The sequence below is a fragment of the Drosophila teissieri genome, chromosome 2L (assembly GCF_016746235.2).
Source record: "Drosophila teissieri strain GT53w chromosome 2L, Prin_Dtei_1.1, whole genome shotgun sequence".
NCBI lineage: Eukaryota > Metazoa > Arthropoda > Insecta > Diptera > Drosophilidae > Drosophila > Drosophila teissieri.
Window position 1 is genome coordinate 26,172,564 of NC_053029.1, and position 72,089 is coordinate 26,244,652.

At 39.1% G+C, this 72,089-nt stretch overlaps 1 protein-coding gene and 1 long non-coding RNA gene across 5 annotated transcripts; one reads left to right on the top strand and one right to left on the bottom strand.

The window, feature by feature from the left end:
• Window positions 1-3,579: 3,579 nt before the first annotated feature.
• On the bottom strand, window positions 3,580-48,906 carry LOC122611783 (uncharacterized protein YJR142W). Of its 2 annotated transcripts, none has more exons than XM_043785094.1 (4): window positions 48,542-48,893; window positions 5,360-5,493; window positions 4,647-5,307; window positions 3,580-4,567 (listed from the first exon to the last, which is right to left on the bottom strand). In XM_043785094.1, the coding sequence occupies exons 1-4, from the start codon at window positions 48,612-48,614 to the stop codon at window positions 4,386-4,388; spliced, it is 1,050 nt and encodes a 349-aa protein (XP_043641029.1). In that variant the 5' UTR covers window positions 48,615-48,893; the 3' UTR covers window positions 3,580-4,385. The 2 variants fall into 2 exon arrangements, with proteins under 2 accessions (XP_043641029.1, XP_043641030.1); XM_043785095.1 differs by lacking the exon at window positions 3,580-4,567 and having other exon boundaries at window positions 4,665-4,817; window positions 4,886-5,307; window positions 48,542-48,906.
• A 618-nt stretch (window positions 48,907-49,524) lies between these two features.
• Window positions 49,525-52,909, top strand: LOC122611784. 3 transcript variants are annotated; one of them, XR_006325556.1, is made up of 5 exons: window positions 49,525-49,614; window positions 50,191-50,536; window positions 50,594-51,046; window positions 51,118-51,778; window positions 51,826-52,909. It is a non-coding gene; the product is annotated as an uncharacterized LOC122611784 (long non-coding RNA). The 3 variants fall into 3 exon arrangements; XR_006325557.1 differs by lacking the exon at window positions 49,525-49,614 and having other exon boundaries at window positions 49,960-50,536; window positions 51,836-52,909; XR_006325555.1 differs by lacking the exon at window positions 49,525-49,614 and having other exon boundaries at window positions 49,962-50,536.
• The last annotated feature ends 19,180 nt before the right edge of the window (window positions 52,910-72,089 follow it).

Sequence of the window (72,089 nt, forward strand, 5' to 3'; positions counted from 1 at the left end):
GTCAGCGTAGAGAAGTATGCGGGACCCTGAAGTCAGCGTAGAGAATTATGCGGGACCCTGAAGTCAGCGTAAAGAACTATGCGGGACCCTGAAGTCAGCGTAGAGAAGTATGCGGGACCCTGAAGTCAGCGAAGAGAATTATGCGGGACCCTGAAGTCAGCGTAGAGAACTATGCGGGACCCTGAAGTCAGCGTAGAGAAGTATGCGGGACCCTGAAGTCAGCGAAGAGAATTATGCGGGACCCTGAAGTCAGCGTAGAGAATTAAGCAGGACCCTGAAGTCAACGTATAGACGTAAGCAGGACCCTAAAGTCAACGTATAGACGTAAGCAGGACCCTAAAGTCAACGTATAGACGTAAGCAGGACCAAAGACATTAGAATAACAAGATGCGTAACGCCATACGATTTTTTTGCACACGATTTTTTCGTGGTGGCTTTTCAAGTGGCTTTTCGCTCTCTCGAAATTTTATTCAAAAGCCAGAGAGCGGAGAGCTCTAGAGCCACCAGCTCTCTTGTACGCATACAGCGACAGCTGACCACTGTATTGGTGCACACGTATGCACATGCATTGTAAAAATGACAAAATATGCCCTTCATCTTAGAAGTTCTTAGACTTTAAATCTAAATTATTTTTTATAAATTGACACCACTTAAAAACTCTAGTCTTGCATTGCCTTAACATAACAATTATTCAAATTTAACACAGAAATAATAATAGCACAATCTATGTACAAAAAAATTCATAATAATTTTAAAAGATGACTTTATATTAGAATAATTGTCATTAGAGTATTCAGCGTGCGACGTGTGAAAAATATAAGAAGACAATGATTCTTCGGTGCTTATGTCCGCACTTCGTGCTTCAAGAAATCAATTTTGCAATAAACAGATTCCATATTTTTATTTATTTTATAAATATTAATTTTTTAATATGAATTATTTGTATGAAATATTTGCTTTTGAAATGTAATTTCTTTTTTTGGAAATTCTTTGTTTTAAATTACAGTAGTAATAATAATTTACTTTGTATACGTTTTAATTATTTACTGTAGTTATTTAGTCAAATTACTAGTATGAAAATTAAGCATTTTCAGTATTTAAAATGCAACTAAGATTCATTTAAATTATTTTCTTATATTTCATTTTGTTGTTTTTAAAACAGCCCGCAATTATGGGTAGGCAGAAAAGGGCGCCAATTTTTTTTTGTTTTTTCTTTTAATACCTTTTTTTGGTTTTCTCTTAAAACGTTTGCTTAAAGCTGACTATACGTATAGCTCCTCGATTTTTTTAAATTTCGCTATATAATTGTATTTATAATCAATTAAAGTCGTTTTGTTGCATTGGTAAAGTACGGAAATATATTACATATATTACATATTAATAATTATCAATATAAATATAAATATAAATATGTAACCGGTAGCTAATTCGAGCGGCGATTTTATCAAACGAATATTAAAAAAACTTCTTTCAAACCATAATAGTTTTGAATCGAAATTGACCAAAACATTAATCAAATTCGTTTCTTAGATCAAAATTGATTTCGGCCCGAAAATCGTCTTCTAGCAGAAGCACGCACACATACACACTATCTCCTTTAATGTTTTAACTCACACAAGTAAGACAATTCTATTTTTAGATTTTTACGCTCTCAATTTTAGGCGAGCGAAAAGAGAGCAATTTTGGTCGTCACCAAAAAAGTGGCTGCATAGTGCAAAACTAATGTATGGCCGTTACGCATCTTGTTATTATAATGTCTTTGGCAGGACCCTGAAGTCAGCTAGGGCGGGGTATATACTTAGGGGTTGAGCTTATTCTCCAATAGTTACCACTTGTTGATCCTGGTCCTGATCTTGCTGTTTTGCTGCTCGCTGGTGACTTGTATTTATGTATTTATGTATTTATGTATTTATGTATTTATGTATTTATGTATTTATGTATTTATGTATTTATGTATTTATGTATTTATGTATTTATGTATTTATGTATTTATGTATTTATGTATTTATGTATTTATGTATTTATTATTTATTATTTATTATTTATTATTTATTATTTATTATTTATTATTTATTATTTATTATTTATTATTTATTATTGTGCGCGGCCGCGTCACAAACTTAGGAGAGAATATATTGTGAAATTAAAAATGTGACAGAAAGGGAAAAATTGTGAAATTAAAAATGTGTCAGAAAGGGAAAAAAAAAAATAAATAAATAATAAATAAATCGGCACCCCGAAGAAGAAGGTGGGGGTTACTCCCTTGGCTGATCATCTCCATATCTTTATATCTGTAAAGAGATTCTGGCGGGACTGAGCTCCATCCCAGCCTAAGAACTACATCACAAATTCTAGCTAGATATTTGAGACGAATGTACATACAACGGCACATAAGAAATCGCTGGAAGCACTCGATCAAACGTTAGAAAATTTGCGAGCAATAGCAATCCGTGTGGCGGTGCAATGATTTGGTTATCAGGAGATTTTCGCCAAACGTTACCAGTCATTCAACGAACAACAGCTGCAGACGAAATTAATGCTTGCTTTAAGTCTTCAAATTGGTAACGATATGTGAAAGTTATTAAGTTGACCACCAATATGCGTGTTGCCCTGCTGAATAATCAAACAGCAGAAATTTTCTCAAAACAATTTATGCCATTGCCAGGCAAAATACTAGTTGATTGTGCGACGGGATTGAAATAATTTCCACAAAATTTCTGTAATTTAATGATTCGATATCATCGATAACGTTTTTCTTGACATTCGGAAAAATAACAAGAAGCATTCATGGTTGAGTCGACCAGCAATACTTGCGGCTAGGAAAAAGAATGTAGACGAAATAAATTTGTCGATTTAAAATGAAATACCAGGCGGTATGCATTTCTACAAATCAGTTGATACAATCACTGATGAAAACGACGTTGTCAATTATCGAACTGAGTTTTTAAATTCATTAAAATTACCAGGATTGCCACCACATCATTTACAGTTACAAGTTGGTTCGGTGATAACTTTGTTCAGAAACATCAATAAGCCGCGTCTTTGTAACGGTACGCGATTAACAGTGAAGAGATTACAGCCAAATGTTATTGAGGCAACCATCTTGAAAGGCAAATATCGAGGCGAGGATATATACATTCCAAGACTTCTTATGATTACCAACGATATGCATTCTGCTCTGAAACGAATTCAGTTTCCGATAGTCGCAAATTAAATTGCTAGACGTTTGTGGAATTAATTTGGTATTTGATTGCTTTTTACACGGCCAACTTCACGTCGTATGTTTTCGTCTTCATTAGTTGTATTCCCACCCAATAACTTTACAAAAAATGGGTTTTTCTTAGGAAAAGAACTACCAATAGATAATATATTTCAAACCGGCTTACATTTGTAAATCACACTTACCAATCCTTAGAAATATGACTGCCATCAAAATAAATAAGAATGTATAGAGTATTTTTTATTGCAAAAACCATTTATTTTTTCGGTCTTTAATGTTTACTTTATTATATATTGTAATAAGTTACAAAAAATTTACATATGTAACAGAATCCTACCTAATAATGTATCTCTTAACTTTGAGCACTTTGGTTTCTACATATAATAACAGATGCAAGTTGTGATATTATATATAAATAGACTATAGTTAATTCACATTGCTATAATATAAAAGTTTAAATAAATTTAATAGTTTGAAAAAAAAAATTATTGTGATATTTTCTTTATATTTGACAAGTATATTGGAGATTATATAATCATATTTACAAAATAGTAAAGTTGTAATAGTAAGTAATAGTAAGTTGTATACCAATAAAAAAAAAACAAAACAAGACCACACCTACACATACCCTAAAACAATAAATATTATTCTTAATCTACCTAAACATACCTTAAAATTTTTATAATTTTTCAGCAGAATCGTAGAAGGTGTCATTATTTTGTTATTTATATGTTAGATGGTTTTGGTTTGGATAAATTTAGCCTACGTATGACCAAATAACAGTTGATAAACTTGATATACAGCCTGAGCCTCTTTGTTAAGGAGGACAGCAATACGAACGAGTACACCTTTTAAAAATGGAATTGCTTTAAAAACTCTTGACAGTTGATAAAGGACTATTTAAATGTTGAAATATTTAATAATTTGTAATAATTATACTTGTTAAAGCTGACTGATAATCCGAAATGAAAAAACCTTGTAAGAAAGTTGTAGTTTTTATGAACTTTGCTGAAAAGAAAGTAATTATATGGAGTCGCTAGCACAATATAACCAGACTTGTAGGAAAGTCCACGTCAATTACATACACTTTTTTTTGTTTAGCGTTTCATTAATATTTCTTTGTAGCCCTACCTAATTTTTTATTTATAAGAAATTGCATTTCGGATTAATTTGCCTTCTTGTGCCCATTCTCCACCGATATTTTCTGTAATATTGCACAGTTGCAGTTTTTCGAACCACCTGGCAAGAATTGAGGGTGCTTTTTGGATTGCTCAAAGCGAGCCTTGTACGTATATAGGGACTGTAATGGCACGTGCAAGAGCTCAACGATTTGCGTAAAGTCAACCACTGTGAAAGGAAGAAAAAAGATTCTTTATAATTAAATATTTAAGTATTAAATGACTTTTTAGTCAATTAATATGTTTACCATCATCTGCTGTTATATGCCCGTGTCGGATAAGAAAGTCGATCACCACAGGCGCTGAAGTTGTCTTGAAATCTGAAGTAAAAACGCGCTCCACACAGTCCTTGGCTGTTAGCAGCTCGAAGGCCTGGACTTCCCCGTCAGCGTTTTGAGGTACAAAGTCAAGTGGTAGCTCTAAGTCAAAAACATATTCGGTGTTGGGAAAAAGACCTTGTCGGCTTTCAAAGTAAAATGAGACACACCCTGCGGACACCAAATTCTTGACTAGATCGCAAGGAATAGATGCCTCCTCAGCAGCCTCCTTAATGGCTGTTTCCTTTATACCAAAGCCGACTGAAAGTCCACCGCCTACCATATTGTCCCACTTTCCAGGCCAGGTCTCTTTTGTGTTAGACCGCTGCTGCAGCCAAATGCATAATCCAAGCGTTGGGTGCCTTACGTAACCGTTTATATCTACGCCATACTTGCGTACTCCAAAGAGCGGAGTGGCTGCTCGTTCCATTTTAAGTAGGGCTTTGCAGTCTGCTTTTACCTCAAAATACTCATCCCTCCATCCCTGTAATGCAGGAAAAAGGTCCTCAGAGCGCAGGTTACGCAAAACCTTTTCCAGCTGCTCAGTGCGCTCGTTGTAGTCACGAAAAGCTGGATTCAGCTCTACCAAACCCTGTGGTTGTTAAAGTGTTTTTACTAGCATTCTATATATAGATTACACTCACCTGTTTAGTTTGCTCACAAGCACGAATGCAAAATACCTCTGGATACTTTTCGAGATGTTTCAAAACATCTGACTTAATAAGACCAACTTGTTGGCCCTCAACCACAAATGGACGAATGTCACACTTTTGAAAACCTTTAATAAAAAGAAATTTGTTAATTAAATCCCATAGGGAAAAATATGTACTCTTAAATAAAATAAAATTTAAATATTATATTTTTATATTCTAATATTTAAAAATATTAAAATTATTTATTTTCGTCCCTTGTAGAGTAATTATAGATCGAAGATGAATGTCCACCTTTAAAGCCTTCTTAGACTCCCACCAATACATCTGCTGCTACGTACATATCGGATGTTATGGAAAAATACAATATCAGAAACTAATAGATGGACCTGATTATTACCGGGAAGTTTTCTTGAATAACTCTACTGGGATTTCGTTATTACCAGGAGCCTAGTTTAGTTTTGTTGATTGCTGCAAGCCGAAGTTTGTATAAAAACGATAATATATGTTGTTTGTAATATATGTTGTACCACATTCTGTTTCGAACTATAGTTTATTATACCTGTTACTCGTAGAGTAAAAGGGTATACTAGATTCGTTGAATAGTATGTAACAGGCAGAAGGAAGCGATTCCGTCCATATTAAGTATATATATTCTTGATCAGGATCAATAGTCGATCTGGCCATGTCCGTCTGTCCGTCCGTATGAACGTCGAGATCTCAGGAACTACAAAAGCTAGAAAGTTCAGATTAAGCATACAGACAAACGAAACATTTTTGTATTAGTCTTGTAAATTTCTATCGATTTGCCAAAAAACTTTTTGCCACGCCCACTCTAACGCCCACAAACCGCCAACAACTGTCGATGTTAAAGACTCTGCTTCCACTAGCTGAGTAACGGGTGTCAGATAGTCGGGGAACTCGACTATAGCGTTCACTCTTGTTTTTAACTGAGGTTGTAGAGAACTGTATGGAAGGTTATACAAGATGAAATGTAGACGATAAAGTCAAAGAACAAGATAAACATGTAGATGGAAGCGTTTCCGACGCTATAAGCTACATATATTCTTGATCAGGATAACTAGCCGATTTAATCTGTCCGAGTCCGTCTATATTAACGTCGAGATATAACGAGCTATAAAAACTAGAGACATAGACGCATCTCAAGTTTGTTACCAATGGTTGCCACGCCCATAAGCCGTCAAAAAATTTCATATTTGCGTTACGGATCTTAGTAGTTGCCAGACTTTCTGGGCTCTCCATGACCAGAATTCATAAAGGCCGATTTCCTGAGGATTGATAACATCGAGGAGACCGCCACTACGAAAGACCGGTAGTATAATAGCGCAACTATAGCAGCACTGAGCGCAATCGACAATGACAGCGATTCGGACGACTCTCATGGTGTCGTTAAATTTTTAGAGACTGATCCTGGATAGCGCAATTTGACTAAGCTCTCAGATAGTTTAACACCAAAAGAAACCAACGAATTCGCCGATAAGGTCATCGAAATCATTGGGCCAAAAAGAACGAGCTGATTTACACACCAAGTCATGGCGGTTATTCTACTACTTTACATCATCGGCCAAAATCTCTAGGAACGAGTAAAGTCCGCTTCTTAACTTGCTGCTTAATCCTACTTGATTCTTTTTGGTAAATACGAAACGGAAGGGAATTGCGACAAGTCGCCGAAAAATTCTAAAGCGGGGAGTAGTTAACGTTATTAAAGAGTATGAGAGAAATCTGGTTTTGGGGTCGCGCCTGGATTCCTTTGGTTCGCAAAATAAATTTCGCTTTTCGTCACAGCACAATTTTAGATATTGACAACAAAATGCATCTACTACATCTGATTTAACAGGGGCCAAGTGCTTGACCCAAGAAGGCAAGAGAATAACATAAGAGGGAGAGAAATAGATGAAGCTGGATTACGCGTAATTTAAACATTTCTTATATTCCAAAAGACTGCGTGAACATTATTAGGCTCCCAAGGCTAACTTTTATAATGATTTTTTTTCTAATTCTGACTCTATTTTTAATGTAATAAAACGCTTTTTTCTATACTTTATATATACTTTTATACACACTTCATTTAGTATTCATTTACTCTACGAGTAACGGGTAACTAAAAGGTATACGAAAATATAAAATATAAAGCAAAAATTTTAAACCTTTTTTAAAAACAAGTTTCTATTAATGAAATTTGTATAGTCAAAATAAATTTAATTAAGTTGGTCTTTGTCGCAGGTCAGCAATTTTTTCTTCTGGTGCTCTTCCGTCCCATGTTCACTATAAACTCCTCTGCGACTCCACAAATTAATAAGGAGCTTAAGTTTAGGGGTGTCTAATATTTTGTATTCTTTGGTATTCCACATCTATTCCATACCAATTTTAAAAGAACGCCCCTAAATACCCCTGATGGCTTCGTGAGTTTATGTGATTTGGGAATTGTACGACAATGAATAAACGAAGAAATGACAGCTTGCTTAGCTTCTTAAACTATAACCCGCAATCAAAATTGTAAATTTTACACATCTGTTTCAAAAGCAGACAAATCGACTTCCGACTTTGTTAAGTTTGATAATCCTAAAACTTCATACTTTTTCAGCAACCAAGTAAATTAAAAACCTCTGAAAACATATTTGTTCATCGAATCAAATAAAAGTGACTAAATCGATTTCATTAAACATCCATAAATTCCCTACAAAATGAAATTGTATCCGGTTACTATAATGTTGCCTATAAAGTTAAATCAATTTTACATTTTAAACATAAAGAGTGTTTTTTGGCTACACTTGTTTAAACAGCTCATGTACGTTTCGTGTTTTGTTTCACTGCCAAACATCATCAGTTTGGTCTAAAAATTAATAATGGATTAATTCTTCTTACAAACGACCAACGGTTGCAAATTATTGCATTTTATTATTTGGCAGAATTGTCAATTTTGGAGTGAAGATTAGCCAGAAACTTTGCAAGAGCTATCAATGCATCAGTTTCGCAAATACCGCCGGATGGACCCTTTGAAGCGGATCCACGGTCAACATTTGCATTAAATAATAATTTAATATTAATTATATCGCTGTAGCAAGTACACACCGTACAAACTGTATACTGTATTATACTGTATCTACGTAAACATAAAAGGCCTGACCATAAAGCTCACGGGCTCGTAAAATGTGTGTGAAGTGCAAGTGTCAGCCAATTCCCATGATTCCCAGCACACAGGCGAAGCATGCATATACAACTTCTGTCGCGCTCACGCTCTTTGTATAAAGTGGCATTGATATGTACACATAAGTCCCGCCGATGCCAATCTCTGCGGGCAGCGCAGCCGCCACCGATTTGATTTTAAAACAAGAAAGAACGCTATAGTCGAGTTCCCCGACTATCTGATACCCGTTACTCAGCTATTGGAAGTGCGCAGGAGTGTCTTCAACACTGATAGTTTTTGGCGGTTTGGGGCGTTAGAGTGGGCGTGGCAAAAAGTTTTTTGGCAAATCAATAGAAATTTTCAAGGCTAATACAAAAATGAAAAAGTATCAGAACATTTTTCAAAAGTGTGGGCGTGGTTAGTGGGCGTAAGAGTGGGCGTGGCAACATAAATCGACAAACTTGCGCTGCATCTATGTCTCTGGAGTCTGTATGCTTAATCTCAACATTCTAGCTTTTGTGGTTCCTGAGATCTTAGCGTTCATACGGACGGACAGTCGGACATTGCCAGATCGACTCGGCTATTGATACTGATCAAGAATATATATACTTTATATGGTCGGAAACACTTCCTTCTGCCTGTTACATACTTTTCAACGAATGTAGTATACCCTTTTACTCTACGAGTAACGGGTATAAATACATTTAACACTTATTCTTCAAAGGGAGCAGAACCTTCTCTGCTCCCCCTTAATAAAGAAACATTAAACTTACTGTTCATTATTATCTAACATGAGCCTACTACATGACCGTGACATCTGATAAATATTCAGGATATGTCATAAATATTCATTCAATACAAAACCAGTGCAGCGACCACTAGAGTCGCTCTCTTAAAAATAAAGAACCAAATTACACAAAAATCGTTAGATTACTATGGGGATTATCCAATCCATGACACAGAAGCCTGCAGTCCACAAAAAAAAAACACCGCACCAACAACAACAACATCGGAACAACAACAAAGTCTGAGTGAGTAGAGTAAATAAGCGTGTGATGGGCAAGAAATGCGGTGGCGTAAAAACGAAAGTAGAAAAAAGAAAAGCTCACTCACCCAACAGAAACCGCCTATATGGTATAAAACATGTAAATTACAAGCTGTGTTAGATTAATTGAGAATCACCCTGAGTGCTTAAAAGCCCACACCTTCCGATGCTCACTCAGAACCTCAAATAAAATTAATAAACAGTGAAATTAAAGCAAAAAATCTTCCGCCAGCAAGAAGCCTACCCCAGCTCAAGAAAAAAATGCCCTAAAGACTGCGAGGGGATCTGGAGTTCGTTCTGCATAGGAAAGTGAATTGGGAAGGAAACATCAGAGAAGACCCAACAGACAGCAGCGAGGGAGTGTCAGCGTACCATAACCGGCGTCGCCCAGCTGACAGAGGATCAGCAGCAGGAGCAACAATAAACAACAGACAGCAGCGAGGGGGTGTCAGCGTGCCAATTCCAGCGACGACCAGCTGACACAAGAAAATCGAAACAAAAACGCAAATTAATTTAATAAAAAAAAAAAAACTATATATATACTATTATTAAGAAACATTGTATAATTGAGCAAAACATTTTCTGCCCGATTAGCAGTATGGTCTGTAAAGCTATACAAAGCAGTATGGTCTGTAAAGCTATACAAACAATAGGCAGGAATATTTAAAGCTACATGATATCAAATCACATAGATTAATATAATATTGAGGAGCAGGGAAAACTATCCATGAATGGTATAAAATTTACAAAATATAATATCGATATAAAAACAAGAGAGAACGCTATAGTCGAATTCCCTGACTATCTGATACCCGTTACTCAGCTAGTGGAAGTGCGAAGGAGAGTCTTCAACACTGACAGTTTTTGGCGGTTTGTGGGCGTTAAAATGGGCGTGGCAAAAAGTTTTTTGGCAAATCGATAGAACTTTACAAGACTAATACACAATTGAAAAAATATCAAAACATTTTTTAAAAGTGTGGGCGTGGCAGCTTTGGGCGGTTTGTGGGCGTTAGAGTGGGCGTGGCAACATGAAACATGCGCTGCTTCTATGCCTCTGGAGTCTGCATGCCAAATCTCAACATTCTAGCTTTTATAGTTCCTGAGATCTCGACGTTCACACGGACGGACAGACGGACATGCCCAGATCGACTCGGCTATTACTCTACGAGTAACTGGTATAAAAATGGCATTTGCCGATATAAAGGCAGTGGACTTCACTCAGTAGAGTCAAGAAACGTAGATCTATATCTGACGAAAATATTGTTACTAATAACTGTCATTACATTGTGTGGATACCCAACCAGTTCTTAAAATTTATTTCTTCCACCACAAATGTCTACCAAAAAGAATAATAACAAGTAGGTCAAACGACTTAGACAAAGTCTAAAATTAAACACAAAAACAAGAGAGAACGCTATAGTCGAGTTCCCCGACTATCTGATACCCGTTACTCAGCTATTGGAAGTGCAAAGGAGAGTTTTTGGCGGTTTGTGGGCGTTAGAGTGGGCGTGGCAAAAAGTTTTTTGGGAAATCGATAAAAATTTACAAGACTAATACAAAAATGAAAAAATATCAAAACATTTTTCAAAAGTGCGGGCGTGGCAGTTTTTGGCGGTTTGTGGGCGTTAGAGTGGGCGTGGCAACATGAATCGACAAACTCGCGCTGCGTCTATGTCCCTGGAGTGTGTATGCTTAATCTCAACTTTCTAGCTTTTGTAGTTCCTGAGATCTCGACGTTCATACGGACGGACAGACAGACGGACAGACAGACAGACGGACGGACAGACGGACATGGCCAGATCGACTCGGCTACTGATCCTGATTAAGAATATATATACTTTATATGGTCGGAAACGCTTCCTTCTGCCTGTTACATACTTTTCAACGAATCTAGTATACCCTTTTACTCTACGAGTAACGGGTATAAAAATACCAAATTTGTTCTGTTAATTTTTGTTTTGTTTTTTTTTTTAATGCTTTGCTTTTATTTATTGAATCTTCTCATTTACGAGACTAACAATAAGTGTATCAAATCTTATACTATAACCTAACTAGGAGTCATGTAGACTGAGACAGTGGCCCTGACAAGTTATGGCTGGGTTGGAAGGTCTGTACGTTGCAGGCGGGTTTGGCTGAAGACCCGAGTCAAGACCCTTGCTAGAGGATTTGGGTGGACAGAGAGTTTTTCATTGTAGGACGCTTTTTGCTTGTCTATTTCATCTTTTACTGCGAGAATGCCGAGGTCCCTGTGGATGTTTTGGTTACGAATATACCATGGTGCCCCAGTGATAGTTCGCAGTATCGTTGATTGGGCTCGCTGTATGATGTCTATGTTGGTTCTGCTCGCGTTCCCCCACAGCTGGGAGCCATACGTCCAGATTGGCTTAAGAGTGGAGTTGTAGAGCAGGACCTTGTAGTCCAGTCACAAGGGCGATCGTGAGTTTATAATCCAGTTTGTCTGTTAAGGGTAAACGTTATGTGTTTACACTTTTGTTTGTTTATTTTAATGCGCCAGTCAGTTAGCCACTTCTCGACTACCACGAGGTGGTTGGCGAGTTGGGTTGTTGCACGGACTGGGCATCTAGAGCGGCTAAGGATCGCAGTGTCGTCGGCGAAGGTGGATGTTGTTAGTCGTTCACTCGTGGGAATATCTGCTGTGTAAAGGACGAATAAAGTTGGCCCAAGTGCGCTACCTTGTGGGACCCCAGCTTCGATAGTGTAGCTATCGGAAATTGTTGTGTTACATCTTACTGCGAAGTCTCTATTGTAGAGGTAGGATTCAAGGAGTTTATGAGTGTACCCGGGCAAGTGTGTTTTAATTTTATGCATGAGACCTTTGAGCCAGACGCGGTCGAATGCTTGAGATACGTCGAGAAATATCGCGCTGCAATATTCCCTATGTTCGAAGGCTGTGCGAATTTCTGATGTTATTCTGTTTACTTGCTCTATAGTTCCGTGTTTTTCTCTGAAGCCAAATTGATGGGCTGGGATAATGTTGAGGGCTCCCATATATGGTATTATGCGCGTTAGAAGGCATTTTTCGAATAATTTGGACAGGCATGATAATAAACTTATTGGTCTGTAAGATGACAGAATCGTGCGATCTTTTCCGGGCTTCGGTATCATTATAATAATTGATTTTTTCCATTTCCTTGGATAGTAGCCGAGACTTATGATTCCATTGAAGAGTTTACAGATGACCTTAATAGCACAGTACGCAAGTTCCATTATCATTTTTGTTGTTATTAGGTCACCGCCTGGAGCCTTTTTTGGTTTTAGCTCCCTGATGACTTTTGTGATCTCTGCGGGGTTCGGCTGGAAGACGCCTCTAAGGCAAATGATTCGGCTCTATCTTTGTCGCTGCGGGCCCAGCACCCTGAAGAATTCCTTATAGGGGTGATGGTTTGAATTGGGTGAGCCCTCCACAAGGGATGCTTCGTACTAGTTGCCGAGAGTTTTCCATTATATTTAAGTTGTTCATTTTCAGCTTCTTGCTTCAGGGCCCGGTTTAGATTGCGGGTGGCTTCAGTAAGACGTTGCTTTGAGCATGGCGATCTGCTGGTTTGCCACGCTCGTTGCAGACGCCTCTTTTCCAGAACCAGCTGTTCAATTTGCCGGTTGGTTTTGAACTTTTTAAATTCCCCATCCTTCCGTTTAGGGGTTGAGATCCTGGCTGCTGTGACGAGTACCTCTTCCAGTGCGGCGGTGGAGCAGTCGATGTCCGCTTCGATATTTAGTTGGGGAGTTAGCTCAATGTGGGAACACACATACTTTCTGTATTTCATCCAGTTAGTGTTGTGCGACGTCAGCCTGTGGGGGTGGTCCGCAATTTCTGGGCTTTGAAGAATGCCTATCAACAAAGGCGAGTGGTCAGATGAGAGATCCGGTAGTGCTATGGCGCTTATTAGATTGCGTGGGATGTTTTTTGTCACCGTGAAATCAATTAGATCTGGGATCTTTTTTGGGTCTGCAGGCCAATATGTGGGGCTACCAGGAGAAACGTGTGTTTGGCATTGTAGTCTCCTGCGGCTATGAAGCGATCCCCCAGAGTGTTGTAGAAGTCCATGAATTGACCTTCAGAGATATATTTAATCGAGGTGGGCAGTAGACAGCGGCAATGCAAAGGTTGCTGTTTCCTGAGATCACTTTTATGGACGTGGCTTGCAGGTAATTTGTTGCAAACCTTTGATGAAAGTGGTGTTTGATGCGTTCTCTGATTAAGATGCCCGTTCCGCCGTGGGCCTTGCCATCCGGATGGTCTGTGCGGTAAAAGGTATAACCTCTTATATGGAAGTTATATCTCCCTGTGAGGTGCGTTTCAACCAGCAGCATGGCGTCGATGTGATTTACGTTTAGGAATTGAGTTATTTCAAGTTTATGCCGTGAAATACCGTTGGCATTCCACATGGATATACGTAGGTTAGTCATTTATTATTTGGACTGTTGTGCTACAAGCAACTGAATTACCATGTTCTGGTTCTGAACAAGGGTTTGCATGGTTGTTTTCATGAATGGCATAAGTTCCATCATACTTTGTTGCATGGTGAACATCATAGATTCCAATTTGCTTTGCGGCTGCACTGGAACCTGCTGAGCATTTTCTGAGTGAGGCTGGGGCGGATTTTCCATGCCTGTTCTTAGTGCTTCGGCGTAGGAGATTCCCTTGGTTGTATCTAGCTGCCCAAAAGATGATCTGGCTGCCTTGGCGAAATGTTGTTGGTGCGTAGCTGTCGCTCGTCGCATGCGACTCTTCAACTCCTTGTAGACCGCACAGCCTCTCTAGTTTGCCGTATGGTTTCCTCCACAGTTGCCACATTTTTTCATTTGGGGGTCTTCTTTGTTTGCGGGGCAGTTTACGGAGTTGTGGAAGTCTCCGCAGACTACGCAGACCGTCCGAAGTGTGCAGTATGTCAAGGTGTGTCCATACTCTTGGCAGTTTGTGCATTGAACAGGGCCGTTGCGTTTGTGGGGTTCTTCCACGGTGATTCTTTGATGCAGTAAGAGCTGCAGCTTGTAGATCGGGTGCACTTCGTTTTTCTTTAAGGCTTTGTTATCTGGTTCGAGCTCGACCTTGAAAAGTGGTTGCGGTTTTTTGTTTCTGTTAACAATATTGCTAACATTTTTGGCACAGAAGCCCCTGGCCTTAAGGGCTTCTTGAATTTCAGAGGGGGTGACGTCAGGTTCTATACCTTTTAGCACAACTTGCAGTCCCTTGCTGCTTTTTAGTTGATAGGTGTAAAAGTTCTTTTTTGTGTCTTCCAGGTACTTAGCCACAGCTCGGAATTGTTCTTCGGACTTCGTTAGAACCTTTGTTTCGTGTATATTCCCTTTAATAAGCGGAACAACATGGAAATTCTCGTCCACGACCAGCGCAACAATTTTGTTGACCAGGGCGCTTGAACTTTTTCCCTTATGTAAATAGGTGGGGGCTTAGGTTTCCTTTGGGTCTCCTGCCCCAACTCTGGTTGTTGTTGTCCGCCTCTGCTAAGATGGAGAATCGGTTTTCATTGGAGCTCCTCGTTTGATCGGTGTTTTTGTTGGTTCGATTGATCTTTGGTTTATTGCCAACCGTGTTGGGTGGATTAAGCTTGCGCTTAATCTGGATGTAGCGGTCCATACCGGTCTGTATAGCCGGGACCGCTTGTTGCTTATCGAGGCTAACTGTTTTTGTTGCCATTTTATTTTGTTGTGCGGCCGTTGGGACCGAATTCGCAGTATTGGTAGTTGGTTTAATTATTGGTGGTGAGTTTGCTGCAGAAATTTTAGCACTGCTTGTTGTTGGAGCTTCATTCAGCGAAGCCGGCGGTGATGGGGTTTGGCATTGGTAACTCCATGATGCGGGAGTTGGGGTGAGCAGAGAGGGTGAGCAAGAGCTGGCTCTCTTGCTGTCGACGGTCAGTTGAGTCTAGTTGCTCTTTGTCGACTTCTGATTTTGATCTATATCTCTAGTTGAGAAATAGGAGTAGCAAGCATTTCTTGGGTTGACGGAGCTTCTACGCTCATTCTTTTGATCGCTGCTCATTTTTTCGAGCTTGTTATGCGTGGCACTTATTTGTTTAAATTAAATTAAATAAAATTTTGAATTTAATTTTGAAATTACGCGCCCAACGTTCGCACCTCAGCACTGGTCTTACAGTTGATGTGGCAACGCCACTCGCTCATGAGCCCTCCGAGATAAGTTGGCAGCGCTGTCAGCTGTTTTATCAGCTACAAAAATTGCAAACTTATATATTTTGCTAACCACCTGCAACACGCGGTCATTCAGCACGCCTAGGCTACGCGCAGAACTATGGCACAAGTCCACCGTTTGTTTTTGCAGATTTGCCGCTAACACTGTTCAGCACAACCACGTTAACACGAGATTTTCGCGCAGCGCTATCGAAAGACGTCCGCTTGTTAAAAATTAAATAATAAAAAAAGCAAGAGCAAAGAAAATGTAATATTATTAATAAAGGCACCTAATAAAGAATTCAAACGTAAAATAGAAGAAATAAATATTTAAAAAAATTATAATTATAAAAATATAAGAGTGAAAATAAAACTAATCTATGATTTGAAAATAAACTATCATATAATATCCACGATAATCAAGGAAAAGTTAAAAAACAGGGAAACTCTGTTTCTTTTAATAACAACGTTATAATGATTTTTGAGGAGCTTATATCGAAGTTCGATACCCCAACTAGCCCTTTATTCCATTGTTCAAAAAAAAACCTATAGTCTTGTCCATTTTACCTTACGTGACTATTAAAGAAATCACTGAGGATTATATATTCTCGATGGATTGGTTGGACCCATCGTGTATTCGGGAGGTGAATAACCGTTTTGAATAACCGATTGTCATCTTCCTGTCTTCTTTAATTGCCCTTTGGAACTTCGAAATTCTAAACTGTTTTTGTGTTTACAATAATTTTAATTTATTTATTGTTTTTTGAAAATTGTAGTAAAGATACTTCCTGGTTCCACGTTTCCATGTCGCAAGAGTCGCTCGACGCGTCTCCGGACTTTTTTTTGTTTGTTTTAGTTTTTTCATTGCGACTTTTTTGGCTTGGTATTGGTATGGAGGATGGTTTATGGTAAGTTATAGGTACGCTTATGGAGTCTAGTTTACTATTATTATAAGAACTAAGATCAGCGTATGATGAAAGTGTCCTGAAGATATTAGATTATTGTTTTTCTTCGGTTTCGTTGAGATTATAAGGTTCTACGTTTAGGTTTACAGTTCTGTTATTGCTGGTTTGTGGGCCGTCTTTATTAACTGATGAGTATGGGGGTGGTTTTGGTGTTCCGAGAACTAAGGGCAGTTTTATTGTCGAATTTTTATTTGTGATTTTGTAGCAATTAATTCCTATTGGGTTTTAATGACTGGGAATCTTCTGTTTATAGAGTTCTGAAAGTCTGAGGTCTGTTCCTCGCTTTCGCTTTTGGGGGGTCTAGTACACTTTTTCGGTAACTTTTTATGGGGAGTACAACCAATATGCCACCTTTACGGTTATAATTAATAAGAACGCACGAATAGGTTATATTAATATACACATATGATCTGTTTATTTGTGTTCTGGTTTGTACGGACTGCTTAAGCGAAAGCTTGGCTTTAGAATATAAACCTATAGGATTACAAAAGTAGTTAAGCTGAATAGATAACGACCGACAGCTTTAGTGAGAGAAGAAAGAAGGGCAAAAAGAGAAACTCGAAGAGCGCTGCAGGTGCAGTGGTACACCTATGTGCGCATGACTAGGCGCTCCGAACATACTCCCACCGTGGGAAAAGGTACGGTCCCAAATATATCGAAATCGCTGGGCAGAACGGCTAGTTTGGCGACAGCTCTCTTGATTAGACCCGTAGCTTTACAGACCATAGCTACCCTGATGACGCCGTCCCCGCCGGTTATGATTTCCTGGATGTACCAAAGCTGCCATCTCAACGGTGCAATGTTGCTCTCCTTCAGCAAAACTATGCTTCCAACCTTGCCACTTTCTTGTAGTGTGGACACATACTCGCAAGTCCACCTTTTCCAGAAGTGTTTTTCATCTGGGTCACCCGTTGCCATCTGATACTCAGGAAACTTTGTGTAGTAGGAAATGTAGTATGAAATGCTCCGGCGTTAGTACCTCAAAACTTTCAGCATTCTCTGAAAATGGACAGAGTGGACGGTAGTTAACGATGGCAGAAATCTCATACGCAAGAGTTCTTAATTCATCGAAGATAGATGCACCGATGACTCTGAAGAAGTGAAATTTAGCCGACTTAGCAGCAGCCTCCCACAATCCACCAAAGTGCAGGGCACGCGGAAGGGTGAACTTTCAATCGATCCCATCAGATAGGCAGGCGGTTTGTACGGTTCGCCCAAAAATAGCTCTCGCAGTTCGGCAAGCTCGCTCTTTGCACCGCTCATGCACCGCACTCCATATGGTACGCGTACTACCTCGAAGGTTGTGATGAATCTTAGCGCTACGATGAAAGAATCCGTCTTGAAATCCTGGACAACTTCCAAATGTACTTTTGTTAATAAATTTTTGGATTTTCACAGAGCGATATGTACGAAAAATCAAACGTCCACCTGTGCAATTTTGTGTTTACATATGTTTGTGTGTTTTTGACAAAATTTCCGCTTACGACATTGAAAAAGATCGTTTTTTTTTAAACAATATTAAACAATAACAAGACCGAGTTGCAAACTCCGATTAAAACTGCGATCATGTCGGGGTCACCAAATGATTGTTGGGAAGACACTAGACACTTAACTAGAACGCACGAATAGGTTAAATATATGTACATATCCTTTTTTGTGCTCCGGTTTATTCGGAGATGCAGACTGCTTAAAAGAAAACATGGCTTCAAAATAAAAACCTATATGCCTAAGCTTACACAAGTAATTAAGCAACAGCTTTAGCTACATAAGTCTTTTAGCATGTAAGTTGTTTTTTGTTTTCATGAGGAGTGTTCCGTTTTTAAGCTTTTTGCAGTCTTCGACTTCTCCTACGCATGCAAAGTCAAAATGAATTTTTGATTACAAATGGAGAAACGTTTGCAAGGTCGAGAACTGGGTCGGACATGTTTATAATACACTTAAGACATGTTTATAATAATGTATTTGGGTACGGGAGAATTTAGTAGTACGGTACTAAGTAATGGTGGCCTCGATCGGTCGGATTTTTCATCTTGGTGGCTTTAGTTCACTAGCGCAGGTTATATCGGAAGATATTAAGAATTGTTCTTGGATTGGGTAAATTGTATAATGAACTTTAGGTTTGCTTAGCGAAACTAAGACCCGCATGATCTTAACAATAGGACGATTGTACTCGTATAATAATTTCATACTTTATATTGGAGTAACTGTCTTAAGTGTATTTAGCTTGCAAAGTGTGCAAAATATGCAAACATAACGATTCTAAGGTGCTTCATTGCGTCTAGAATTGCCTCTAGAGAGTTAATATAGTAATTTATTAGGTATCATAGTTATATACCTGTTACTCGTAGAGTAAAAGGCTATACCAGATTCAAAGTAAGCGGTTCAGATGAAATCTTGATCAGCAGATTAGATCTGGCCATGTCCGTCCGATTATCCACACAAAACTGCCAAGCGATCACTTTTCAAAAATGTTTTGATATTTATACCCGTTACTCCTATAGTGAAAGGGTATAAAGTTCACATTCGACAGTCTACGCCATCGGTCGTGTTCTTCCGCGAGACGTTTACGTAGCGCAGCATCCAAATCCGAAACCAAAACAAACGAAAGATACAGAGTGCTTATCTTTATTCTGTTCAGCGCGACGGTCTACATTGGCAGCTCTTAAGAAGCCTTAAAGTTGGAGGAAGCAACCTCCGGACGGTGTTTTTTTAATAGCGACTAGAACAAATGAGGAGTCGCTGACAAACATCTCTCATTTCATAATCAAAACAACAATCGACTTTACAATCCAAGGTAAGGAAAAAATATCTCAAGCAAAGAAACTAAAAAACCCTTTCAGCTTGCTTTCAAACATTCCCAACGTCAATATACCAATTAAAATAATAGAACACCGAATTCTTAATTGTGTTAAAAGGGTTACTTATTCAAACGATCTTAGAGGAATCGACGAAAAATATATATTAGAAAACCTCAGATCTGAAGAAGTAGAAGTTGAAAAAATCCAGAAATTTAACCTCGGCATGAAATCTGAAACCGGCCTGATTAAAATCACGTTCAAACTCACAAACTTCCCGGAATTCTTGTTTATAGGATACGAAAGAGTCCAAGTACGTCCATATATTCCCCTCCCAGTGCGCTGCAACTCCTGCTTTCGAATTGGCCATACCGCAAAATTTTGCAGGAATACATAAAAGTGCGCAAACTACAGCCTAGCAATTCATTTTAGCCTCACAGAAGGAAAAAGATGTACAAATAAGCCCAACTGCACAAAAAACATCAATCTAATGCATAAAATAGCGACCGTAACAGAAACTGCCCAGTTTTCCTGTCGCACAAGGAAGTCCAGGCTATAACGACATTGCAGAAGGTGGATAACAGGACAGCCTAGTCTACCTACAACAAACAGCATCATGATGGCTCACTAGACTGTTAAATCGACCCCTTCATACCATCCCCAAGCATCCACAAGCACTGAAAACACCCAACGCAAAGTTATAAACTACGGATCGGATTCCGATGAAGGTAATCTGGGAAGGCTACGGGAGGAAACAAGCTTAGCCGCGGCTGAAACCATGTCAACCTGCTCTGATTCACAGGACAACGGCAATTTCGAAAACAATCCTAACCGGCAATAAAAAAAAATGAACATCCTACCGTTAAACACATCCAACAAAACCAAAAGCCTACCTAAAGGAAAACCCGAACAAAACCAGATTACAACCAAATCAAAATTAAAATCCCTCTTATCAACAACAAACCTTAATTTTTAATACAAAATTCTCTCTACAAAAACTCCTTAGATAAATATAATGACTTTAAAACTACTACAATGGAAAATGGATACCGGAACAACTACATCGAATTACTAATCCTAATAAAATTATACAATCGATAAATCATCTCACTTCAAGAAACTCACATAACTTACACACAAAAAGTCAGTGTTTGAAAAGCTGCAGTCGAATTAGCAGAAGTCGCAATATTTTTGCTTTTCACTGCTTCTGCTGCGAGCGATATCAGAAAGCGAATAATTGCTTCTGCTTCTGAAAAATCAGAAGTCGCAGTCAAAGCATAAGTAAAAATCCCGCAGCGACGAATATCAAAAATCAGCAGCAGTCGCCGTTTTTCGTTTTTTCGCTTTCTGCTTTGCTGTTGCTTTTCATCGTAGACTTTTGGTCAGCAGCAATATCAACGAAAATCGGAAGCAGCAAACAGTCGAAGGCGCCGACTTCTGCTGCTGCGACTGTTGGTCAGCAGCAATAGCAACGAAAATCAAAAGCAGCAAACAGTCGAAGGCACCGACTTATGCTGCTGCGACTGCCGACGACTTCCGAAAGTCGTCGGTAGCTGCAGCAGCGACGAACGTCTACGATGAAAAGCAACAGCAAAGCAGAAAGCGAAAAAACGAAAAACGGCGACTGCTGCTGATTTTTGATATTCGTCGCTGCGGGATTTTTACTTATGCTTTGACTGCGACTTCTGATTTTTCAGAAGCAGAAGCAAAATCATGTGAAATGAAACTTACGGCAGTTTTTTAAACGCTGCATAAAGTCCCGATCCCAGTTAACTTTCTAGTGCACCACACAACCTCGCTCAACCCTGCTCAATTTTTACTACATAAATCAATAGACCACTCATCTATCCCACTCCTTGGTAGGATAGGACTTGAAACCAAATCTGTAAAAAAAAAACTCAACATTATCTTAACATATGTATATTTCCCCAAACAAAAAATGGTCACGAATTAATTTTAGACTCAATAATCCCCAGTGAGAGCCCCACAACCCTATTTACAGGAGACTTCAACAGCTGGAATAGCTGATGGGGCTCCCCAACAAAAAACAGAAGAGGAAGAACACTTGGGAGTTTCATAAAAGACCACTTTTCCACGCACAGAACCTTCACATACATCGACCTGAATGCTCGCCAGAACTGAAAATCTTTTCCCACTTTAAAATCAGTAATTCTTTCCAAGAGAGTGACCACTTTCCCATTACCGTAGATATATTCCCAAAAAACAAGATAGAACGCTATAGTCGACTATCAGTTAGTGAAAGTGCGAAGAGAAATTACAACACTGACCGTTTTTGGCGGTTTGTGGGCGTGGCAAAAAGATTTTTGGCAAATAGAGTTAAATTTACAAGTCGAACAAAAATGTGAAAAAATTTCAAGTTTTCAAGTGTGGGCGTGGCAGTTTTGGGTGGTTTTTGGGCGTTAGAGTGGGCGTGGCAACATGAATCGACAAACATGCGCTGCGTCTATGTCTCCGGAGTCTGCATGCTTTCTAGCTTTTATAGTTCCTGAGATCTCGACGTTCATACGGACGGACATGGCCAGATCGACTCGACTATTGATCCTGATCAAGAATATATATATTTTATATGGTCGGAAACGCTTCCTTTTGCCTGTTACATATTTATCAACGAATCTAGTATACCCTTTTACTCTAGGAGTAACGGGTATAAATACACCCAACGATTTGTAACGTGTATAGCGGATTGGGATAAATTTGAACAACTGACCATAAATCCCCTTGTCCCAATATCATTAAACACAAATCAAGAAGCAAACAATATAAGCAAAACCATCCGCGCATAAAAAAGCATGCCACAAACAAAACTCCAAAAACCCTCCACAATGTCCCTTGGTGGAAAAGCTTTAGAACCTTAGGAAAGATAAAAAGAAGGCCTCGCGGACCTTCAATGGGACCATGTCTACAAGCAACTTAATAGAATATACAAAATTGAATGCCGATATAGAAGAGAAATAAAATCCTGTAAATCACAGAGCTTTTTATACCCGTTACTCGTAGAGTAAAAGGGTATACTAGATTCGTTGAAAAGTATGTAACAGGCAGAAGGAAGCGTTTCCGACCATATAAAGTATATATATTCTTGATCAGGATCAGTAGCCGAGTCGATTTGGCCATGTCCGTCTGTTCGTCCGTATGAACGTCGAGATCTCAGGAACTATAAAAGAAAGTTGAGATTAAGCATACAGACTCCAGGGACATAGACGCAGCGCAAGTTTGTCGATTCATGCTGCCACGCCCACTCAAACGCCCACAAACCGCCCAAAACTGCCACGTCCACACTTTTGAAAAATGTTTCGATATTTTTTCATTTTTGTATTAGTCTTGTAAATTTCTATCGATTTACCAAAAAAATTTTTCCACGCCCACAAAACCGCCAAAAACTGTATGTGCTGAAGACTCTCCTTCGCACTTCGAATATCTGAGTAACGGGTATCAAATAGTCGGGGAACTTGACTATAGCGTTCTCTCTTGTTAAACAAGAAATTTGAAGTAATATAAGAAAGCTCTGTGGACTTCACAATGCCACACAAATACATGGAATCACAAAAATTATCAACGACAACCTCCTTACTTTCCCGGAGGAAATTTTTCTTAATAACATTCTTAACATTCACATACGAGGTGTGTTCAAAAAGTATCGCGAATTTTGAAATTTCGTGAGTTACGTATAGTCGAATTTCGTTTTTTTTGTGGCGTTATGTTGGTACTCATGTCTGTCACTTATGCCACCTAATTGTTGACAGCTTCTTTGCTTGTGCGTGTTTTTTTTGATCGTCTTCGATTTTTACCTATTCAAAAAAATGGATTAAAGAACCTGTATCATAAACAAAATTAAGTGCGCGGATGCATTCCGAATGTTGACTGTGGCTTACGGAGAAGCTACCTTGGACCGAAGCAACTTTTATTGGTGGTACAAAATGTTCTCAGAAGGCCGAGAAGATGTGAACGACGAAGAACGTGTCGAACGCCCGAGCACTACAACAACAGACGAAAAAATTAATGAAGTGGAGGAGGTATTGGCCAATCAGCGAACTCAGCAACTTCTCTAACGGTGATTCGACGATTGGGCAATACAATTTTGTTTGGTGTCACAAATAAAAAACTACTTAATAGTCGGATGGGGATTGTGAACCAATAATAATAGAATATGTGTCAATTTTCATGACGAACAGGAAAATCAGAGTACGTGTAAGTGAGAAACTCTCAAAAGTCTACACACTTCACAACGGCATTCCGCAAGGATCTTCTCTCTCAGTTATTCTCTTTCTTCACAACGGCATTCCGCAAGGATCTTCTCTCTCAGTTATTCTCTTTCTAATCGCATTCAACAATATTTCGGATAGAATAGAGAAACATAGAGAATTCAAGCACACAGCTTATGCAGACGACAACAACATAATCGTCGACTTAAAGAAAAACAAGAGAGAACGCTATAGTCGAGTTCCCCGACTATCTGATACCCGTTACTCAGCTAGTGGAAGTGGATAGTATTTAACACTGACAGTTTTTGGCGGTTTGTGGGCGTTAGAGTGGGCGTGGCAAAAAGTTATTTGGCAACAGACTCTGGAGTCTGTATGCTTAGTCTCAACTTTCTAGTAGTTCCTGAGATCTCAGCGTTCATACGAACGGACAGACAGAGGCACGGACGGACGGACAGACGGACATGGCCATATCGACATACTTTTCAACGAATCTAGTATACCCATTTACTCTACGAGTAACGGGTATAACCATAGAAACCTGAACAGAGTTTCTTAAAACCAAAATGTTTAACCCCATAAATAGCAAATCTCCGTAATCCCCCAATTGTTTATCACGGTATATATATTGTAAATAAATCTAAATATTTTTGTAATTTAAGTAAATAATATTGTTGAATTTAGTCTGAAAGCCCCAGCAGCTATAGCCGATATCTATTGTATCATATGTTTAAAACTTTTGTCTACAACGTACAAATAAAAGGCTATATTAGATTCGTTGAAGTATGTAACAAGCAGAAGGAAGCGTTTTCGACCATATAAAATATATATTGTTGATCAGGTTCAATAGCGAAGTCGATCTGGGCATGTCCGTCGGAAAGTTAAAACTAATCATGAAAATTTCGCGGACATAGACGCAGCGCATGATTGTTGTCCCATGTTATCCCGTCCAAAAACCACCCAAAACTGCCACGCCCACTCTAACACCCAGAAAATTAAAAATTTATTGTTCTCCCTTCCACAAGCTGAATAATTAGCCACGCCCATTCTAATGCACAGAAACCGCTTCAAACTGCCAAGCCCACAAAAACATTCAATTTTTGTTCATTTAATTTTTTTCCCTATCTCTATCAAAAGAAAAATGTTAAAAATTCTCGTTCGCACTTCCACGAACTGAGTAACGGGTATCTTATCGGCGAGGGACTCGACTATAGCGTTCTATCATGTTTAATACTTGTTGTCCAAGTTACGGGGTTTGGACTGTCACCCGCTCTCCGCTCCCTCTCACGCTCTTCAGCACAGAGTCTCCGCTGCGCTTGGGAGAGCCTAGCTAATTAGAATGAGCTGAGTGTAAAAACTATTTTCGCCGAATAAACCTCCCCGGTCGCGTCCGCGCAATTATGAAAAGTCTAGTGTTCGCTTTTCTTTCGAATGTTCATATTTCAGCCGATTTGGAAAATTCCAGGACAGCAACCCCCATCACACCCAACATTTTGATCCTTTCGAGCCGGATCACCTGGATTTTCAAGTTTGTCCACCAGCGAACAAATTATAAGATAAGTACGAAATTTCCATTCCTTTTAATTGCCGGTCTGCAGCAAGAGGTTCGAAAATCCAATTTCGTTTAATTTTCTGTAAGATTTATTGTCAAATCTAACGGATTTCTCCGACAAAAGGCAATTAAAGAAAAGTACTAATTCATTCCTACGGGCGCCGCCATATTACCTACCGTTCTCTTTCGACCACATTCGTGAAAGTCAAAGTCCAAATCTCCGAATATATTTAAATAATCATCACAAAAAGTAATTAAAGTTCAAAATTCCAAATGGGAAAAAGTAAAAATAATTTGTGCCAAGTTCAGTGAAAATTTCGAAGTCCAAAGCTCTGCCAAAAGTGGCAAAAATTCTGTTCTCGTTTCACAGTGTCCAACGCAAGCCAAATTTTTTTCGCAACACATTTTTGCTTTAACTCCGCAGTCCACTTAATACAATTTGCTATCGAAGAATACAATAACAAAACAGACGACACATACCCTCTGGCCATTCCAAATAAAATATTAATTAAACATTTACCCGCCAGTTCCATATATTACATCAACATATATTACATCAGCATATACTACATCCACGTACATTACATATATTACCACATCCACATATATCACATATGTATACATTACATATATTACATTCACATATATTACCGACATACATTGCGCATATTATCTGCATTCCTTTTAAGCATATACCAAAGTGTAAATTGTTTCCCGTCGGCAAATACAAATTAAAATTTTTTCCAAGTGCCGACGCGGAAAAGGCGTTTTGTTTTCCATAAATTTCCAAATCAATTTCCGAGTAATAAATTAAAAACGTTTTTTTCTTTTTTAACAAATAAATTTTTCAATATTTATTTAATTACTTGTTACATTTTCACAAAAACTACAAGACAATAATTTTTTCATCCATAAATAAATAATACGACCGCCAAATATAAATCGTTCACCCGACAAATATTTTTTCCTGTATTGCTTGGATATTAATTTGTGTTTGTTTTTAGTAGTACTTACAACGCGGAGAATAGATTCCAATTCCACCATTCCAATTTTCTCCGTTTCCAGTTGTAAAGAAAAAAATAAAATTTTCTGCGTTCTAAAACATTTTTTTTCACTGTGTTCCACATTCCAAGTGGTCCAACCGTAAATCAGGTGGACCTACTTACCATAAATCACCGGTCATTTATACAATTCGCTGTTCACTCCGAGTCAGCTGTCCAATTAGTCCAAACTACGGCGTTCCCACTTAGTAAATGTTACACCACTTTCACACGCGTTACATCCTTTACGGTCTTTTTCCGCTGCTTTCTAATAATAGCACAATCTATGTACAAAAAAATGCATAATAATTTTAAAAGATGACTTTATATTAGAATAATTGTCATTAGAGTATTCAGCGTGCGACGTGTGAAAAATATAAGAAGACAATGATTCTTCGGTGCTTATGTCCGCACTTCGTGCTTCAAGAAATCAATTTTGCAATAAACAGATTCCATATTTTTTTGTTTTATTTTATAAATATTAATTTTTTATAATGAATTTTTTGTATGAAAAATTTACTTTTGAAATGTAATTTCTTTTTTTGGAAATTCTTTGTTTTAAATTACAGTAGTAATAAAAATTTACTTTGTATACGTTTTAATTATTTACTGTAGTTATTTAGTCAAATTACCAGTATGAAAATTATCCATTTTCAGTATTTAAAATGCAACTAAGATTCATTTAAATTATTTTCTTATATTTCATTTTGTTGTTTTTAAAACAGCGCGCAATTATAGGTAGGCAGAAAAGCGCGCCAATTTTTTTTGTTTTTTCTTTTAATACGTTTTTTTTTTCTTAAAACGTTTGCTTAAAGCTGACTATACGTATAGCTCCTCGATTTTTTTAAATTTCGCTTTATAATTGTATTTATAATCAATTAAAGTCGTTTTGTTGCATTGGTAAAGTACGGAAATATATTACATATATTACATATTAATAATTATCAATATAAATATAAATATGTAACCGGTAGCTCATTCGAGCGGGGATTTTATCAAACGAATATTAAAAAAACTTCTTTCAAACCATAATAGTTTTGAATCGAAATTGACCAAAAATTAATCAAATTCGTTTCTTAGATCAAAATTGATTTCGGCCCGAAAATCGTCTTCTAGCAGAAGCACGCACACATACACACTATCTCCTTTAATGTTTTAACTCACACAAGTAAGACAATCCTATTTTTAGATTTTTACGCTCTCAATTTTAGGCGAGCGAAAAGAGAGCAATTTTGGTCGTCACCAAAAAAGTGGCTGCATAGTGCAAAACTAATGTATGGCCGTTACGCATCTTGTTATTATAATGTCTTTGTCCGAACTCTATGGGACAAGGTTGAAAAGGAATTCGACATCTGCTCAGAGTGCCTTGTGTCAGCAGGCGAAGCGGCAGCAGGCAACATGCCTATTCTCAGGGCTAAATACAGTTATTGCTATTCAGTCTATGAAAGGTGTGTTGCCCAGCTCGTTGATCAAATCGAGCAGGGCACGTCTCAGTCCAGCCCAGCCGCGAACGCGGCTCTGGCTGTCGGTTGCCTTCATGCGATACAGAAGTTTTCGCAGGCGACTATCTGGGCTGGCCGACTTTCCGGGATCTTTTCACAGCCATTTATATCAATAATCCACGGCTGACTCCGGTTAAAAAGTTATTCCATTTAAATGCCAAAACAAATGGCGACGCGCATGCCATCGTTTCGATTTCGCCTTTCACCAACGAGGGTTTCTGCTCTGCGTGGGAAAACCTAACAGAGCGTTTCGAAAATAAACGATTGTTGGTAAACAGTCAATTGACTGCCTGCTGGTATATCTGTGTTCATCCAAGCTCCCAAAGATAACTCTCTCCTTATGGAAGCCGTCGCTCCATAAGAAAGCTGACATCACAACATGGGTAGAGCTGAACACCTTCCTCACAGAACGTCATCGAACCAGTCAGTCGCACTCCAAAGCGATGAACTCAAGTGGGCCCTCTAGAAAACTAAATTCCTATGAGACGAAAGTGGCTCCAAAATCGAAAAGTTGCGACTTGGCAACAAGGAAAACCATCCTGTCCGTGTATGTCCGCGTTTTCTCCAAATGTCGGTTGACAACCGGTCAGCCTATATCAAACGAAAGCAGTTATGCTTAAACTGCTTTGCAAAGGGACATCAGCAATTATCCGGCATCACACGTTGTTGCACCGAAACAACCCCTTTTCCAGCAATTCAAGTCCTTCAAATCCTGCAAGGCCAATTTCTGCTAATCAGGCCAATTTCGTTCCTAATGAGCAAGCCGGTGTTCAAAATTATTTCGCCACGGGCTCAAGAGCTATCCTTCTTGGCACTGCCGTGATCAATATTTCCCATTTGGGCACTAACTTTAAGGCACGCGCCCTGATCGACTTAATTTAATTAGATTGCCTATCCAGGTGGTTCAAGTCTCAGGCTTAAACCAAACAGTAGCAGCTCAGTCCAAGAAGCTCTGCAGTTTCACCATCCGATCTCCGACTAGGCCCGCGTTGCAGTTGGAGACGACGGTCTATGGCCTCCCTCAACTAGCCGGAAATCTGCCTTCCTACCCGATTCCGCAAAATTTCCTTCGGGATCTTCCCGATTTTCCACTGGCGGATCCAAAATTCTATGAGAGCGCACAAATAAATATCCTTATCGGAGCCGACATTCTGCCTTCGGTGCTTCTGAGTGGAGCAAAAACCAACATGTGTGGCTCTCTCTTGGGGCAAGAGACCATTTTCGGCTGGGTATTAACTGGGCAAGTGTCAGCCTCAGCACAAAGCAGAATTTCCTCCTTTTCGACGCAGATCTCCCACGCGTACGATAATTCACTGGAGAAACTACTCACAAAATTTTGGAAGGTGGAGAATATACCAATAAAGTTGGTAAAAGAATCCGATTCCATGTGCGAGAAGGATTTCCTTCAAACGACCACGAGAGACAAGTGCGGCAAATATGTCGTTACTCTGCCTTTTCGCGACCCAGAACATATCGGTTCCGGGCTAGGGCATTCCAGGGCTTTCGCGCTGGCTCAGTTTTTAAGAAATGAGCAGCGTCTAAAAAGAGATGAGGCCTTAAAAGCGAGATACGATTCCGTGATCCAGGAATATCTCGACTTAAAGCACATGCGACAAGTTCTTCCTACCCATGATTGCAACGCCTATTATCTGCCACATCACGCCGTCTTAAAACCGGAGCGCGTAACTACTAAACTCCGTGTAGTATTCAATGCCTCCAGCCCTTCATCGAATGGTACAAGTTTAAATGATATCCTTCATGCGGGCCCCGACTTACAGTCGGACTTAACCATTCAAATTCTGAAGTGGCGCTATTTCCGATAAGTTTTTAGCGCCGATATCGAAAAAATGTATCGGCAGATCTGGGTAGATCCGAAGCACGCTCCATTCCAACGAATACTTTTCCGCAACAATAGAAAACAGTAACCTTTGGAGTCAATTGCGCGCCTTTCCTGGCCATTCGAGTACTGCAGCAGCTAGCAGCTGACGTATCAATCCAAAAGCTAGCAATATCATTCAAAATTTCATGTATGTGGATGATGTTCTAGTCGGAGCGGACTACACGGAAGAAGCTCAGCTCATGGTGCAAGAGCTCCAAGACGCTTTGAGTTCCGTCGGATTTCCATTGAGGAAATGGACCTCCAACCAAAAGGAAGTTTTAGAGCCATTCAGAGCAACCATCTCTTAAATACTGATTTTCTCGAGATCGATGCAGAAAGCACTGCCAAAACCCTCGGTATTTGCTGGTAGGCAACCTCCGACGAATTCTTCTTCGTTCCGCCAGAGTTGGCTATTGAAACGTCCTTTACAAAACGCCAAGTCCTGTCCCAAATGCCCAAATTGTTCGACCCTGCAGGCTGGTTAGCGCCGTTTATCGTTCGAGCTAAAATTTTCATGGAGGAGATTTGGCTACAGGAGCTTGGGTGGGACGAAAACATTCCAAATGAGCTTTTTCAGCGATGGCTTAATTTTCTCCAAAGGTGTTCGGTTTTAGAGCAGATACGCATTCCACGCTGGCTCTCGTTTCATCCAGATTTCAAGGTCGAGCATCATGGCTTTTGCGATGCATCGCAAAAGGCTTATGGGGCGGCAATATATGTCCGCGTAGAAGTGGGCAGCACCATTATGATGCAACTCCTAAGACTGGAGCTGTGCGGAGCGTTATTGCTTTCCGAAATGGCTGCAGTCATCATTCCGCAGATGCCTACGATTAACTCCGAACTTTACTGCTGGACGGACTCCACAATAGTGCTTGCATGGTTAAGCAAGCCAGCGTGCTAGTGGACCACATTTGTAGCCAATAGGGTGACGAAGATCGCCCAGGCCACAAAAACACAGAATTGGTCTCATGTTCAATCTGAGCATAATCCAGCAGACCTGGCAAGTAGAGGAGTTTCACTCCAAGATCTAGCCGATAGCCAGTTATGGTGGCACGGACCGACTTGGTTGCAAAATCCACGCAACCAATGGCCAAGTCAGGTCGACAACGCTCCGGTGACCGATCTGGAGAAGCGTGCTCTGAAAGTCCATCTCGAAAAAGCTCCTTCTGAAAAGTTGTTGGCACGTTTTTCCAAGATTGAGAAAGCTCTACGGGCCCTTGCTTATGTTCACCGCTTCATACAGCGGTGCAGGAAGCAGACATCTCCATCTGATGTGCATTTGGTGGCCACTGAAATCGCCGCCACCGAGCGGTTCCTAATTTCGAACACTCAGCGCAGAGAATTCCCTGTGGAATATCACTGCCTAAGTGAAAAGTGTCCAGTGCTAAGTTCAAGTTCCATCCTAAGCATGAACCCTTTTTTAGATCCGCAAGGACTGATCAGGGCGTGCGGCCGTGTGGCGGCTTCCGAAAGCCTTCAATACAATGAACGGCATCCAGTGATTCTTCCGTATAACTGCCTGCTTTCTCGCCTCCTTGCGAATTTCACACATCGCATAACTCTCCATGTTGGTAACCAGTTAATGGTGCGCCTCATCCGGTCGAAATACTGGATTCCGAGAATTAAGAACCTGATGAAAGCAGTAGTAAATTCGTGCAAAGTATGTGTGATCCACAAAAAGCGGTTGCAATGCCAACTGATGGGTGTCCTGCCCACAGAAAGAGCATCGTTCTCCCGACCATTCACGTATACTGGCATGGCTAACGCCGGTCCGTTCGATATAAAGAACTATACGGGAAGAGCATGTCCTATTACAAAGGGGTATGTGTTAGTTTTTGTTTGTTTCTCCACCAAGGCCCTTCCATTTAGAGCCTACATCTGACCTAACGACCGAAAAGTTTCTTGCCGCTTTCGCTCGTTTTGTATCCAGAAGAGGGTGTCCATGTCAAGTCCAGTCAGACAATGGCAAAACCTTTGTTGGCGCTGCCACCCTGCTTTCCCGCGATTTCCTTCAAGCCGTAAAAGAGTCGGTGACGAATGCCTATAGTCATCAAGAGATGCAATGGCAATTTATTCCTCCGGGGCACCCCATATGGGAGGCCTTTGGGAAGCAGGCGTAAAAAGTTTTAAGACGCTATTTTACAAATGCACTGCCACACGAAAATACACGTTCGAAGAGCTCTCCACGCTCTTGGCAAAAATAGAAGCGTGCCTTAACTCCAGGCCGCTCTCTCCTATGTCTGAGGATCCGACAGATTTGCTGGCTCTGACGCCAGGTCATTTCCTTGTCGGGGAACCCCTTATGTTCACGGAGGAACCCAAAGTAAAGGGAGAAACGAAATCCATTCTTAATCGGTGGCAGCATTTGAAGGCTCTCCATCAGCAGTTCCGTGTGCGATGGAAAGAAGAGTACCTCAAAAAACTCCACAAGCGCACTAAATGGCAGGCCCCGTCCAAAAATCTCCGCATCGATGACATGGTCGTCATCAAGGACGACAACCTATCCTCTAATGAGTGGCGGCTCGGCAGAATTGAGTCTGTCTTCCCAGGAGCCGACGGCAACGTCCGTGTTGTGAATATCCGTACTGCACGTGGAGTTGTTAAACGTCCAGTGTCAAAAGTGGTGCTTTTGCCGACGGAGTCTTCCGAATCTCCACAATGATAGGCGCTCCTCTCGTCCTTAGTTGTAGTTCACTAGCACTAATCATCCTTTATTTTTAATTTCGTTTTTGATCTCCTTCCGACATTCAACTACCCGCAGCATGGCCCCTCGTCAACTAAACGCACGCGGTGCTCGTGCCTTGGAGAGCAGACGTACCCGAGGTATCCATCCGAGTCTGCCGCGGTATCCATCCTCTTGGTCCGACCGATCCCACCACACGCTGCTCCACATGCACGAGCAGGTTAGCTCGTCGTCGCGGTCGCGAGCGCGCTCGCGTCTCCAACCGGTGCCAACCCGGCAAGCAGCTTCGGCCTCGTCCCAGCGTTCCCGCCGGCAAAATCCGCCAACTCAGCGTAGGAGTTCACCGCCACGACGCCCGGAATCGACCACGCCAGGCCCATCGCTCGTCGCTGCTGCAACGCTACAGCGTGAACATCCTTCCGACAGCGCTGGTCAAGTTGGAGACCGGGACGAAGACCTTCGAGACCGCAGCACTCATCGATCCGTGCACCCCCATGAGCTGCATCGACGCTTCGTTGGCGTCAGCCTTTACGCTTCCGATTACCAATGTTGGCGACGAGAAGGTCACGAAACTAGAGGTCGTACTTAAGATCGAGCCCAGTGTGCGGATCCGCACACCTGTCCGGGCATTGAGCGACACAGTAGTGTCCAAGTTCCAGGACATCATGCTAGCTGATGACCAGTTCTATCGGCCTACTACCGTCTCCATGGTCCTGGGAGCAGACGTTTATCAAAAGGTCATCCAATCCGGATTCCTGACCTTCGACGAGGGAATGCCGGTCGTCCCAAAAAACAGTTTTTGGGTGGATCGTGTCCGGTGCCTGCAGCCTGCCGTAGGATGGCTATGTTGCAACCCCAGTAATTGCAAGGGGGGCGGAATGTCCAAGTTACGGGGTTTGGACTGTCACCCGCTCTCCGCTCCCTCTCACGCTCTCTCGCTCTTCACCACAGAGTCTCCAAGGAGTCTCCGCTGCGCTTGGGAGAGCCTAGCTAATTAAAATAAGCTTCAGTGTAAAAACTATTTTCGCCGAATAAACCTCGCCGGTCGCGCCCGCGCAATTAAGAGAAGTCTAGTGTTCGTTTTTCTTTCGAGTGTTCATATTTCAGCCGATTTGAAAAATTCCAGGACAGCAACCCCCATCACACCCAACACTTATTTTGTAAATAACATTTTTAAACATGTTTTATTTTTATATTATATGTATTTTTATTTTTCGAGAAATGAAATAATAATAGGTATTTGTATATTCAATATTTTATAAATCGATTAAAATATATGAATAATGTATATAAAAATGTACAAGTATATACAACGTATATAAGAGGTGATTTTTTAGTTATTATCTATTATTATTATTATCTGACAATAATGGTTTTAACAGCTCACGCACGTATCGTGTTTTGTTTTCACTGTCAAATAATTTCAGTTTGGTCTATAATTTAACCATGAATCGTTTAACAAACGGAAATGAACATAGTCATACACATTAAAGCGGCTATTCGGGCTATTGTTACTAAATTTCGCAACAAATTTACATTGTTGGACATTTAACCACTAACACGCTTAACAATATTCGACATTTTTTTTAGTTATTTTTTTTAATTGCATATTATGATAGTATAGTAACTTAAGAATGTTGTCTGTATATAGGAAGTCAATCGGAGCAAAACTCACAAAGATATAGCTTTGGAAGTAGGCGGGTCTCGAACGACTACCTGAGCTGTAACCGCTCAGAGGGAAGACAGCAACAAAAACTTTAAAAGCGTTTTTCTCAAATCGATGTTTTTTGAGTCGCTGCACTCTGTATCTCGAAATTTATTCAACCGATCGTTCTCAAATTTTTTACAGTATTTCCTTACATAATTTATGAAATAACCCTGTCCAGATTTTTTGTTTTTAATTTTAATTTTTTTATTATTAACAACAATAGTCATGAATTTTGCCAAAAATCGGGAAAAAAATGGGAAAACTCGAGGTATGTAACTGAGGTATGTACGTGAGGCGCATGCGAAGAATTGCTGCCATTCGGTCAATTTTCAATATTTTACAGAATATAGTTCAATTACTACTCTTTAATGTACAATAATCAGAAATAAATGTACTTTCACCGTACGCCCAAAAAAATCTGTAAAAACCTGTTTTTTTCTGCTTTCAAGACCCTACCCCCCTTAAAAAATATAGATTTCAGGCATTTAAAAAAAACGCACATTATTATCATGTAAAAACCATATTGTTGTGTATTTGAAATTCAAATAAAAGGTAGTTGAATGATTTTTTGCTATTCAACTATTTTTAAAAAGCGCACAAACTATTTCGAAAATGTACAAGTGTACTGGCTTCCCCGTGATTTATTTTGGATCTCGATTATGCACAGGATACTTACATTATATTTTATGTTATAATAACCGGAAGAAAATTCGATCGGAAATAGTGTTAAATAAGAAGGAGCTGATTAGTTGAGTTATTGATTTTTTATATAGGCCAAATAAAGGGCGATCAAAAATAATAACTTTATATAAAACAAGAGAGAACGCTAAAGTCGAGTTCCCCGACTATCTGATACCCGTTACTCAGCTAGTGGAAGTGCGAAGGAGAGTCTTCAGCACTGCCAGTTTTTGGCGGTTTGTGGGCGTTAGAGTGGGCGTGGCAAAAAGTTTTTTAGCAAATCGATAGAAATTTAGAAGACTAATACAAAAATGAAAAAATATCAAAACATTTTTTAAAAGTGTGGGCGTGGCAGTTTTGGGCGGTTTGTGGGCGTTAGAGTGGGCGTGGCAACATGAATCGACAAACTTGCGCTGCGCCTATGTCTCTGGAGTCTGTATGCTTAGTCTCAACTTTCTACCTTTTGTAGTTCCTGAGATCTCGACGTTCATACGGACGGACAGACAGACGGACATGGCCAGATCGACTCGGCTATTGATCCTGATCAGGAATATATATACTTTATATGGTCGGAAACGCTTCCTTCTGCCTGTTACATACTTTTCAACGAATCTAGAGTATCGTGTTAAAGTTTTAAAAGCAAATTCTCGAAATTGTGGAAGAGATGCCTTTCGGAATTTACTGGCGTTGAGCCATGGCCGCAAACTTTAAACGTAATTTTCCCTAAACTATGTTTTTCACCTTAGTGTAAGTGATAACAAATAAACTACGGAACCGATTTTCATTACATCCAATATCTTAATCTTAATATATATAAATCTCGTGTCACAATGTTTGTCCTCAATGGACTCCTAAACCACTCAACCGATTACAATAAAATTCGCACACCATGTGCAGTTTGATCCAACTTGAGAGATAGGATAGTTTAAATTCTGGAAAAAGTCAAAAGAAAAGCGGGAAAACCGTTTTTTACATGCAGCGCCATTTCTAAAACATAGGATGTCATTCTTCTCTGCTCATTTTGTTTTATTTAATTCATGAGACAAACTTTATTTGGTTCATAAATAAATTGTAACAGCAGGCATTTGTTTTTGAGGTGGTAAGTTGAACTGTGTTAATTATGTGTATCGTGCATTTGAGGTTAAACTCACCACTTCCACCTTCTTCGACTTCCTCATCCTCCTTCTTCATCATCAAGCCGAACGCAATAAAGCAAGAACACTAAAGCATCAACAATCACGCAGGTTTTCAGAAGAAGGGGGAGGAAGAAGACGAAGAAGGGAGAAGAAAGAGGAAGAAGAAGGAGGAGGAGGATTAAGAAGATGGAGGAGGAAGAAGGAGAAGGATTAAGAAGATGGAGGAGGAAGAAGGAGGATGAAGAAGAAGAAGGAATAAGGAGCATGAAGAAGTCAGAAGAAGAAGGAGGAGGAAGAAGAAGAAGAATGACCCATAAAAATCTCTGGAAGCATTAAACAGAATAATGCAAGATCTACGTCGCAATCAACAAATTTTGGGTGGTGCAATAATATTTTTGTCAGGAGATTTCCGACAAACACTGCCAGTCATTCCACGTGCAACGTTAGCGGATCAGGTCAATGCTTGCTTGAAGTATTATTTCCTGTGGCGATATGTCCAAAAATTGACATTGAAAATAAACATGCGTGTTCAATAGCACTATGATCAATCTGCAGAACGGTTTTCGAAGCAATTATTAGAAATCGGAAGTGGCAAAGTTCCAAATACAAATGGCTTGATCACTTTGCCAAACAATTTTTGTACAATTCTACAATCTAAAGGGGAATTAATAGAAAGCGTTTTTCCAAATATAATTCAAAATCACAGAAATCACGATTGGTTGACAGAACGAGCAATATTGTCACCAAAAAATGTACATGTCAATGAAATCAATTTTCACATTCAAGAAAAATTGCCAGGCGCACTGATATCATATAAATCTTTTGATAGCGCAATGAAAGAAGATGATGCAGTGAATTATCCAGTTGAATTTTTAAATTCCCTAGAACCGCCTGGTATGCCACCGCATTTTTTGAACTTAAAAATCGGCTCATCAAATATTTTACTACGGAATTTAAATGCACCAAAATTGTGCAATGGCACAAGACTGGTTGTAAAAAAATTGATGCCGAATTTAATTGAAGCCACGATATTGACTGGAAAAGCGAAAGGAGAAATGGTGCTCATACCGCGTATTCCGTTGATACCGACAGACATGCCGTTTGAATTTAAGCGACTGCAATTCCCAGTGCGTCTATCATTTGTCATGTCCATCAATAAGGCACAAGGACAAACGCTTCAAGTATGCGGGTTGAATTTGGAAGAGCCGTGTTTTTCTCATGGGCAGCTATACGTAGCCTGTTCAAGAGTTGGCATTCCAAACTCTTTATTTGTATTCGCTCCTAATGGACAAACGAAAAATATAGTTTATCCAAATGTTTTGGATTGAAAATAACAATTTTCAAATAAAATAAATGACTTTCATAAAACAAATTCTAGGAATTTTTCACTGAATTTTAAGACTGCATGCGGCGAAGCGCACAGGGCCAACTAGTTGTTCTATATAGACTAAAGATTTTAAAAACAAACAATTTTAAGACATTTTTTGACAGCAATTACAACGAATCACGAATTTTGATTTTTGAAGCCTGTTTGAAAGTGTTAATTTTCGAATTTCGAAAAGATTTTAGTTCGACGACCCTCTCGGGTAAGAGAATGTTGTAGTTTGTTGATTTAAGACTAAAATTGTGGCCAACATTACTTACAAAAATAATGATGTCAGCGGCGATATGACTTACAAGATTCTTGTAAAACTTCGTTGAAATACAATTTTCATTTTTGAAATTTTTTTTTTTATTTACCTCAGGCAGCACTCTAAATAAATATTATATGGATATAAAAATAATTATCTTCAAATCCCTACAAAGCGACTGCAAAAACAATATTTTGTCGGCCCTTGAGGTAGTTCCCCCTCTAAGAGAATTACATTACATTAAGAGGGTTACAAAGATCACGACTGTTAGATAACTGTAAAAGTTTCTGTCGAACGTAGTCTGGCCGCGGTTGGGAGCGAGAGAGAGATAGATATATTGCCGTTAAGAATGGGACTAACCAGGAATTGGGAAAAATGACATTATGTGTGTTGGTATTGATGTGTGTGGAGTAAAATAAGTCAAGGTATGGAGTTGGTATTGCGGGTAGACTTAGGTTCTACGCATTATTGCAACTCCGGTACTGGTCACTGAGTTTTTGATCGCAAAGGAAGATTGACATGCCTCGCTCCCGTGCCAGAAAACGTTGCGCCGACTCGGTAATACGTCGTTACCATGTCGTCGTGACTATAATGCTGATCCGATTCCGACATCAGAAGTGGGATCGCCTACTCTTACTTTCAATAATGAAAATAATTTGCTGACAATTTTGGAGTCGCCAATTTTCTGAACTGCTAAATCAAAGAGATCCAAGAAACTCAAAATGCTGTCGTATTGCCAAAGTTTAATCCTGAACGCACAGGTTCAGACGCTCAATCCTGGTGCTCTACGGTGGACTACATATTGTCCGAAAACCAACTGGGATGATGACCCTCAGCAAGTCGCTGGAAGGGAGCGCGTCTCATTGGCTGTCTCAGACGTGCTTTCCTGGCATAACATGGACTCAGTTCCGAGAATTGTTTCTGCAACATTTTGCGGGAACAGAGACATTAACTGCAGCAGTTATGAATCTGCTAAATAGATGCCCTGCAGAAGGAGAGTGCTTGTCATTATATGGAAGCCGAATGGTTACTTCGCTTATGGCCAGGTGGAAGTCCGTTGCGCTGGCACATGCAGCTGGAATTTGCAGGCGTTTGAGGCGTTTTGTTTTTACCACAAACATCAACACTCGGAACGAGTTGCACCAAGAACTAAAAGCTTATTCGTTTGACGCTAGACCGAGCCAGCATCCCAACGACAATACATCAGCGACGCCAGGAAAACGAGTTAAGGTCTATTCTCATATCAAGTGTCATAATTGCGGAAAAACTGGCCTCAAAAAGGCGGAATGTCACTCAAAAACAGTGACAGCTCATACCCAGCAACCCGGCAAACAACACTCTGGTTACATGGGAGGAAAAGACCGGTCTACTGTGATCTGCGGAAAAGATGGACACGTTTCTACAGTGTGTCCTGATCGTCAGGAGCGTTCGTAATTTAACAAAACCAACATTGTAAAAGAAGTCAATGTCAGACGGTACATAGTCCTTGAGATCCTTCCTTCGATTCCGGAGCTGAATGCTCACTCATCAAGGAAGCCGCCTCGCAGAGACTATCTGGAACTAGGATAAGCAGCGTAGTCATTTTAAAGGGTATCGGTAGTAATACTGTTTGTAGCACATTACAGATATTGACAGATGTTGTGATTTGTGAACGTTCATTTGAAATATTGTTTCATGTAGTGTTAGAAGAATACATCAGGTATGACGCTCTGATTGATAGAGATATTTTGAGCCAGGGAATCGGCGTGACAATTACATCAAAGGCTCTTACTATGTTTAACGAAAAATCTATATTACCTATTGAAGTTTCTGAATGCAATCCTGATCTTGCTAATGTTGACACCGACGTGCATGGATCAGATAGATAACAATTGTTATCAATATTGCAAGAGTATGCGAGTTCATTTATTAGTGGCATACCACAAAGCCGTGTGACTACAGGACAGCTAGAAATTCGCTTGATCGACCAAAATAAGGCGGTTCAAAGGCGCCCGTATAGGTTGAGTGTAGAGGAAAAAGAAAAAGTTCAACATCTAATTCAACAGCTGTTAGAATAAAACATTATAAGACCTAGTTACTCCCCCTTTGCTAGCCCTATGTTGCTTGTTCGAAAAAAAAATGGAACAGACCGCCTCTGTGTGGATTATAGGGAGCTTAATGCAAATACAGGCTCTGAGAAATATCCATTATGCCGCTTATTTCAGATCAGATTGCTAGGCTGAGTGGTGCCAGGTTTTTAGTTGTATAGACATGGCAAGCGGGTTTCACCAGATCCTAATTCACCCGAATTCAATTGAGCGCACGGCGTTTGTTACCCCAGAAGGCCAATTTGAATATTTGACTATGCCATTCGGACTTAAAAATGCCCCTGCTGTGTTCCAAAGAGCCATTAATCGTGCCTTGGGTGATCTTACCCATTCATACGCCATTGTCTACATGGACGACGTAATGATAGTCGCACATACAAAGGAAGAGGCTCTTGACAGGATACGAGTAGTATTGTCAAGAGCCTCTTCCTTTGTATGTGCGACTACCCAAGCAGGATTTTCTTTTAATGTTGCAAAATGCTCATTTCTCAAGTCTTGTGTAGAGCATTTGGGTTTTGAAGTTAGAGAAGGTGAGATTCGACCAAACCCTAGAAAAATTCAAGCCCTTGTTAATTTGCCACTCCCGCGGTCTGTCACTGAATTGAGACAATTTATTGGACTTCGTATTTTCGACAATTTGTACCAAAGTTTTCACAACTGCCGAAACCTCTTTACACCCTAACTTCAAAAAGCAAATCATTTTTTTGGTAATTGGAGCATGAGCAAATACGGCAACAAGTAATATCGATTTTGACTAATGAACCTGTTCTCACTATATTCGACCCACAATTTGCTATCGAGCTTCACACTGATGCTAGTGCCGATGGCTATGGCGCTATTTTGTTGCACCGAATTGAAAAGAAGCCCCGAGTTATCGAATATTTTAGCAAGACGACATCATCAGCAGAATCGCGTTACCATTCATACGAACTGGAGACTCATGCCGTATACAACTCCATAAAACACTTCCGTCATTACATGCATGGCCGTCATTTCGTTGTGTTCACCGACTGCAATTCGCTTAAAGCCTCACGTACAAAAATAGAGTTAACTCCCAGGGTCCATAGGTGGTGGTCGTACATGCAAAGTGTCGATTATGATATTGAGTATAGACCTGGCGAGCGTATGGCACATGCTGACTTTCTGTCTCGGAATCCAATTCCAGAAAGTGTTAGGAATTCTGCAGGTATAGTTGAAAAGCATATCAATCTGACAGAAATATCTGATGGCTGGTTGTTGGGTGAACAGCAAAGAGACGAAGAAACTGCTTCTATTGTTTCTAAATTGCGTAATGACGAATTGTCTCTAGATTTGGCTAAAAGCTACGAACTACGGTCTGGGACTCTGTATAGGAAAATCCAAAGAAACGGAAAGTCTCGTTGTCTGCCTATAATCCCAAAGCCATTTAGGTGGTCCGCTATCAACAATGTCCACGAGTCAATCATGCACCTTGGATGGGAGAAAACTCTTGAGAAGATGTACGAGTTTTATTGGTTCGATAAAATGTCCAAATATGTTCGCAAATTTGTGGACAATTGCATTACTTGCAGGTTGTCAAAGCCTCCGTCTGGCAAAATACAAGCCGAGCTGCATCCCATTCCTAAGATTGACATCCCGTGGCATACAGTTCATGCTTAGCGGCAAGAATGATCAGAAGCAATATATAATTGTGCTAATAGACGCTTTTACCAAATTTGTCTATTTATCCCATACTGTAAAGCTAGACACTATAAATTGCATTAAGGCAGTAAGGTCTTTAATATCTTTATTTGATGTTCCTTCTCGATTGATCGCTGATCAAGGTCGTAGTTTTGCTAGTACAGCGTTTCGTGATTTCTGCTCCGCACAGAAAATAGAGTTGCATTTAATCGCCACAGGCGAAAAGTTAGGGAAATAGCTAAATGCAACATGTAAAACAAGAAAGAACGCTATAGTCGAGTTCCCGACTATCTGATACCCGTTACTCAGCTACTAAAAGTGCGAAAGAGTCTTCAGCACTGACAGTTTTTGGCGGTTTATGGGCGCTAGAGTGGGCGTGGCAAAAAAGTTTTTAGGCAAATCGATAGAAATTTACAAGACTAATACAAAAATGAAAAAATATCAAAACATTTTTCAAAAGTGTGGGCGTGGCAGTTTTGGGCGGTTTGTGGGTTAGAGTGGGCGTGGCAACATGAATCGACAAACTTGCGCTGCGTCTATGTCCCTGGAGTCTGTATGCCTTATCTCAATTTTCTAGCTTTTGTAGTTCCTGAGATCTCGACGTTCATACGGACAGACAGACGGACGGACAGACGGACATGGCCAGATCGACTCGGCTATTGATCCTGATCAAGAATATATATACTTTATATGGTCGGAAGTGCTTCCTTCTGCCTGTTACATACTTTTCAACGAATCTAGTATACCCTTTTACTCTACGAGTAACGGGTATAAAAATGCCAAAATTGATAAAGAAAAATTCGACAAGAATAAAGCTACTGTTGTGAGACACAAGGTTGGTGACCATGTTCTACTTAAAAATGAAGAGCGGCACCAGACCAAACTAGATCCCAAGTTTAAAGGTCCATTTTTGGTGGCCGAAGTACTACCAGGAGATAGATATAAGCTCAAAGCATTGAACAATAATCAAATTAATAAATATTGTCATGAATTTTTGCGACATGATTTTTCTCATGATTTTTGGTTGCAGATTAGTTCAAATTCCGGATACGATTGCTGGTGATGGTTAGTTGGCCGGCTTATAGATTGCGTCAACTGTGTGCCATGTATGTTGGCCGGTTTGTCGTATTGTAAGCTGTGTGCTAGGCTAATAAGAATATGGACTGGCCGGTTTGATAAACTGAGCGCTAGTGGAAGAAATGAATGTATTGGATTAAGGATGTAAACACTTTCAGAAAAAGCAATATGATTATGGTATGTCTTGAATAAACTTGGTGGATTACGGATCTCATGGCTTAAAATTCAATGATAAACTATGAAACGAAACTTGAAAATGATCAATTTGCTTTTATAAGGAATAGATAAAATAATACTAATAAAAATGTTAATGAATTAAGGAAAGAAAACGTGTTATGAATTGTAAACACACGAGGACGTGCGCAAGGTCAGGAAGGCCGTGTCGCAGATTTATTTTTAATTTCAAATATAACGACATTTTCTGTTACTTTGTACTTGCTTATTTCGTGTTGCATATTCTTTGAATACGCATTCTCTACTTCTTGGAACCGTGGCAGATAACTGTAAAAGTTTCTGTCGAACGTAGTCTGGCCGCGGTTGGGAGCGAGAGAGAGATAGATATATTGCCGTTAAGAATGGGACTAACCAGGAATTGGGAAAAATGACATTATGTGTGTTGGTATTGATGTGTGTGGAGTAAAATAAGTCAAGGTATGGAGTTGGTATTGCGGGTAGACTTAGGTTCTACGCATTATTGCAACTCCGGTACTGGTCACTGAGTTTTTGATCGCAAAGGAAGATTGACATGCCTCGCTCCCGTGCCAGAAAACGTTGCGCCGACTCGGTAATACGTCGTTACCATGTCGTCGTGACTATAATGCTGATCCGATTCCGACATCAGAAGTGGGATCGCCTACTCTTACTTTCAATAATGAAAATAATTTGCTGACAATTTTGGAGTCGCCAATTTTCTGAACTGCTAAATCAAAGAGATCCAAGAAACTCAAAATGCTGTCGTATTGCCAAAGTTTAATCCTGAACGCACAGGTTCAGACGCTCAATCCTGGTGCTCTACGGTGGACTACATATTGTCCGAAAACCAACTGGATGATGACCCTCAGCAAGTCGCTGGAAGGGAGCGCGTCTCATTGGCTGTCTCAGACGTGCTTTTCTGGCATAACATGGACTCAGTTCCGAGAATTGTTTCTGCAACATTTTGCGGGAACAGAGACATTAACTGCAGCAGTTATGAATCTGCTAAATGGATGCCCTGCAGAAGGAGAGTGCTTGTCATTATATGGAAGCCGAATGGTTACTTCGCTTATGGCCAGGTGGAAGTCCGTTGCGCTGGCACATGCAGCTGGAATTTGCAGGCGTTTTGTTTTTACCACAAACATCAACACTCGGAACGAGTTGCACCAAGAACTAAAAGCTTATTCGTTTGACGCTAGACCGAGCCAGCATCCCAACGACAATACATCAGCGCCGCCAGGAAAACGAGATAAGGTCTATTCTCATATCAAGTGTCATAATTGCGGAAAAACTGGCCACAAAAAGGCGGAATGTCACTCAAAAACAGTGACAGCTCATACCCAGCAACCCGGCAAACAACACTCTGGTTACATGGGAGGAAAAGACCGGTCTACTGTGACCTGCGGAAAAGATGGACACGTTTCTACCAAAGATATTAGAATAACAAAATGCGTAACGCCATACGATTTTTTTGCACACGATTTTTTCGTCGTGGCTTTTCAAGTGACTCCAGGCTCTCTCGAAATTTTATTCAAAAGCCAGAGAGCGGAGAGCTCTAGAGCCACCAGCTCTCTTGTACGCATACAGCGACAGCTGACCACTGTATTGGTGCACACGTATGCACATGCATTGTAAAAATGACAAAATATGCCCTTCATCTTAGAAGTTCTTAGACTTTAAATCTATATTATTTTTTATAAATTGACACCACTTAAAAACTCTAGTCTTGCATTGCCTTAACATAACAATTATTCAAATTTAACACAGAAATAATAATAGCACAATCTATGTACAAAAAAATGCATAATAATTTTAAAAGATGACTTTATATTAGAAGAATTGTCATTAGAGTATTCAGCGTGCGACGTGTGAAAAATATAAGAAGACAATGATTCTTCGGTGCTTATGTCCGCACTTCGTGCTTCAAGAAATCAATTTTGCAATAAACAGATTCCATATTTTATTATAAATATTAATTTTTTAATATGAATTATTTGTATGAAATATTTACTTTTGAAATGTAATTTCTTTTTTTGGAAATTCTTTGTTTTAAGTTACAGTAGTAATAATAATTTACTTTGTATACGTTTTAATTATTTACTGTAGTTATTTAGTCAAATTACTAGTATGAAAATTATCCATTTTCAGTATTTAAAATGCAACTAAGATTCATTTAAATTATTTTCTTATATTTCATTTTGTTGTTTTTAAAACAGCGCGCAATTATGGGTAGGCAGAAAAGCGCGCCAATTTTTGTTTTTTCTTTTAATACGTTTTTTTTTCTCTTAAAACGTTTGCTTAAAGCTGACTATACGTATAGCTCCTCGATTTTTTTAAATTTCGCTTTATAATTGTATTTATAATCAATTAAAGTCGTTTTGTTGCATTGGTAAAGTACGGAAATATATTACATATATTACATATTAATAATTATCAATATAAATATATATATGTAACCGGTAGCTAATTCGAGCGGGGATTTTATCAAACGAATATTAAAAAAACTTCTTTTAAACCATAATAGTTTTGAATCGAAATTGACCAAAACATTAATCAAATTCGTTTCTTAGATCAAAATTGATTTCGGCCCGAAAATCGTCTTCTAGCAGAAGCACGCACACATACACACTATCTCCTTTAATGTTTTAACTCACACAAGTAAGACAATTCTATTTTTAGATTTTTACGCTCTCAATTTTAGGCGAGCGAAAAGAGAGCAATTTTGGTCGTCACCAAAAAAGTGGCTGCATAGTGCAAATCTAATGTATGCCCGTTACGCATCTTGTTATTATAATGTCTTTGTTTCTACAGTGTGTCCTGATCGTCAGGAGCGTTCGTCATTTAACAAAACCAACATTGTAAAAGAAGTCAATGTCAGACGGTACATAGTCCTTGAGATCCTTCCTTCGATTCCGGAGCTGAATGCTCACTCATCAAGGAAGCCGCCTCGCAGAGACTATCTGGAACTAGGATAAGCAGCGTAGTCATTTTAAAGGGTATCGGTAGTAATACTGTTTGTAGCACATTACAGATATTGACAGATGTTGTGATTTGTGAACGTTCATTTGAAATATTGTTTCATGTAGTGTTAGAAGAATACATCAGGTATGACGCTCTGATTGATAGAGATATTTTGAGCCAGGGAATCGGCGTGACAATTACATCAAAGGCTCTTACTATGTTTAACGAAAAATCTATATTACCTATTGAAGTTTCTGAATGCAATCCTGATCTTGCTAATGTTGACACCGACGTGCATGGATCAGATAGATAACAATTGTTATCAATATTGCAAGAGTATGCGAGTTCATTTATTAGTGGCATACCACAAAGCCGTGTGACTACAGGACAGCTAGAAATTCGCTTGATCGACCAAAATAAGGCGGTTCAAAGGCGCCCGTATAGGTTGAGTGTAGAGGAAAAAGAAAAAGTTCAACATCTAATTCAACAGCTGTTAGAATAAAACATTATAAGACCTAGTTACTCCCCCTTTGCTAGCCCTATGTTGCTTGTTCGAAAAAAAAATTGAACAGACCGCCTCTGTGTGGATTATAGGGAGCTTAATGCAAATACCGGCTCTGAGAAATATCCATTATGCCGCTTATTTCAGATCAGATTGCTAGGCTGAGTGTTGCCAGGTTTTTCAGTTGTATAGACATGGCAAGCGGGTTTCACCAGATCCCAATTCACTCGAATTCAATTGAGCGCACGGCGTTTGTTACCCCAGAAGTCCAATTTGAATATTTGACTATGCCATTCGGACTTAAAAATGCCCCTGCTGTGTTCCAAAGAGCCATTAATCGTGCCTTGGGTGATCTTACCCATTCATACGCCATTGTCTACATGGACGACGTAATGCTATTCGCACATACAAAGGAAGAGGCTCTTGACAGGCTACGAGTAGTATTGCAAACACTTACCCAAGCAGGATTTTCTTTTAATGTTGCAAAATGCTCATTTCTCAAGTCAAGTAGAGCATTTGGGTTTTGAAGTTAGAGAAGTTGAGATTCGACCAAACCCTAGAAAAATTCAAGCCCTTGTTAATTTGCCACTCCCGTGACGTAGACCATAATGCTGATCCGATTCCGACACATATATGTAGTATCGGAAACAGCTTCCTACTACCTGTTATATACTTCTCAACGAATCTACTATACCCTTTTACTCAAGAGGTTACATCATCTGGCCTGAAGAGAACATTTGCAGCAATTCAAGTTAATGCCTATAATAAGCACGCCAAAGCACGCAAGCTTGTTTAATTAGATTGCCAGATTTATTTTACTTTTTGATCAAAATTGGATGACGAAATAAATAAATACCAGGAACATCGAAAAATAAATTGAAAATATTAAAAAAGAAATCATAATTTTGTTTTTTTTATCATAGATTTCCCTTATTCGGTATTTGCTTAATAATATTTTTATACCCGTTACTCGTTGAGTAAAAGGGTATACTAGATTCGTTGCAAAGTATGTAACAGGCAGAAGGAAGCGTTTCCGGCCATATAAAGTATATATATTCTTGATCAGGAACAATAGCCGAGACGATCTGGCCATGTCCGTCTGTCCGTCCGTATGAACGTCGAGATTTCAGGAACTACAAAAGCTAGAATGTTGAGATTCATAGATTAATATTAATATTAAATTGCAATAACCAAACCATTCATATTTAAAATGTAGTGCTCAAACAAGAAGTTCTTGTTTTAAGAAGGAAATATAAAACAAAGTAAAAAGCTGGAACAAATTAGAATAACTAATTAATAAAAATAACAAAAATTAATTTGCTATGTTTTATATATTTCTACCAAAGTAGACAAAACAAGAGAAAATGCTATAGTCGAGTTTCACGTGAAACTCTAAGGAAAGTGCGAAGGAGAAAGTTAAACACTGACAGTTTTTGGCGGTTTGTGCGTGTTTTTCTTCTAAACGATAGAAATTTACAAGACTAATAAAAAAAATGAAAAAATATCCAAACATTTGGGCGTGGTAGCTTTGAGCGGTTTGTGTGCCTGGCATCATGGCTCAACAAACTAGCGCTGCGTCTTTGTCTCTGGAAACTGTATGCTTAATCTCAGCTCTCTAGCTGATCTCAGCGTTCATACAGACAGAGAGACGGAGGGACATGGCCAAATAGACTTCTCTATTGATTCTGATCAAGAATATATGTATATGAGCAATTCTCCAAAAAGTATAACCGCTGCCAAAAAATTTAAAGTCTATAAAAGTGGGGTTTTTCACGTATATGTATAAAAAATAAAGTAAATTTAAGTAATATATGCATTTTTGACATTTAATCGTAACACATTTTGAAATATTTCGATGGAAAGCCGAAGAAGTGCAGATGTTCTGTTTGATTCTTTTTCTTTTGAAAATATTGTTGATATTTTTTCACATTTTTGTTAGTCTTGTAAATTTTTATCGATTTGCCAAAAATTTTTTTGCCACGCCTACTCTAACGCCCACAAACCGCCAAAAACTGTCAGTGTGGAAATTTCTCCTTTCCACTTCCACCAGCTGAGTAACGGGTATCAGATAGTCGGGGAACTCGACCATAGTGTTCTCTCTTGTTTTATATATAGTGGTATGTATTTACTCGAATATAAAATATATATTTTCGTCTCAATAGTTAATAATAAAACTTTCGTATGTTAAATAATCATTATTTGCAATAATCATTTTATATAAAAAGGCTTTATACATATGATTTGTATATATGTATGTACTGAGGTAACATTGTGTGTACAAATTTTTAAAAATGATCTTGCTCAGAATCCTTCACCTAGTTATTTGAGAATACTTATGGTACAGCCATATCAACTGGAACAGTCAAAGAGAATCATTTTATAGATACGCATATGTAAGTACATGTAACACATTGAAATATTTCAAGCTATTTCATACTTAAGAACATATATATATATGAAAAAAAATAATCGATAAGCCCCATTAACTTTGGTTAATGCTGAAAATCATAACATGAATTTAGGTTATTGCATTGGCTTGCTTTCTTACCTGAAAGGTAAAAGTTGTTAAACTTTTGGGCTAAGATCAGCAGCCGCGATAGCTTTACTTCGGTTGAAGACATTTAAACTATGTACGTTTTGATCGTATGTAGAGAAAATAGCTGTTCCAATGCCGGGTTATTTTTTTACCGCTTTATCAAGGAAAAAATATGTTTGCTTTTTAATTATAGCCCAAAGCACAATCTTCAACAACCACTGTCAACGAAATTGCATAAAAATGTACTATTTTAACCAATTGGCAATTCTTTATTGGACAAACCAAGTCCAGAAAAGAATGATAACACAGACTGAATTAAGAAAGGTGAGTAATGTAGAGCATCACTCAATGGTCGTAAGCGTTTTCCAGCACTTATTGAGGAAAACAGATTACGTATAGAGATGCTCTGTTTGCACTAAATATTTATCAGTGACCGTAAACATAAAGTCAATAACTCTGAAATTTAAAAATTGTCTTGCGTGAAAAGTATTAGGGCACTAGATACTAAAGAAGGACAGAGATGAATAACAATACAGATTTAGGTTTTATATCTGCTTGTATATACAACAGCTACAGAATAAAACTTTACCGAGAAATAATAGCTTATACACACTTTAAGCAAACAAAATTACATAAATGAAATCTTACGACAACAACAATGTACATGTGCTCGCATAAATAAATATTTGTACATATACTATTAAAATATAGAAATTAATATTTAGAAGTACTAAATACTCGTTTCACACTATTCATATTCTTAAAGAATGATGCATGGAATAGAGTGAGATAGTGCAGTTGGGGATTAATGAAGTTAAGCCAATATTAGCCGAGTGCTTTTAAATGAAACCGTAATAACTTTCTACAGACAATACACATATATTATCAAAAATAAAAAAAAAAGTACATAAATTAAAAAGAAATTATGTTTAATTTCTTCTTCCTTCTCTTAGACAATTCACCAGCATTCGGATTTTTGCCATTAATGAAGTTAGCTTAGAACAATTTTAAAAACTTTAAAACTCATCCCACCATTGCTTTGGGCAAGTGCAGCAGAGTATCTTGAATTTTAGAATGTATGCGAGGTTTGTTCAAAAAGTAACGCAATTTTTTAATTTTCGTGGGTTACGTATAAACGAATTTAAATTTTTTTGTGGCGTTATGTTGGTATTTTCAAAATGATTTTGCTTATAATTCAATAAAGGCGACATAACCTTTTTTATTTTTAAAACAACGCTTCTTACTTTTAATTGCTCTTTCTTTGTAAACTAAAATCAGCTGACGAAATTCAATTGCACTGAAAACGCTTAGTCAGTTTTTATAGAGATATCGATAGAGAACTAATGCTTGTATGTTGTACCCGTTACTTACTCGTATTTGGGGCTGTGCCGCTAGCTCAGTTAGGGAGCTAAGCTAGGGAGTTTTCCCCTTGCCAAACAACTCGCGACATAGATATCGATAACTATCGACGTCTCACAACTCACAACAACACAACTACGATCTGTAATACGCAAACAAACAGAAAAAGCTAAACAAATGCATTAATTTTAAATAAACGACGAAAACTTTAAGTTCTGGTGGCCGCGGATGTAGTGACCATGCGCACCCACCCACCCACTAATTCTAACCTCATTCATATTTTCTTGTCAATCCGTCATCAGGCAGCAATCACCCTAGATCGTCGTATGCTTTTGGAACGGTCAAAGCGACAAGTCTAGGGAGCCTTCGAGATATACAAAACACCGCGGAAACTTGCTCCGCAATTGGCGGTGATTTTGAAAACGGAACTACAACGCACGTATTTACAAGGGTCATCAAAGGAAGTTGCCCCGAGAGACTACGAATCCAATGAACGTGGTTCTCCCTGCGCTCAGTTATGCTCCTATGCTTAGGACGGACTCAACGGCGGTATCGGTATAGCTTCGAGGAGGATGGTGGATCGATATTCTGACTCCGGAATGCCTGGTGGACGGGTTAGTTCCCCCAATACGGCTCAATTCCTAAGCGGTGAGATTAGGGCGGTCTTGCTCCAAAAAATATATTTTTTGCCTATTTTCAATGTAGATTTTCCCGGGGAACCTTTATGTTGGAGCCCCGGTTATTCTAGGCATAAATGCAGAAATAAATAACTTTACACGACACTAATTTAAGTTGCCCAGCTGCAACTGGATAGCTCGTCGGAATTGCTTGCATTTTATCATGCTCCCCGCCATGTTCTTTGGGTCATTGGACATAATCCAGGCCGAAGCGAACCGACCGGAGCGAACCGGGATTATTCAAACGGCCAGATCGCCCAACAGGATTTCCAAAGGGGAAACCATCGCCCTATCGGGATACTTATTGATAAGGCCGTATTATCATCGACTCCAACTGCAACACCAACCAAAAATTTCGAGAAGCGCTACACAGAGTTTTAGCAGAACGATTAAATAATTGGTAGCTTGGAGGGCGGTAGGACTCATCGCGGTACTGATGTAGTCAAGCAGTTCAAACCGCGCCTTACGCGGGGCCCACGCTGTACGTGAAGTATATTTCTACGAATCCTTGACATTGAATACTTAGTTTTTTCGTTACCTGAAATCACTCAGCACGAACTTCCTCCGGAAGACTTCCTGACCTGGCTTGGCATACAGTAGCGCTGACGACTCATCTCATAGGCGCCTTCGTGGTGTTTCTGGACTTGGGAGTGAATGATCCGAAGTTTATCCTTCGCCTGCATCCCTGCCTTTTTATGTCAGCTGTCTGGCTAGCTTGTAAATGGCTCCATTCAAAAACATATGATGGCCGAATACAGTGAAGAACGGAGCATCTCCTGCGGAGTGGACAGTATTCCGTATGGCCACCTCGATCTCCGGCAGATGCGCATTACACTCTCTGTGATCCAAGAAGCTCCGGATTGCCGACTTACCTTCTCCGCCGCGTTGTTTTGGGGTGAGTATATCGGCGTCTTGATGTGTTGTATTCCGAACCTATCGACCATCTCTTCAAACATCGTCGCTTTGGTCTCCTTGCACATCTCACATCCTCAAACGAACTCCCTCACCTGGATGGTCATCCCTGGCCAAGTGGCATCGCGGGATCTCCAGACTCTTTGCCATTCCACCATGTGGTCTAAGTGAGAACGTTCTACCAAGCTGTGGGTGAAGTTTTGCGGAATCCACAGTTTCCATTCCGCTTCTTCCAGCTCATCACTCAGGTTTGGATTTCCGCTGCGCTTGAATATTAGCCCGTTGTCGACTTTGAGGTCCGGTAAGTTCCTTCCATTCTTCTCCGCTTTTCAAACTAATTCCTGATAGTCTTCGGCAGCAAATTCGGTCGTTTCGAATTCCAATAACTTTGTTGGATCTGTCAGGACTTGTTCGCCGCATCGTATCAGGGTATCGGCGACTCGCTCTCGCTTCCCTTGCGATGTTTGCTGCTAAAATAGTACCCTTGTAGCTGAAGCGACCATCTGGCGAGTCATCCCGGCAGACCATTCATTGTCATCAGCCACTTCAGGTTAGCGTGATCGGTGATGCACGTGAACGGCATCCCACGTACGGCCGAAGCTTCCCAAAGGCTAGAATGGCTGCCAGGCACTCTTTCTCCGTAAAATTGTAGTTGACTTGGTGTTTATTCATCATGGCCGAGAAAAACGCGATCGGCTGCTTCTCGCCGTCATGGTTCCGCTGAAACAATTCCGACGTGAGATGCGTCACGCTGGATGACTAAATGCTTCTTGAAATCCGCATGAACCAGAACCGGTGCGCTCGTCAGGGCCAACTTCAGATCGTCTACTCGTGCTGCGCTGGAACTCTAGGCAAAAATTTGTGATTTTGCTATTCTTCAAAGCCGTCTGCTGTCTGTTGTTTAGTCATTTAGTCACTTTTATTTGATTCGATGAACAAATATGTTTTCAGAGGTTTTTAATTTACTTGGTTGCTGAAAAAGTATGAAGTTTTAGGATTATCAAACTTTACAAGTTCGGAAGTCGATTTGTCTTTTGAAACAGATGCGTAAAATTTACAATCTTGATTGCGGCTTAAAGTTTAAGAAGCTAAGCAGCTGTCATTTCTTAGTTTTCGTACAATTCCCAAATCACATAAACTCACGAAGCCATCAGGTTCTTTTTAAATTGGTATGGAATAGATGTGGAATACCAAAGAATACAAAATATTGGACACCCCTAAACTTAAGCTCCTAATTCATAATGTGGAGTCGCAGAGTAGTTTATAGGGAACATGGGACGGCAGAGCACCAGAAGAAAAATTTGCCGACCTGCGACAAAGACCAACTTCATTAAATTTATTTTGACTATACATTTTTCATTAATAGAAACTTGCTTTTAAAAAAGGTCTAAAATTTTTTCTTTTTGTTTTATATTTTCGTATATCTTTTTGTTACCCGTTACTCGTAGAGTAAGAGAATACTAAATGAAGTGTGTATAAAAGTAAAAGTATGTGTATTTGTATTTGTTTATTATTCTGGTAAATTTCTTTATTACATTAAAAATAGAGTCAGAATTAGACAAAAAAACATTATGAAAGTTGCGTTAATTTACCTTTTGTATTAGCCTTGGGGAGCCTAATAATATTCACGCAGTCTTTTGGAATTTAAGAAATGTTAAAATTACGCGTAATCCAGCTTTATCTATTTCTCTCCCTCTTATGTTATTCTCTTGCCTTCTTGGGTCAAGCAATAGGCCCCTGTTAAATCAGATGTGGTAGATGCATTTTGCAATATCTAAAATTGTGCTGCGACGAAAAGCGAAATTTGTATTCAGGCGGGAGAGAAGTGCATAAGTCACCACGTTGCGAACCAAAGGTATCCAGGCGGGACCCCAAAACCAGATTTCTCTCTTACTCTTTAATAACGTTAACTACCACCCGCTTTAGAAGTGTGCCCGTCGTTGGTTATTTAGAATTTCTCGGCGACTTGTCGCAATTCCCTTCCGTTTCGTCTTCACCAAAAGGAATCAAGTAGGATTAAGCAGCAAGTAAGAAAGCGGACTTTACTCGTTCATAGAGATTTTGGGTTACTTAACGGCTTTAGTGGTTCATTCTTTGAAGCATTGACTTTTAATAGTGATTATGGCCGATGATGTTAAGTAGTGGAGAAACCGCCATGCCTTGGTGTGTAAATCAGCTCGTTTTACACACGCCTTATCGGCGAATTCGTTGGTTTCTTTTGGGGTTAAGCTAACTAAGAACTTAATCAAATTGCGCTATCCAGGATCAGTCTCTAAAAATTTGACGACACCATGAGAGTCGTCCGAATCGCTGTCGTTTTCGGTTGCGCTCAGTGCGGCTATAGTCGCGCTATTATACTATTGGTCTTTCGTAGTGGCGGTCTCCTCGATGTTATCAATCCTCAGGAAATTGGTCTGAATTCTGGGCCTGTAGAGCCCTATAAAGTCTTAAGTCTGGCAACTTCTAAATAAGATTCGTACGCAAAAATGAAATTTTGGACGGTTTATGGGCGTGGCAACCTTTGGAAACATACTTGCCATGCGTCTATGTCTCTGAAATCTGCACGCAATCTTTCTCACGTTCTCGCATTTATAGCTTGTTAGATCTCGACTTTAATATAATCGGACTGACGGACGGACTCGGATAGATTAAATCGGCTTATATAGCTTATAGCGTCGTAAACGCTTCCATCTACATGTTTATCTTGTTCTTCTACATTATCGTCTACATTACATGTTGTATAACCTTCCATACAGTTCTCTACAACCTCAGCCAAAAATAAACTATAGTTCGAAACGAAATGTGGTACAACGTATATTACAAGCAACATATAAGCTAAGCGAGACTATTTCTCGCAGTGTAGCTACGGCTCTCGTAGCCGCATAGCTCACCTAGTAACAGTGAACAGCATTCCAGATGTTTAGTGAATCGATGGCAGGTCCTGATATTGGTTCGAGTAGCTAACTCTTCTCTACATTGAGGGAACCTATATCGTTATAATTTAATATAATTTTTTTAATTAGTTCAACTTAAGTTTTATGTTTTACAAGAGAATATAATTGGAATTGAATTTGAATGGTTCGCTGAGGTTTTCCAGTTGCAAGATCGGGAGTACATCGAAGACTGCCTTCTAGCGTTGGCGCTGGTTCTCATCAGGGCTCCGGCTCCCGTGCTGAGTGCGGCGTTTTGCAGCCACCGCATAGCTGTTGGGCAACACCCAACATCCGGTGGCTGTGCTGCACATTGTAGCCGGATCGGCCGTCAAATATATCGTCGAGTTAGTGGGCATGGTCTAAGTGCGTCGGATAACAGCCGGTAAAACCTTACCTAACCTAACCTAGTGGGTAAGGCGGGGTGCGGCCTGCGCAGTTCCAATATCTGAGTAACGGGTATCAGATAGTCGGGGAACTCGACTATAGCGTTCTCTCTTGTTATACCCGTAACTCGTAAGGTGAAAGGGTATACTAGATTCGTTGAAAAGTATGTAACAGGCAGGAGGAAGCGTTTCCGACCATATAAAGATTATATATTCTTGATCAGGATCACGATCTGGCCATGTCCGTCTGTCCGTCCGTCTGACCGTCCTTATGAACGTCGAGATCTTAGGAACTAGAAAAGCTAGAAAGTTCAGATTAAGCATACAGACTCCAGAGACACAGAAGCAGCGCAAGTTTGTCGATGCATGTTGCACGCCCACTCTAACGCCCACAAACCGCCCAAAGCTGCCACGCCCACACTTTTGAAAAATGTTTTGATAATTTTTCATTTTTTAATTAGTCTATTTCTATTGATTTGCCAAAAAACTTTTTGCCACGCCCGCTCTAACGCCCACAAACCGCCCACAAATGTCAGTGTTGAAATTTCTCCTTCGCACTTCCACTAGGTAAGTAACGGGTTTCAGATAGTCGGGGAACTCGACTATAGCGTTCTCTCTTGTTATACCCGTTACTCGTAGAGTAAAAGAGTATACTAGATTCGTTGAAAAGTATGTAACAGGCAGAAGGAAGCGATTCCGACCATATAAAGTATATATATTCTTGATCAGGATCAATAGCCGAGTCGATCTGACCATGTCCGTCTGTCCGTCCGTCTGTCTGTCCGTCTGTCCGTCTGTCTGTCCGTCCGTATGAACGTCGAGATCTCAGGAACTATAAAAGCTAGAAAGTTCAGATTAAGCATACAGACTCCAGAGACATAGACGCAGCGCAAGTTTGTCGATTCATGTTGCCACGCCCCTTCTAACGCCCACAAACCGCCCAAAACTGCCACGCCCACACTTTTGAAAAATGTTTTGATATTTTTTCATTTTTGTATTAGTCTTGTAAATTTCTATCGATTTGCCAAAAAACGTTTTGCCACTCCCATTCTAACGCCCACAAACCGCATAAAACTGCCACGCCCACACTTTAAAAAAATGTTCTAATATTTTTTCATTTTTGTATTAGTCTTGTAAATTTTTATCGATTTGCTAAAAAACTTTTTGCCACGCCCACTCTAACGCCCACAAACCGTCAAAAACTGTCAGTGATGAAGACTCTTCTTCACACTTCCACTAGCTCAGTAATGTAGTGGCCAGTGTACCAGAAAATAAGCAGAGAAAAAAATTAAACCAAAATTATTATCATCGGTACAAATCTAGACGAGACCACTTTTCGGCATACTAGGGTTAATTGAAAGCTCACAACAACTCTCAAAGACAGAAGCTGTAAGTTCTAGATGTCCATTTCGCACCTTAGTCGTCGCTCTCATAGCCTGGAAAGGTCCCGTTAAAGCTCACTAGGCTCGCGCCTTTGACAAAAGGTACAGCGAACACGCGATCATTCTGATTTTCTACTCCGAGACGACAGACGTAACTTGTGAAAAGAACAGACAATAAAAGTGAAGTAAAAAAAAAAAAAAAAACCCACGTGCAGTCTTAAAATTATCAAGTGGCCAACTAAGTGTATTAAAAGTTATAAAAACTTATACGAACACGGCTAAGAATAAGACAGTGGAACCAAGTTTCGAGTGCGTACAGAAGTGCGTAAAGAGCACGGAAATCGCAGCTCTTTGATTGCTGATTTTTACGGAGTGCATAGTGTAGTTTCCAGGCAGAATAAAGGTATTGTCGGCTAGCACTATAGCACGCCCACGTACCTCCAAGACACGCGGTGTACATGCACATACACACGTGCAGGCATAAGTACAGGCGCTGCGGCTACACACATATGCATACCTATGTGCATTTAGGCATAGGCGCTGCCAACAGGAACCGCAAGCTGCCAAAAGTTCTTATCTGTGGATCGCACGTAAACGGCGCGAAGGCCTGATCTGCGAAGTAGAGACGAAAGAGAGACAAGGAAGATGAAGCCAGAACACTCGGAGTAAGCAGATAAAGAAGACAGAGAAGAGAAAATCGCCGTGAGTACGAATATGTCGCTGATATAGGGTGCCCCATGCACTGACCAAGGAACCAGAAAGAGAGAAAAGAATAAAGTGAAATAAAACGAAGTGAAGTTGCTGCTGCCTACGGCCGGAGCCGTATAAATTAATAAAAATTTGAATTAATCTATTATTTGATAAATATTAGTTTAAACTTAATACTAGACATGCGTTAGAAATATTAATTAACATATATACATATTAAAATTAGATTAAGCAGAAGTTATTAGAAGTAGAACATGAAATTGAAATAGAAATTGAAACAAAGAATGGATGATAAAATTGAACAGTAATTGAAGCTGAAGACTGAAAGAAATTGAAGAAGAATAATTGAACAACGATGGAGATTGAAACCGATTGAAGAAAACTATTGAAATGAAGTTTAATTTTGATTGATGATGATTAATTACAATTGATTAAAAATATGATTCTTACTCTAGCAATTAAATAATAAGTTACTCTTTTCTACATACATACACCTACCCATATATACATTCACACCTACCCATACTTGATTAACCCTTAATTTACAGCCATGTAGCAGTTCATTGGGCCCAACGATCTTCTTGGCGACAACAATGTGGTAATAAACAAATAAATAAATTTAGGTGATTAAAAACTAAAATAGTATGGTAACTTGGTAAAATTTCTAGAGTAAAGGTCGGAATTTTTAGGAAGAATAAAATGATACATATTTAAAACACTCTTTTGAACAAAGGGCATCTAAAAATAAAACCTAAAACAATAAACTAAGAAATATAAATAAATCATGTAAATACTAAGAGACAAATACATTCAATAGATTTAGAACTATGCTTAGTGAACGAATTAAGATTAATATAAATATCTTTGGTTATGTTTGAGCTATATTGGATTTGATAAAAATGATTTTGTAAATAAATAATAATTTGTCCTACTACATAATGCCAATGAAATATCAAGATTAATGCGATGAATTAATTTAATCTAGGGGAAATGTACACCAGGTTCCACACATTTCCAAAGGTAGGGAGGGTATAGAGGAACGAGTGATCACTAACATCTCGATTACTCCCAACACAACGCGGTCACCTAGCTCTCTGCTATTGCTTTCTCCGTTTTATGGGGAATTCGCTAAATTCACATTTTTTTTTGTTGTTGTTGTTTCTTTGCTATTTGAATTAGAGTAGTTTCTGTCAAGTGCACTTATCTTTCTGTACGGATGGAGGGCACAGGAGATTATAGGGATAGGAAAACCCCGACCCCAATACCGGCGAGCTGAGCGCAGAGCGCAGCATAGTGCACGAACCCCGATTCCCTCTCCAGCCGAGGCTTTATACTATATCCCAAGCCAGTTCACCAATATCCATTACAAAAATGGCGCCCAACGTGGGGCCACACACACACACCGAAGCTCCACGTATTAGCTCTGTTAATAACTCTCTTCAAGAGTACAGTTTTTGTGGTTACGAGATTAGAATCGGTAGGCAGCTTGTGGAATAGGAGTTTTTGCTTAAAATAAACATGGTGGGTAGTTGTAGTTGGGTAGTTCTCCAAGAAGACTATACGAAGTTATTATTATATTTTTTCGGTTAGTTTAAGTATCTGAGGGATGGAATGAACAATCGCAATTCGACAATTTGGATTGATTGACCTCTCCAGATCGGGACAACTAACAAGTTTTCATATGATTTATTGTATTATACCTGGAACATATGGTCTAAGAGATAATCTTTGAGATTCGACTAGTATAACGCATTAAACCACCGTAATCTATATAATTTTGAGTAGCGATAGGAATGAGTTGGTGTATCTTGATATGGAAATTGGCATTTATGGAACGGACAGATTTATTAACCCTGATTTTATAAACCAGAAAAGAGAATTAGATAAACAAGATGGCAAGCAACGATAATAGTATCGGAGATATTCTAAATAATCCAGAGTACTGTCGAATTTGTCATGGAAGGCTCGAGAAAAGCCAGTTGGTTGCAACAACCCCGTGCAAACATTCCTTCCACCATGCGTGCTTGACAAATTGACTTAGAAGCTCTCCAGCTTGTCCTACTTGTCGCGCTCTCTGTACTACAGAACTACTTACGGTCGGTAATGTAGATCTGCAGACCGAATTGACTAATGCAGAACAGTCTGAACGCGCTGTTGTAGGAAATATACCGTCTGAGGCAGGAGATTCAAATGGAGAACGTCTCTCATTAGAAGGAACCGAGCCAAGGCGAGGCAGAGGCCGAGGCCGAAGACAGGGCGTTACTACCAGATCCATGCAAAGAAATGGGGGTGAACCCTTAGAAACATCTAGACCTATACAAGATCCATCCAATGGCATGGATAAGCAGGAAATTATTAACGTTATTAAATCAGTCGTAGGTTCGCAACAAAGAACACTGTTGGATAAGCTTACAGAACACATTAATGCGACCTTGCATATCCAGCAAAGTCAAATGGGGATGCAAGCTGGTAGCGCTGAAAATGGTGCCAGGCTTCCTCACTCACATAATGATCAGGCTATCACAGCCTTACAGGAAAATGAATTAAGGAACTCTACACAGAGGTCGTCAGTTAGTATTTATTCAAATAAGGTCGGAAGAGTTATTCACGATTGGAAACTTAAGTTCGATGGAAGCAAGGAAGGTCCATCGGCCGCAGAATTTATTTACCGAGTTCGCTCATTGACAGCTCGAACCTTAGGTAACGATTTTCAATTAGTATGCGATCATTTACACTTATTATTATCTGGAAGGGTAAATGATTGGTTATGGCAATTTCTGAGAAAACATGAGGAGTTCACTTGGGAAACCTTTTGTTTTGCTTTTAGGGACAAGTATGATGATGCAGAAGATGATGTTGACTTATGGAGAAAAATTTCGAAACGTAAACAAGGAGAGAATGAGTCTTTCGATTCATATCAAATCAGTATGGAAGATCTAGTAAATCGACTCGAGAGATCTCTACCTGAACCGGACTTGGTTAAGCTTTTGATAGATAATTCGAAAAGTTCCCTTCGACTTGAGTTACTTCATTTAAACATAGTCTCAGTTAAGAAATTGTTAGCAGAAGTTAAAAAGCACGACAAATTCTATAACGAAGTTCGTAATAATTCAACTAAAACATCATTCGCATATGGACGTAATATTTCTGAGGTTAGTCAGGAACCAGATCCTGCCGAAGATTCGCAACCAACAGTATCAGCCATCAATCGTTTTAAAATGACTTTTTGAAATTGTGATAAAGTAGGTCACCGTTGGGACGATTGCTTGGATGTCAAGACCATATTTTGCTATGGGTGTGGCATCAAGAATACCTATAAACCGAATTGTAAGAAATGTAATTCTTCGGAAAACCGATCGAAGGATGTGTCGACCAGTCTACAGTAGGCACATCCTTACACCAGCAGACGCCGGCATTCCTGTTGGAGAAAACTTTAAAGGAAGTCGGACACAAACCTGAAAAAGTTAACACCTCGTTTTTACCTTTTCATGAAAGATTGTCTAATTATTTGAAAATTAGAAATAAGATATTTGGAAATATAAGCACTATAATTAAAGCAGTTAAGCCTAGAAGATCTACTCTCCGTCTACGAAAATTTTGGAAGAATATAGTTTCTACTCGTAGGCTTTTGATTTCTTCAGTACAAGGGAAGGAAGATAATCGTCTCTACACTTCCGTTGTTATTAACGACAAGGAGTACAACGCCTTGTTAGACTCAGGAGCCACCGTTAGTTGCGTAGGTCATGATGCAGCTCGTTCACTCTTGAGCCACCCACAGGTTCGTAAGTGTTCAGGAAAAGTTAAGACAGCTAGTGGTAACCTTTGTCCTGTAAAAGGAATTTTAACATGCACCTTGACATTTCGAAACATTACCGAAAACATAGAATTTTTCATTATACCCGACTTAACACAAGAAGTTTATCTGGGAATAGATTTCTTTGGAAAATTTAAACTTGCGGATAAGCTTGAGGAAAGCATCAGTGAGCTAGATTGTGGTCCTACAGATGAAGATATGGAATCACCAAAGTTACACAACTTTTCCAGTAGCGAACAACATAAGCTAAAAGCCGTAATTGACATTTTTCCCTCTTATGAAAGAGAAGGCTTGGGGCGAACGAACCTCATTTCTCATTCGATTGACGTCGGCGACGCTAAGGCTGTTAAGCAAAGGCACTGGCCGATCTCACCTGCACGGGAGAAAGTTATGTTCACCGAAATTGATGACTTATTAGTCCTATCAGATGACTTTGATTCGCACTTGGTTCTTTTGCAAGAAATAGCACTCTGTTTACGAAAGGCCAACATAACGATTAAAAGATTAAAGAAAAATCTAAGTTCTGCATGAGAGAAATAAAATACCTTGGATTTTTAATTTCTGACGGACAGATCAAGACCGATCCATCAAAAATTCAGGCTATCAATGAGTTTCCGCTCCCAACAACAGTGAAACAACTCCGTCGGTTCTTAGGTTTATCCGGATGGTATCGTAGATTTGTAGATAATTATGCAACAGTATGTTATCCCCTGACAGAAATGATTAAGAAGAATAAAACCGCATTAGTCTGGGATATCGCTGCTATGAATGCCTTTGAGGAATTGAAACATAGATTAACAACCGCTCCCATCCTAGTAACACCAAATTTCTCGAAGCCATTCGTTTTGTTGTGTGATGCTAGTTCATTTGGTTTGGGTTGCGTCCTCGCCCAAAGAAATGAGGAAGGATTTGAAATGCCAATCGGATACATGTCATGCAAGTTATCCAAAGCACAAAGGAACTATTCCGTAACCGAACTGGAATGTTTGGCTGTTATTAAGGGAATAGAGAAGTTCCGTGCGTACATCGAGGGTCAAGACTTCTTGGTAGTTACGGACCATGCAGCACTTCAGTGGCTCATGCGTCAAAAAGATTTGTCAGGAAGACTTGCCCGATGGGCTATTCAATTGCAAGGTTTTGATTTTCGCATAGAACACCGCAAGGGTTCTCAAAATGTCATTGCTGACACGCTTTCAAGACAGAACGAGTCAGTAGAGGAATTCGAAGAATTAGGTCCGATTATCGATTTGGAATCGGAAGAGTTTCGCTCGTTTGAGTATTTAGACCTGATTGATCGCATTCGTGCAAACCAAGAAAAACTCCCTGATCTTAAAGTGACTGACGGATATGTCTACAAAAGAACTGAAGCTGTTACTAACGAAACGGGGTCAGACGATAGTTTGTGGAAACTTTGGGTACCTTCAAAGTTAACCCAAAGTGTTCTTCAACAAGCTCATGATCCTCCAAGCGCATCACATTGTGGCACAGGAAAAATGATTGAAAAGCTTAAAAGATATCTGTTTTGGCCTAAAATGATTAAAGAAATTTACATCTGCCAAGATATGTGAATACTTGGAAAATTCAATTTTGTTTACATTTGGAGTACCAGAGTCGATATTAACTGAAAATGGATCTCAATTTCGGTCAGGATTCTTTGAATCGTTTCTAACCCGATATTCAATTAAGCATATATGCACGGCTGTTTACTCTCCGCAAATTAAAGCAAGCGAGAGATTAAATCGTTCGATTTTAGCGGCAATTCGTGCTTATGTGGGAACAGATCATACAACCTGGGATCAGAATTTGAATGAGATAAATGGAGCTCTTCGATCTTGTTTACACACCACGACAGGATATTCACCATACTTTCTGACGTTCGGTCAAAACATGATCTTGAATGGCAAGGACTTCGAACTGCTCAGAAAACTTAATTTGATTCCAGACGATGCTAGAATAATGTATCCAAATGCATTACAAATGGCCAGATACACAGCACAGCTGAACACTGCCAAATCGCACGAAGCCAACGCTAAAATATATAACTTGAGAAGTAGAAATATACAATTTAAAGTTGGAGATCAAGTTTATGTTCGAAACTTTTCGCAAAGCAACGCTAGCAAGAAATTCAGCCATAAACTAGCTAAAGTGTTCGTAACAGCAACAATAGCTAGAAAACTCAGTCCAGCATATTATGAGTTATCTGGTGAAAATGGAAAGAAAATGGGCGTATACCACGCAAAAGACTTACAAACAAGGTAGTACACTCTCCTTATACACTCCCTCCATTAAAACAAAATTATTATCATCGGTACAAATCTAGACGAGACCACTTTTCGGCATACTAGGGTTAATTAAAAGCTCACAACAACTCTCAAAGACAGAAGCTGTAAGTTCTAGTTGTCCCTTTCGCACCTTAGTCGTCGCTCTCATAGCCTGGAAAGGTCCCGTTAAAGCTCGCTAGGCTCGCGCCTTTGACAAAAGGTACAGCGAACACGCGATCATTCTGATTTTCTACTCCGAGACGACAGACGTAACTTGTGAAAAGAACAGACAATAAAAGTGAAGTAAAAAAAAAAACCCACGTGCAGTCTTTAAATTATCAAGTGGCCAACTAAGTGTATTAAAAGTTATAAAAACTTATACGAACACGGCTAAGAATAAGACAGTGGAACCAAGTTTCGAGTGCGTACAGAAGTGCGTAAAGAGCACGGAAATCGCAGCTCTTTGATTGCTGATTTTTACGGAGTGCATAGTGTAGTTTCCAGGCAGAATAAAGGTATTGTCGGCTAGCACTATAGCACGCCCACGTACCTCCAAGACACGCGGTGTACATGCACATACACACGTGCAGGCATAAGTACAGGCGCTGCGGCTACACACATATGCATACCTATGTGCATTTAGGCATAGGCGCTGCCAACAGGAACCGCAAGCTGCCAAAAGTTCTTATCTGTGGATCGCACGTAAACGGCGCGAAGGCCTGATCTGCGAAGTAGAGACGAAAGAGAGACAAGGAAGATGAAGCCAGAACACTCGGAGTAAGCAGATAAAGAAGACAGAGAAGAGAAAATCGCAGTGAGTACGAATATGTCGCTGATATAGGGTGCCCCATGTACTGACCAAGGAACCAGAGAGAGAGAAAAGAATAAAGTGAAATAAAACGAAGTGAAGTTGCTGCTGCCTACGGCCGGAGCCGTATAAATTAATAACATTTCCATACCTCAAAACTGAATATTTTGAAACAAAATCGTTTGACCATCCTTCAAAAATGCTTTTTATCGTTTGACCACCCTTTAAAAATTGATTTTTTCGTTTGCCCACCCTTAAAAAAATTATTTTCGTTTGACCACCTCTTAAAACTAAATATTTTGAAAAAAAAAGGTTTGACCATCCTTCAAAAATGCTTTTTATCGTTTGACCACCCTTTAAAAATTGATTTTTTCGTTTGCCCACCCTTAAAAAAAAATATTTTCGTTTGCCCACCTCTTAAAACTAAATATTTTCAAAAAAAAAGGTTTGACCATCCTTCAAAAATGCTTTTTATCGTTTGACCACCCTTTAAAAATTGATTTTTTCGTTTGGCCACCCTAAAAAAAAATATTTTCGTTTGCCCACCTCTTAAAACTAAATATTTTCAAAAAAAAAGGTTTGACCATCCTTCAAAAATGCTTTTTATCGTTTGACCACCCTTTAAAAATTGATTTTTTCGTTTGCCCACCCTTAAAAAAAAATATTTTCGTTTGCCCACCTCTTAAAACTAAATATTTAAAAAAAAAGGTTTGACCATCCTTAAAAATGCTTTTTATCGTTTGACCACCTTTAAAATTGATTTTTCGTTTGCCACCTTAAAAAATATTTTCGTTTGCCCACCTCTTAAAACTAAATATTTTCAAAAAAAAAGGTTTGACCATCCTTCAAAAATGCTTTTTATCGTTTGACCACCCTTTAAAAATTGATTTTTTCGTTTGCCCACCCTTAAAAAAAATATTTTCGTTTGCCCACCTCTTAAAGCACTCGGAGTAAGCAGATAAAGAAGACAGAGAAGAGAAAATCGCAGTGAGTACGAATATGTCGCTGATATAGGGTGCCCCAAGTACTGACCAAGGAACCAGAGAGAGAGAAAAGAATAAAGTGAAATAAAACGAAGTGAAGTTGCTGCTGCCTACGGCCGGAGCCGTATAAATTAATACAAATTTGAATTAATCTATTATTTGATAAATATTAGTTTAAACTTAATACTAGACATGCGTTAGAAATATTAATTAACATATATACATATTAAAATTAGGTTAAGCAGAAGTTATTAGAAGTAGGAACTGAAATTGAAAATAAAAGTGAAATAGAAAATGAAACTGAAATTGAAATAGAACATGAAATTGAAATAGAAATTGAAACAAAGAATGGATGATAAAATTGAACAGTAATTGAAGCTGAAGACTGAAAGAAATTGAAGAAGAACGATAATTGAACGATGATGGAGATTGAAACCGATTGAAGAAAACTATTGAAATGAAGTTTAATTTTGATTGATGATGATTAATTACAATTGATTAAAAATATGATTCTTACTCTAGCAATTAAATAATAAGTTACTCTTCTACATACATACACCTACCCATATATACATTCACACCTACCCATACTTGATTAACCCTTAATTTACAGCCATGTAGCAGTTCATTGGGCCCAACGATCTTCTTGGCGACAACAATGTGATAATAAACAAATAAATAAATTTAGGTGATTAAAAACTAAAATAGTATGGTAACTTGGTAAAATTTCTAGAGTAAAGGTCGGAATTTTTAGGAAGAATAAAATGATACATATTTAAAACACTCTTTTGAACAAAAGGCATCTAAAAATAAAACCTAAAACAATAAACTAAGAAATATAAATAAATCATGTAAATACTAAGGGACAAATACAATCAATAGATTTAGAACTATGCTTAGTGAACGAATTAAGATTAATATAAATATCTTTGGTTATGTTTGAGCTATATTGGATTTGATAAAAATGATTTTGTAAATAAATAATAATTTGTCCTACTACATAATCAATGAAATATCAAGATTAATGCGATGAATTAATTTAATCTAGGGGAAATGTACACCAGGTTCCACACATTTCCAAAGGTAGGGAGGGTATAGAGGAACGAGTGATCACTAATATCTCGATCACTCCCAACACAACGCGGTCACCTAGCTCTCTGCTATTGCTTACTCCGTTTTATGGGGAATTCGCTAAATTCACATTTTTTTGTTGTTGTTTCTTTGCTATTTGAATTAGAGTAGTTTCTGTCAAGTGCACTTATCTTTTTGTACGGATGGAGGGCACAGGAGATTATAGGGATAGGAAAACCCCGACCCCAATACCGGCGAGCTGAGCGCAGAGCGCAGCATAGTGCACGAACCCCGATTCCCTCTCCAGCCGAGGCTTTATACTATATCCCAAGCCAGTTCACCAATATCCATTACAGTAACGGGTATCAGATAGTCGGGGAACTCGACTATAGCGTTCTTTCTTGTTTTAAAATCAAATCGGTCGCGGCTGCGCTGCCCGCAGAAGTTGGCATCGGCGAGACTTATGTGTACATATCAATGCCCCCTTATACATAGAGCGTGAGCGCGACAGAAGTTGTATATGCATGCATCGCATGTGTGGTCCGATCATGGGAATTTGTTGACACTTGCACTTCACACACATTTTACGAGCCCGTCAGCTTTACGGTCAGGCCTTTTATGTTTACGTAGATACAGTATAACAAAATCTTTTGGTTTGTACAGTGTGTACTTGCTACAGCGATATAATTAATATTAAAATGTTATTATTTCATGCACATGTTGACCGTGGATCCGCTTCAAATGGTCCATCCGGCGGTATTTGCGAAACTGATGCATTGATAGCTCTTGCAAAGTTTCTGGCTAATCTTCACTCCAAAATTGACAATTCTGCTTATTTCCAACCCCATTGAGCTACGTCGCTGAACACAGCTCTTCGATAAAAAGGCACGCTATTTGATAATTAAATGATATAATTTGCAACCGTTGGTCGTTTGTAAGAAGAATTAATCCATTGTTAATTTTTAGACCAAACTGATGATGTTTGGCAGTAAAACAAAACACGAAACGTACATGAGCTGGTTAAACAAGTGTAGTCAAAAGCTCAAAGAAGCTGGGTCTGCAAAAATCGAATTTTTGAAATTTGAAAGGTGGAATCGTTTGACCATGTTTGACCACCAATTACTTTTTTTTGACCACGTCCAGTTTTCAAGATATGAAATTTCGAAAATTTTCGAAAATTTTCGAACTTCAAAAAGTTGCTTTTTTTTTTTTAAATCGCAATAACTTCGTTTGACCACGTTTGACCACCCTTTAGAATTTTGAAAAAACTTTTAGTTTAGAAAATATAAGCACTTAAGGAATTAGGCATTTTTTATACCTCAAAACTAAATATTTTCAAACTTTTTTTTTTTTAATCGAAATAACATCGTTTGACCACGTTTGACCACCCTTTAGAATTTTGAAAAAACTTTTAGTTTAGAAAAGGAATTCAGCATTTTCCATACCTCAAAACTGAATATTTTGAAACAAAATCGTTTGACCATCCTTCAAAAATGCTTTTTATCGTTTGACCACCCTTTAAAAATTGATTTTTTCGTTTGCCCACCCTTAAAAAAAAATATTTTCGTTTGCCCACCTCTTAAAACTAAATATTTTCAAAAAAAAAGCATTTTTGAAGGATGGTCAAACCTTTTTTTTTGAAAATATTTAGTTTTAAGAGGTGGGCAAACGAAAATATTTTTTTTTAAGGTTGGGCAAACGAAAAAATCAATTTTTAAAGGGTGGTCAAACGATAAAAAGCATTTTTGAAGGATGGTCAAACCTTTTTTTTTCAAAATATTTAGTTTTAAGAAGTGGTCAAACGAAAATATTTTTTTTTAAGGGTGGGCAAACGAAAAAATCAATTTTTAAAGGGTGGTCAAACGATAAAAAGCATTTTTGAAGGATGGTCAAACGATTTTGTTTCAAAATATTCAGTTTTGAGGTATGGAAAATGCTGAATTCCTTAAGTGCTTATATTTTCTAAACTAAAAGTTTTTTCAAAATTCTAAAGGGTGGTCAAACGTGGTCAAACGATGTTATTTCGATTAAAAAAAAAAAAGTTTGAAAATATTTAGTTTTGAGGTATAAAAAATGCCTAATTCCTTAAGTGCTTATATTTTCTAAACTAAAAGTTTTTTCAAAATTCTAAAGGGTGGTCAAACGTGGTCAAACGAAGTTATTGCGATTTAAAAAAAAAAAAGTCAACTTTTTGAAGTTCGAAAATTTTCGAAAATTTTCGAAATTTCATATCTTGAAAACTGGACGTGGTCAAAAAAAAGTAATTGGTGGTCAAACATGGTCAAACGATTCCACCTTTCAAATTTCAAAAATTCGATTTTTGCAGACCCAGCTTCTTTGAGCTTTTGACTACACTTGTTTAACCAGCTCATGTACGTTTCGTGTTTTGTTTTACTGCCAAACATCATCAGTTTGGTCTAAAAATTAACAATGGATTAATTCTTCTTACAAACGACCAACGGTTGCAAATTATATCATTTAATTATCAAATAGCGTGCCTTTTTATCGAAGAGCTGTGTTCAGCGACGTAGCTCAATGGGGTTGGAAATAAGCAGAATTGTCAATTTTGGAGTGAAGATTAGCCAGAAACTTTGCAAGAGCTATCAATGCATCAGTTTCGCAAATACCGCCGGATGGACCATTTGAAGCGGATCCACGGTCAACATGTGCATGAAATAATAACATTTTAATATTAATTATATCGCTGTAGCAAGTACACACTGTACAAACCAAAAGATTTTGTTATACTGTATCTACGTAAACATAAAAGGCCTGACCGTAAAGCTGACGGGCTCGTAAAATGTGTGTGAAGTGCAAGTGTCAACAAATTCCCATGATCGGACCACACATGCGATGCATGCATATACAACTTCTGTCGCGCTCACGCTCTATGTATAAGGGGGCATTGATATGTACACATAAGTCTCGCCGATGCCAACTTCTGCGGGCAGCGCAGCCGCGACCGATTTGATTTTAAAACAAGAAAGAACGCTATAGTCGAGTTCCCCGACTATCTGATACCCGTTACTGTAATGGATATTGGTGAACTGGCTTGGGATATAGTATAAAGCCTCGGCTGGAGAGGGAATCGGGGTTCGTGCACTATGCTGCGCTCTGCGCTCAGCTCGCCGGTATTGGGGTCGGGGTTTTCCTATCCCTATATTCTCCTGTGCCCTCCATCCGTACAAAAAGATAAGTGCACTTGACAGAAACTACTCTAATTCAAATAGCAAAGAAACAACAACAACAACAAAAAAATGTGAATTTAGCGAATTCCCCATAAAACGGAGTAAGCAATAGCAGAGAGCTAGGTGACCGCGTTGTGTTGGGAGTGATCGAGATATTAGTGATCACTCGTTCCTCTATACCCTCCCTACCTTTGGAAATGTGTGGAACCTGGTGTACATTTCCCCTAGATTAAATTAATTCATCGCATTAATCTTGATATTTCATTGGCATTATGTAGTAGGACAAATTATTATTTATTTACAAAATCATTTTTATCAAATCCAATATAGCTCAAACATAACCAAAGATATTTATATTAATCTTAATTCGTTCACTAAGCATAGTTCTAAATCTATTGATTGTAACGGGTGTTTTTTTTAGAGGTATAGAACTTTAAATTGCAATAAAACAACGATGGATTATTCGATTGACATGAATTTTATTGACATGAAAGATAATCTTGTGGCATTACATTTTAAATATGATTTCTGGCATATGACCGCCACGGCTGGCTCGGATGTAGTCCAATCTGGACGTCCAATTTGCAATGACTTTTTCCAACATATTTGGCCGTATATCGGCAATAACACGGCGAATGTTGTCTTCCAAATGGTTTAGCGTTTGTGGCTTATCCGCATAGACCAATGACTTTACATAGCCCCACAAAAAGTAGTCTAGCGGTGTTAAATCACAAGATCTTGGAGGCCAATTCACAGGTCCAAAACGTGAAATTAGGCGGTCACCAAACGTGTCTTTCAATAAATCGATTGTGGCACGAGCTGTGTGACACGTTGCGCCGTCTTGTTGGAACCACAGCTCCTGGACATTATGGTCGTTCAATTCAGGAATGAAAAAGTTAGTAATCATGGCTCTATACCGATCACCATTGACTGTAACGTTCTGGCCATCATCGTTTTTGAAGAAGTACGGACCAATGATTCCACCAGCCCATACAGCGCACCAAACAGTCAGTTTTTCTGGATGTAACGGTGTTTCGACATACACTTGAGGATTAGCTTCACTCCAAATGCGGCAGTTTTGTTTGTTGACGTAGCCATTCAACCAGAAGTGCGCTTCATCGCTAAACAAAATTCGCTTATGAAAATCGGGAACAACAGCAATCTCGTTTTGGGCCCATTCGACGAATCTACGCCTTGCTTGATGATCGTTTGGTTTCAATTCTTGCACGAGTTGGATTTTGTAAGCACGCAAACCAAGATCCTTCCGCAAAATCTTCCATAAAGTGGATGGACACAGATCCAATTCCTGTGCTCGATGGCGGATGGACTCATTCGGGTCTTCCTCAATGCTACGCTCTACAGCAGCAATAGCTTCTTCTGTACGCACCGTACGGCGTCTCTGGGGATGCGAGTTATCAATAAGAGTAAACGCGGTGCGAAAACGGTCCATGGTTAATCGAATTAACTGCTCTGATGGACGATTTTGTCGACGATAAAATGGACGTAGTGCGCGATACGTATTCCGCACAGAACCATTATTTTCGAAATAAAATTGCACTATTTGCAAGCGTTGTTCAGGCGTGAGTCTATTCATGACGAATTGCCAAACCAAACTGAGAATAAATCACTTGACAGCTGTTAAATCGGTCGCCATCTTGAACAGTAATGCCAACTTAAAGTTCTATACCTCTAAAAAAAACACCCGTTATTTGTCCCTTAGTATTTACATGATTTATTTATATTTCTTAGTTTATTGTTTTAGGTTTTATTTTTAGATGCCTTTTGTTCAAAAGAGTGTTTTAAATATGTATCATTTTATTCTTCCTAAAAATTCCGACCTTTACTCTAGAAATTTTACCAAGTTACCATACTATTTTAGTTTTTAATCACCTAAATTTATTTATTTGTTTATTACCACATTGTTGTCGCCAAGAAGATCGTTGGGCCCAATGAACTGCTACATGGCTGTAAATTAAGGGTTAATCAAGTATGGGTAGGTGTGAATGTATATATGGGTAGGTGTATGTATGTAGAAAAGAGTAACTTATTATTTAATTGCTAGAGTAAGAATCATATTTTTAATCAATTGTAATTAATCATCATCAATCAAAATTAAACTTCATTTCAATAGTTTTCTTCAATCGGTTTCAATCTCCATCATCGTTCAATTATCGTTCTTCTTCAATTTCTTTCAGTCTTCAGCTTCAATTACTGTTCAATTTTATCATCCATTCTTTGTTTCAATTTCTATTTCAATTTCATGTTCTACTTCTAATAACTTCTGCCTAATCTAATTTTAATATGTATATATGTTAATTAATATTTCTAACGCATAACCGCCCAAAACTGCCACGCCCACACTTGTAAAAATTGTTTTAATATTTTTTCGTTTTTGTATTAGTCTTGGAAATTTCTATCGATTTGCCAAAAAACTTTTTGCCACGCCCACTCTAACGCCCACATATAAGTTATATGTAAGCCTAGTTATTGTTATACCCGTTACTCGTGAGTAAAAGGGTATACTAGATTCGTTGAAAAGTATGTAACAGGCAGAAGGAAGCGTTTGGGACCATATAAAGTATATATATTCTGGATCAGGATCAATACCCGAGTCGATCTGGCCATGTCCGTCTGTCCGTCTGTCCGTCTGTCCGTCCGTCCGTCTTTCCGTCCGTTTGTCCGTCCGTATGAACGTCGAGATCTCAGGAACTATAAAAGCGAGAAAGTTGAGATTCAGCATGCAGACTTCAGAGACATAGAAGCAGCGCAAGTTTGTCAATTCATGTTACCACGCCCTCTCTAACGCCCACAAACCGCCAACAACTGTCAGTGCTGAAATTTCTCATTCGCACTTCCACTAGCTGAGTAACGGGTATCAGATAGTCGGGGAACTCGACTATAGCGTTCTCTCTTGTTTAAAAATGTTTTCATATTTTTTAATTTTTTATACCCGTTACTCGTAGAGTAATTATACCCGTTACTCGTAGAGTAAAAGGGTATACTAGATTCGTTGAAAAGTATGTAACAGGCAGAAGGAAGCGTTTCCGACCATATAAAGTATATATATTCTTGATCAGGATC

What these genes read in the sequence shown, in the direction of transcription:
- LOC122611783 (XM_043785094.1), bottom strand. Translation starts at nt 48,614, where the DNA reads ATGTCTTCAACCGAAGTAAAGCTATCGCGGCTGCTGATCTTAGCCCAA. An exon ending in TAACAACTTTTACCTTTCAG is followed by an intron (nt 5,494 to 48,541) that starts GTAAGAAAGCAA and finishes TTTTTATTAAAG; the next exon opens with GTTTTCAAAAGTGTGACATT. An exon ending in GCATATAACAGCAGATGATG is followed by an intron (nt 4,568 to 4,646) that starts GTAAACATATTA and finishes TTCCTTTCACAG; the next exon opens with TGGTTGACTTTACGCAAATC.